General features: G+C 42.1%; 1 protein-coding gene across 1 annotated transcript; it reads right to left on the bottom strand.

Annotated features, from left to right (window-relative positions):
• Window positions 1-23702: 23702 nt before the first annotated feature.
• LOC133450960 (calcium-binding protein 7) lies at window positions 23703-48847 on the bottom strand. Its single transcript, XM_061729862.1, has 5 exons — window positions 48203-48847; window positions 28699-28842; window positions 28421-28533; window positions 27357-27507; window positions 23703-25458 (listed from the first exon to the last, which is right to left on the bottom strand). The coding sequence occupies exons 1-5, from the start codon at window positions 48309-48311 to the stop codon at window positions 25328-25330; spliced, it is 648 nt and encodes a 215-aa protein (XP_061585846.1). The 5' UTR covers window positions 48312-48847; the 3' UTR covers window positions 23703-25327.
• Between the last annotated feature and the right edge of the window lie 23242 nt (window positions 48848-72089).

Genomic DNA, 72089 nt, shown 5'->3' on the forward strand with positions numbered 1-72089 from the left:
TGTTTTTGTTAAAGAAATTATAAGCAGTGCATGTTATGATTCAAATCCATCCATCCATCATCTACTGTATACCCGCTTAATTTTAATGTAGGGTCACAGGGGTGTGGGTGAAAGGTACGGGTACACACTGGACAGGTTGCCGGCCCATCACGTATAATTCAAATAAATGAATATATAAGTCAAACCTATTACGTTAAGTTTTCAGCTCAAAGTGAATTTTAATTCTCAAACCTCATTAGTGTTAAACGAAAAGTATTCAATTAAAAATCAGATGGTTTGTGTTTTTTGATTGATCATTACTTTGTGACCAAAAGACATTTGATCAAAAGACTATAAATACAAATATTCATTCAGACAGTATTGCACAGAAGAGCAGCACAATTTCACTTTCAAGCTGCGATGAAGCAGTCACAGCTCCGCCATCTGATTTGGCCATGCTTCTGATATCCCTTTGAGGTGTCTTCTGACAAAAGTATTAATGCCTTTGTTCCATAAAACTCCGAAAGGATAAGAGAAGTTAAGCTAATTGATCGGTGGGATGTAAACCTGGCTGTGTTTGTAGTTTAGGTATCTTGGGCCTCTGCTTACAAAGCCACATTCAGTGACATCTTCCTTATGGACGCAGAAATCATGCTTCCAGAGTATGTAACATGTTAAGATGTCTCAGCTTAGAATAAAAATTATTATATAAGTATTATGATTTTCAGACCATGAGTCATTAGGCCCTGGTACTGGTCGAAAACATGTTGTCTTTGAATTGAAACAGTACTTAAACTGTACAAAAACAACCATCTTGAGAAATGGCCTTGTTCTTCCCACATTGTTGTGTTTCTTAATGCCCCCAATTATATATCCAGGCCTTCCTTGATAATAACATCTGTTTACGCACAGCCCTAGTCTGCAAAAAAAGTATTATCTTCACTTCCTCCCCCTGCTCTATTTAGGTCTATTTATGGCGCTTTCATACAAGCTTAGTACGTGTGCATGGACCCTCCGTCTCACTTTGGTAAAATTCCTTTTGTCCAGTGTGAGCACAGTAATGGCACTCATATTCATCGGAATAAACAGGTGAGCGTGGTAAAATGCTCATCTCCTGCTGTAGCTGTGCTTCATTTTGAAACTGAAATATTTCACAAGACTGATAAATGGAAAAAATATAAAGAATCAATAGTACAAGAGCTAATCTGCATGGCCGTAGCAGCAACAAGTCCCCAATGTCTCTGAGTAATCTTTTCAGTCAGTGCTAGCTAATTGATGCTGTAAAAAAAAATGCCACTAAAAAAATTAGGTTCGCTCTGGTTTCAGCTGGTGGAGGCTCTTCCAGGGTTTGTCAGGTAGCTAATGTCACAGGTTTGCAATGCTACCAATCAAGCCAGTTTACCTCTCCAGCAGTTGAAAACCTGGTGGTACTGTATTTTCTTATTTGTTTAAAAACTGAATGCTTCTGGCAGAAAGCCCACCAAGCCATGTTTCACCATCACTTGGATGGAGGGATTTCATCTGAGTTTGCAGCCATCCATGCAACCCCTTGCGCTTTTCTGCTTTGCAATTTCACACGGTATAATATTTGGTCCAGTTGTGCCTCTGTTCATACCTCTTAAGTGAGAACACCAGTGCATGAGTGCAGTACAAAAAATATAATACCTTTGACCCTCCCATGATTCAAATAGCGTGGTGTGACAGAATGAAAGCACTATAGAGACAGAGCAAATTTGCTCTTGGTATGGGCCTCATGTCTTGGGTTGTTGGTCTACCTTGTGGTCACCAGATAAAACATTTTTCCACTAGAAAGAAACACAGTAGAAAGTAGTTGTAGATGAACTCAAGGACCATATTGAGTCATAATTTACTTTGTTGATATATTTTTTCTTTATGATGATGTGGGATTTGTTGTGGGTATAATGTTGGCTGGTTGTTCTTTAGATGTATCTTAAAATTATGATTTCTTTTGTATATGTTGTATTTTGTATGCATTTAATGGAATTTGTGGGTAAATTTACCGGAAATCCGCCCACATTATTGAAAAGGTCCGGTGGGCGGCCCCGGCGGCTTTTGATGATCAGCTGGCTTCATGGCAGCCGGGTACACCTTAGAACTTCCCTGGGCCTTTCATACAGGATTGGGTCTTTTTGTCATCTGTGGCTCTGTCCCGGTCAGTCCATACATTTTTTGTGGTGTTGATGGTGACGAACGGACAATCACCTTTTGATGGTCTGCTCTGTTTGTGTGAGAGGAAAGGAGTTCCTTTGTTTTGCATTCCTTGGAGAGCGCAGCGAGGTATGACATTTGTTTGTTTTCTTGTTGTTTTTCTTGACAATTCGATATAGTTGTGTAAGTTTTTAGCATTGTATAATTAAATTAAGATCTGTTTCATTCATGATTTGTTTGTACGCGCTGTGGAAATTAGTTTTATGAATTGTTTGTATCCCTTTTTTTTATATAGTTTTCACAGTGTCGTAGGGGCTCAATGCAAGAATGTCGGCATGATTTTGGATGCGTCCGCAATAAAGAAACCTTACGCATCAGTCGAGACTCTCTATAGACGAATCCGGCGACCGGTTTGTGTGCGCTGCCATCTTGCGGCGGCGCCATCGCTGCGGTGGCAGGTGTCAATCTGCCACCGCAGCGCTGTTATTGTAACCTGACGCTCTACAGCATCATTATAGCTGGATTGATGATGTTAGACAGTGGCCTTCCATAAATAATGAAGGTATCTTAAATTAATGCTGATGTTAATTTATAAATAATGATTTGTTTGAGCGATAAGCAGGAAAGAATAGAGGAATAGGGAGATAAGGGAGTGTATGATTAAACACTGTAATATAACTCTCTCCACCTCCTCTCCTTACGAGGCACGTCTGCACAATTAAATATTACCTGTTTATGTTTTGTTTTATTTTAGGTATCCAAGAATATTTTATTGATCGCCTGGCGTCCGATGACGAAAAAAAACGCAATTACAGGTCTCTAATTGAAGGGCAGAACTATCTCAGCTCCGGATGATACAGAATACATACATACATAACCCCAATCTGCAGATAAAACTAGTTTGTTGAGGAAAAAATATCAACTCTATTTGTAGCTGCAGAAGAAAAAAATAATCTCACGAGGAAAAGAAAAATATTGCTCACGCCATCGGAGCCTCTTCAGCATAAAAAAAAAGAAAAGAGAAGTAAGAGTAATAAAAAAGATGTAGGCTACTGTATGTTGTTATATTATACTAATTTATTGAAACACATGGCGAGTTAAACATTTACCAAAGCAGCTGCCAAACACTAAACAAGGTAGTAAGACGTGGGTTGTGCAGAACTGCGGCAGTAAATCCTCATCGGAGCTCCATTCTTTAGGGATTTCATATGGATCCAAACCGTTAATAATCATTATTTTCTCCATATACCGCTCCCTGGCTTCCTTGTTTAAGGTATCCAGGTAAATTCCAGTTCCTTTCCAGCAGTTTAACATCTTTTTTTGCGATCCGTCTGTTCACTTGGTGAAACAGAAAAGTAGTTTTGAAAGTCCCTCCCGTCTTCATTCACTATCAAAACAAATGCACGTGACGGGACAGGAGTGTTCCGATGATACAAATACATTAAGAGAGCCTGGCAGGGAGCGGAGTAATAGATCCATACGTATATATGTCTATGGGCTGGAGCGGAGGAGCGGAGCCGCCACCGCAGTAATGGCGGCCGCTCGACTTCCGGGTTTCGCCGGATTCGTCTATATCTTCAATCCAAGGTCTGCTAATGTCTTTTTTAAAGACTCCAGCAACCATCGTTAGGTGCATTCCAGGGGACAGAGCGGGCGACATCGAGGCAAATCTGAAGCTGCTGGCAAAGAGTAGTGGTAAATTTGGTAAAGTTATCATACATGTCGATGCTAATGACACCCGTCTAAACCAGTAGGAAGTCAATAAAATTAAAATGTGTCTGTGTGTAACTATGCCAAAACCATGTCAGACTTTGTAGTTTTATCTCTTCCCAATCTGACCAGCAATGATATGTTTACCTGCATGTCATCGCTCCGTCGCTGGTTGTCTTGGTGGTGTTCAGAAAGCGACATGGCCGTTATTGATAATTGGGAGCTATTTTGGGGAAAGCCTGGTCTGATTAGAAGAGACAGGATTAATCCCACCTGGGATGGTGCAGCTCTTATTTCTAGAAATTTGGCTGATTTTATGAGATACTTCCCCTGACAATCCAGGGTGCAGAGATATAGTCTAACATTCTTTTCTGCTGCTTCTCGAGGACTACCGCCTAACAATAGACCTATAGGAATAAATGATGTAATTGCCCGTTCCAACAAGGTGCCGAGTAAAATACAAATGGTGTTATTCCCCCGCCCTCCAAATGTTCACCATGCGCGACATGATAAAGGCATTAATCAAAATTATCTTGGAAAAATAAAAACTGTTATGCATTTTGTGCCAATTAAAGACCAAGGTGCAGAGTACTACATAGTTGATCTGTAAGTCCAAAGTCTCTATTAGTAAGCAATCTAATTACAAAGGGATATTTTCTGTTTAGCATAAACTTGGTTACAGGAGGAAGAGTATGTTACTTTAACTATATCGAGGATGCCTGGTTATTTTATCTATCATATTCCCCTCTATCATTTGTAACCCCTGCCTCTCACCTGAAATGAGTTGGGATAGGCTCCAGCAGACCCCCGTGACCCTGCAAAGGATAAAGCGGGTGTAGATAATGGATGGATGGATGGATATTCCCCGAAGCACGGGCGAAGGCGGAGGAGTATCGGCCATCTATAACTCCAGTCTTCAGATAAAAGCCTTACACTTAGTCTAAAGCTCCCAAGTTTTGTTGGTAGTAGTGTACCGCATGTTGATAGTGATAGCCGTAAGTTAGCTTTTAATTATCTTTTAGAATCAATGGGCTCGCAAAAAGTAAACAAACCCATGCATGGATTTAATCCTCAATCTTGTCCTCGTTTACGGTATACAAACTGATAATTTGTTAGTGTTGCCTGTGAACTCCCAACTGTCCAATCACTATTTAATAATTGTTGAATATAACATTGTAGATGTTAAAGTGCATAATAAAAAGGTATGATTTTAGCAGATGTTTATCTGATAGCGCTGTGAATGAATCTAAGGAGGCCATCGCTTCTCAACTTCCTACGGTATACCGTAGTGAATGAGCTAAATTCTACCTCTGCAAATATTGATTTCTTTGTAAGTAACACAGATCTGCTGTACTCAGCTTCAGATGCAGTTTCTCCTTTGAGAAAGAGGGTCTCTAACCACAGGAGCTGAACTCCCTTGTTGAATGTATAGATGAAACGGGTCCGCATGCTGAAAGTAAAAGTGCGTAAAATGGAAAAGAAGTGATACTCTTGTAAGTCTGTAGATTCTCATCGTGCATGGAAAGATAGTCTAATAATATATTAAGAAAAGCCCTTCGCAAGGCTAGAACAGCTTACTATTCATCATTGATAATAAAAGTAACCCACGTTTTCTGTTCAGCGCTGTAGCCAGGCTGACAAAGAGTCACAGTTCTGTTGAGTCGTGCATTCCTGCAGATCTCAGTAGTGAAGATTTATGAGCTTCTTTAGCAGTAAAATCATGAGTAATTAGAGAAGACTTCAAACAGGTCCAGCCAGTAATGGCTGTAGGCATTTCTTCAGCTTTAGGCACTTCCTCAGATCCTGACCTGACTTCTAGGCTGTTTCGTTCCTTTAGATCTCCCCAAACTGACTCGTCAATAAAGCTAAATCATTCCCATTGTCTGGTAGACAACTTGACTTAGTGGTACAACAATGGTATATTAGATGTAGAAGAAGATATAGATGCTATATAAATACCATATAAATAATTGTGTGTTTGCTAATTTCTTTTTTGAATGATTTATTCAGGAAACAATATTTATTTGTTCCAGCGCCTCTTAAACTTCTTGTTTTGAACTCTGGGTTTTGATTTTCTGGCTGTGTGTTTTTTGTCACACGAGGCAACAACAGCTGAAGCAGGAAGCAACTGAGCTTCTGAGAATTCTCCACAGGCACTGATGAAAAAACATTTTATGGCGATCCCGATGACTGAACTGTCTCCAAAAGGACAAACAATTGATAGAGAACGCAGTGGAGAGCGATGAATAAACACATAACTTGATTTCCAGCCCAACAGTTCTTCAAGCAAAGCCAAGTGAATCAAAGAGATAAAAAGGCAGGAAATGCTTGACAACATATAGAGATGAAATGTGCAATCAGAGGAGGGCACAACTCCAACCACATTTATCATCATAGTTCATGAAATTGTATGCAATCACTTCTTACACTGTGAGTAATGCTAAGTTAATAATCTTTTTTTTTGCCTTCTTGGAGATCAAATCACACGTATTCTGATCACAGTGTCGAATAAGAAAGATTTTGTTAAGATATTAAAGTCTTTAAAGCCACAATTTAATCCACCATTACCCATCTCATGCATAGTCTTAATGCTCTACTTAGTATTTTGCACCCATGGGCCAGCAGACTCATGGGGATACAGCAGCTTCAATTCAATTAACGTTTTTAAGTTCAGAGACTCCTGATCCAATCATGGTCTTAGCAGCAGTTCATGGTCATGACATGAATGATAATGCTGCTGAAAACAACTGCAGGAAAGTGATGTACACTGATATCCGCAAGATACGGTAAATGGAAGAAAAGTAAGTGTTACTGCAGCCTGATGACCAGAGGTCTAGACAACGCATTGATGCCTCAGTTGAAGCTTCCACTGATGCTGCGCTGCTCCGTCTTGGTGTTTTAGACAAGATGCACAACATTGGCTGATGGCAAAATGAAAAAGGGCAAAGACTGACATGCAAGTATTTATTGTGCAAATGATAAAGAAACTAACGAAGGCAAATCTGGGTATGAAACCAGCCTGATCAAAATGTTTTTTCATTCCATTGAGAAACAACATTTGAGTCAAATGAGCAGCATGGTAATTTTCTTGGCACAATTTGTAGGCATAATGTGTAACAGCTCCCAAGATTTGGATATTGCTAATCCAAATCCTTAAATGTGGATGCTCCACACATGTCTTCTTCTCTGCAGCACAGATTATCTTGACAATCTCCACATTTTCAAGATTAGTATCACCACTTCAAAACCAAACCAGATAAGAAATGATTTACAATCTTCTGTCCTTCAGCAATGGCCAGAATTCTTTCTCTTTCTTTTTTTATGCATAACATTATGTCACAATGAAATTATCCTCCATCTGCCACAAGATCCTTCACAGTCTGCACAGCTCACGAGTCCCTTCTCAGTGTCATCTCTAGTTCAGTGCTCCCCAACCCTTTTCCTTGGAGAACACTGCCCTATAAAATGTTGAAGACCCACTCCATGGGCATCATAGGGTTTGTTAGTTCTGAGCCACAGTAGAAACCCTGTTATACAACCTAGAAGGACCTGTTTCATCAACACTGTGGAGGAATGGTTTTGTTATATCTTTTCTTGCTCTCTGGGGTCCTCTAGTCCTGGTGTTGTCCAGCACTGGCATCAGAAGATGTAGCTTTGTTTACTAGTTAAAACTCAGTTTGACCAATAAAAAAGGGGAGGCTGCAGACAGAAACTACCGAAGAAACTTCATTTTACAAGTGGAGAAATCTCAGCTTTCAACGCAGCCCGTGTGCTGTAGTTCTACAAATTAACGTGCACCTCCTCTGAAGTTTTTCACCACGCTCATGGTCAAAACATGTAAAAATATGTGCTCGAAAAATATCCTAAAATAAATACATAAATAAAATAAACAACCACTTGGCTAACAAGCACAAGTACACAGACACTTCTACATTACTGATGACAAAGAGCAGCTACTAAACTTAGACCCACCACAGACAACAAAAACTTGTATATAGCCAGGGGTGCACACAAGCCAGTACTCGAGGGCCAGTTTACTGCATGTTTTAGATGTTTCCCTGCTTCAACACAACACTGACAGACAGGACCGTGTCACCAACAGAGTTGTGTAGACCTTCATGACATGCTGATGATGATCAGTGATTATAATCGGGTGTGTTGAAGCAGGGAAACATCTAAAACATGCAGTAGACTGGCACTTGAGTAACGGTTTGTGTGCACCCCTGTATATAGCTTATGTGCCGTATCTCTACAAATGAACATGCATCATGCAAAACGTTTTTGCCATGCTTCAGTTAAAACATGTTAAAGCACTGCACACAACTCATAACAGCATCCTCAAACTGTCACGCCTTTGTGTTAAGGTCACAGTTTTGGTATTTTAGGTTCCTGTTTTATTTTGAAACCCTGTGTCCTTGTATTTAAGTTTTGTCTTGACTTCCCTTGTTGCCATTTTTTATTTGTATTTTTTTATTAACCTTTATTTATGCAGGTAAAATCTCATTGAGACCCAGCGCTTCATTTACAAGAGAAACCTGTTTTAGGTAGGCAGCAGCAAAACACAAAGTTACAGACTAACTGAACGTACAAGAGACAAAAACAAAACAGGAACATAACATAATTAATAATGATAAAATTAAGTAAAAACCAGTTGCAACAGTTAAATCAGCACACATGCCTACCCCCACTGACTGTCTCACCAGTCTTCCTACAAGTAATTTGAAGTCCTCTAGCAACATAAATCTGGAGAGCTTCAGCTTCTGTTGGAGCCTGATCCAGGTTCCAGGTTCCAGGTGCAGCATCGTGGAACGCCTTTTTGCCAAGTTCAGTACGGACTGAGGGGCAAATGAGATGTAATCCAGGGACCGAAGCTACGATCCGACTGTTTCCATGTCAAGTATGTGAACAAATATGGGTGGTTCTGCACGTGGAAAGTGAAGACCAGTCAGTGAGAGAGTAGTGTGCAGTGATGTTTAAGGGGTTTACAACCAGTTATGAATCTCAAAGATCTGTGATATGCTGCATCCAGTAGATGTAGGGAGTGAGCAGAGGCATTGATATAAACGACTGTGGCAGGGTGCAGGATTGGGGCATGGTCTGCAGGGGAGAGAGGGAGTGCGGGGGAGTGGCGCACAGGTGACGCGGCTGGAACAGCTGATGATGCACAGGTGTGTCTAATCACTCTCTGTGTATTTCAGTAGTGTGCGGGCCCTGGAGACGAGAGAGGAAGGACGCAGATCGGAGCTCTGCTGCGAGGACAGAGCTACTGAAGGTGCTGCGTGCGGATCTGTGCCTGGCTGGGTCCTAGGTCACGTCTGTGTGATTAAGAATACAATAAATAAGAATTTCTCCTCAAAACCCTGTGTCTGCTGTCCTGTCTGGTGACCCCCGTAGCACAAGCCTTGCTACAACGACATCTTCATAATCCAGGAGTGGCAAGAAAGTGGCTGCAACAATTTGTTTTCTGCCCTGATCGTCTTCACCTGTGTCTCGTCAAGCCTTCTGTGTAGTATATCTTGTCTTGTCTTTCACTTGCTCCCTGCAGTTTCAGTTCAGGTTTTCGTATTTTTTGGAGCTACTGCTTCTTTGTCTCTCCTGCATCTGGGTCTTTCTCAACCACATCCCTGACACAAACAACAAAAACTGATATAAAACAAAAAAGCAAGCACCTGGCTAACAAGAATTAACACAGGTTTTTCTACAGTTGTGATTCTGACCTGGCACAAAGTGACACACGTAGGTGGCAGATTATTGCCTAGACAACTTTATAAGAACAGTCATTTCAGTAGAAACCGTTGCACTTGGCCATCTGTCTGAACGTTTAGATTGAGCACAACGCAACATGCACATGAGAGAACACAATTACAAAGTGGACTGTGGCCGGGTGGAGAGGTTGACGGACCACGCACCTGTGTCCCATCCACCTGAGTGGCTGCCACGCCTCCACCCGGCCTGCCTTTATAACGCAGAGCTGGAGAGCAGAAAAAGGTCGGAGGAGCTGCTGTCATGCGGTGTGCTTCTGCACTGTGTTGGGGTGTTTTGTGTAACTAAATAAAGGGTCTGCGTAAGCTCTGTGTCTCTCCATCCTTCGGGCGGGCCCCCGTGGCACGCACCCTGCCACATCTGGCGCCCAACGTGGGGCCTTCGAAGGTGGACGAGAGAGGCATGGAGCGGGCCCTGGACGCGCTCGCCCAGGCCATGGCGGGCATGACGGCCATGTTCCGCGACCAGGGAGAGCGGCAGCTGGCCGCGATGGAGGCGCTCATGGCCGCGGGGAGACCCACCCCGGCGCCAGCAGCACGGGAGGAGATGCCAGCGCCGCAGCTCAGCGGCCGGGAGGCAGGAGCTGCGGGCCGCCAGGCGACGGCTCCCGAGACGGCGGGACCGACGGAGCGACCCATCCCTGCACCCCGTCTGAGGTTCGCCGCGGCAGCGCTGGTGGCGGAGCTTAGGGGCCGCGAGGCAGAAGCTGCGGGCCACCAGACGACGGCTCCTGGGATGGAGTCAGCGGCGGAGACGGAGGGGGAGGCGGAGTTGGCTGGGGAGGCGGCTGCGGAGGTGCAGCCGCCAGCGACGGCGGGTCCCGCGGAGACGGGGCCGGACCTGCGGCCAGAGCAAGATGTGGCAGGGTGCGTGCCACGGGGGCCCGCCCGAAGGATGGAGAGACACAGAGCTTACGCAGACCCTTTATTTAGTTACACAAAACACCCCAACACAGTGCAGAAGCACACCGCATGACAGCAGCTCCTCCGACCTTTTTCTGCTCTCCAGCTCTGCGTTATAAAGGCAGGCCGGGTGGAGGCGTGGCAGCCACTCAGGTGGATGGGACACAGGTGCGTGGTCCGTCAACCTCTCCACCCGGCCACATGGACTAACTTTATTGGCAAACTACAACAAAATATCCCAGTAATACCAGCAAGACAGCTACTAACATCTATCCCTCCAGTTTCTATTCCCGTTTTATCCTGTCACGAGGGTCTGCTGGAGCCTATCCCAGCTCATTACAGGCGAGGGGCGGGGGTCCACCCTGAACCAGTCCACCACAGGCTACCAACAACAGGACAAGACAAGTTCGACAAGAAGATGGTGGATTTGAGTTCTCGACTAGAAGCCAGTCCAATATTTACTCCTAGCCCAGCTTGGCATGGTTCCCGGAAGTCCGTACTGAATCTTGCGGTGGTTTCATTTACATGTTGTGAGTTGTGCATTTCTCTTGACTCTTTTCTCAACCCACTTCCTGGGTTTAGTGATGAACCATCTCCAAAACGCAGTTGTTGTAACTTCAATGTGGCTAGCTAAAGGCTGGTGGTCAGCGTATCCACCAACAACGGCTGACGTTGTGAGCTCACAGTCCTCAGATGATGATGCTGATCATTGCTTCAGGCAAATGATTTTAAACCATATCTTTACGAGTCAGAACACACCGAAGAAGAACTACAACTTTGGGAAGCTGACTGTAAGCTATGCCTGGGCTAGTTGATAGACTTCACTGACTTCTCAAACTGTCTGATCACCTGTTTTCTAGCAACAGTGCTGAAGGCAATCACTGAACCCATGTAGAGATACTTTGTCAAAATATTGTTCCATGTACAATATGTACACATTTTTTGCATCTATTTTATTTCTACGCAAGTCACAACAATAAAAATAAATGTAAATAAAAATACTTTAGTCATCAAGGAGTTTATTTGTCAAATGGCTAGGTTTATCAATCCCCTTCCGGCAACTATGCTAAGCTAGGACAGCGGGGTCAGACTGCATGCACAGAGGAGAGGTCAGTTACACTCTCTTATCTAACTGTATTTGATGCCAAACAAGGAAATAAGCTTTCACACAGTGTTGGTGCATCCCTTTAAAGAATTAAAGAAGCACAAGAACACAGAACACAAAGCCAGTTTCCACATCTGCAGCACCTCTGCAGCACAAAGCCTCACCACGGCTTACGCCGCGGGGTGTTATACATCTCTGATGCTGTTCAGAAGGGATTTGACCACAGGCTGAGGGTCATGTCCCTAAATGTTCAGATCTCAGCTTGAGGCATTATACACTGTTAGGGAAACTGACTCCAAATGGCCTTTTGTTTGGTGTGACCTGAATATTTCATTTAACAGCTTTGTGAAGGTGAAACAATCTGGCTTTTTCTTATTCGGGAGAAGAGCACATCCTTTTCTTTTGTGTGAATACATTTATATTTCCTACACACCAGTGCTTTCTTTTTTTGAGGAGTCACACCAATTTAGCAAGGACGTTCTCCGTGTTTGCAATAATTCTCGATGTGTGTTTTAATCTGTATTACTTGTTAAATCCTTCTGTTTTTTTTAGCATACTTTTTAAGCGCTCAACGACAGGGGAAATTCCCACACAAGACTTATTTTTCTCTTTCCGGGCTTGTTTTTCTTTTGCCAGTTTCCTCAAGGTCTTTTAATAAACTGAAAGCTTTCCAAAAAAAAAAGTTTTTAAATTGCATGAAAATTGTATGAGCTTTATAACTCATTCAAAGACAGCAGCAAAGGTGCCAAAATATCTCACAAGTACAGCCAAATTAGGAAACATGGTCCAAAATGCAGCATATGACGGTGGCGACTTTGAGAAATACACAAACTGCTGCACTTCAGCAAACAGCTGAACCTCAGCTACATGCTGAATTGGGATTATGTGATGAAGCAGAAACACAAATCCAAAACAAGTGTCATTTCAGGGTAAAATGTTCTGCACAAGAAATGCTTTCCACACAAATTGCACTGTGGACAACATACACCCACTAAATAAATGTGGTTTAAATAGTACAATATTGTACATGGAAGGGGGGTCTTTCTACTCCTGAAGAATTGGCATCAAGCGTTTGAGGCATTCACAGTTGCGACGGCCGAAAGATGGGCCATATCCATGTTTCTGTTTGATGCTTGGTGCTGGATTTTGGCTCATTTGTGCTGCTTGTTTTAGGTTCTTGTGACGCTCCAAGAACCCGGAAGTACCTCAAGAAGTGGATACTGAGCAGAAAATAAACACCTTAGGCAGACAGGAAACATAAAATATCCTGAAGTTTAAGTCTGTCCAGTTTGTCTTTTGCTATTTTTTTCTCAATAAACTTTGATTGATATTCCATGTCCTTACTGAGAGTGTTTGGTCCAGGGATTGGGCCGTCGAGGCACCCCGCCACGACTGCTACCACAATGCACCACCCTCTCATGGACCTTCCTGCGGGTGGTGGGCCTACGGGAAGGCCAGCCCATGTCGCCGTTTCGGGCTGAGCCCGGCCGGGTCCCATGGACAAAGACCCGGCCACCAGGCGCTCGCCTTCGAGCCCCAACCCCAGGCCTGGCTCCAGGGAGGGGCCCCGGTGACGCCGATCCGGGCGACGTAACGGTCCTTGGTCTCTTCCTCCTCATGATTGGCTTGTAAAACCGTTCTTGGCCCGTCACCTAGGACCTGTTTGCCATGGGAGACGCTACCAGAGGTGTAATGCCCCAGACAACATAGCTCCTAGGATCATTCAGGCAACACAAACCCCTCCACCACAGTAAGGTGGCGGTTCCTCAGTGGCAGGGCACCGGGGGTGGATGAGATTCTCCCTGAGTATCCCAAGTCTCTGGATGTTGTAGGGCTGTCTTGGTTGACATGCCTCTGCGACATTGCATGGAGGAAGGGGACAGTGCCGTTGGAGTGGCAAACCGGGGTGGTGGTCTCTCTGTTTAAAAAGGGGGACCGGAGAGTGTGTTCCAACTATAGGGGGATCACACTTCTCAGCCTCCCCAAAGTTTACGCCAGGGTACTGGAGAGGAGAATACGGCCGATAGTTGAACCTCGGATTCAGGCGGAACAATGCGGTTTTCGTCCCGGTCATGGAACACTGGACCAGCTCTATACCCTCCGCAGGGTGCTCGAGGGTTCATGGGAATTTACCCAACCAGTCTACATGTGCTTTATGGTTCTGGAGAAGGCATTTGACCGTGTCCCTCGTGCCATTCTGTGGGGGGTCAGTGAGTATGGAGTCCGGGGCCCTCTATTAAGGGCTGTCCGGTCTCTATATGATCGGAGCAGGAGTTTGGTTCGCACTGCCGGCAGTAGGTCAGACTTGTTCCCGGTGCATGTTGGACTCCGGCAGGGCTGCCCTTTGTCACCGGTGCTGTTCATAATTTTTATGGACAGGATTTCTAGGCGTAGCCAGGGGCCGGAGGGGATCCGGTTTGGGAACCTCAGGATTTCATCTCTTTTGCGGATGATGTTTTCCTGTTGGCTTCATCGGACCGGGACCTTCAGCATGTTCTGGGGCGGTTTGAGGCCGAGTGCGACGCGGCGGGGATGAGAATCAGCACCTCCAAGACCGAGGCCATGGTTCTCCACCGGGAAAGGGTGGCGTGCCTTCTCCGGGTGGGTGGAGAAGTCCTGCCTCAGGTGGAGGAGTTCAAGTATCTCGTGGGTCTTGTTCACGAGTGAGGGAACGATGGAGCGTGAGATTGACAGACGGATCGGTGCAGCGTCCGCAGTTATGCGGTCGGTGTACCGGACCGTCGTGGTGAAGAAGGAGCTGAGTCGAAAGGCGAAGCTCTTGATTTACCAGTCAATCTACACACCTACCCTCACCTATGGTCATGAACTTTGGGTAGTGACCGAAAGGACAAGATCGCAGATACAAGCGCCCGAGATGAGTTTCCTCCGCAGGGTGGCTGGAAGCTCCCATTAGAGATAGGGTGAGGAGTTCGGTCACCCGGGAGGAGCTCGGAGTCGAGCCGCTGCTCCTTCACATTGAGAGTCAGCTGAGGGGGCTTGGGCATCTGTATCGGATGCCACCTGGAGGATGACTCCCCTCGGAGGAGCTGGAGGAAGAGCTGGAGGAAGTGTCTGGGGTGAAGGAAGTCTGGGCATCTCTGCTGAGACTGCTGCCCCCGTGACCCGGATCCGGATAAGCAGCGGAAAATGGATGGATGGATAAACTTTCATTTCATTTCATTTATTGATTCATTCCAGACATGTCAAAACCGAATACCAATGTTAACTCTTATGTGAATCTATGTATCTATATACAAATACATACAACAACACACATTTAGAACATAAAGAATCCCTTGAAAATACATTTATATAAATAAATTAATCTATTTTAACTGAATGTACATAAAATAAATCTATAAAAATAAATCTTTACCCAATGTGCACATTTGTATATACATACCTATGTACATGCACATGCATAACAATACACATAACACAGAAATCCTGTTTAACACATCTTAAAATAAACATAATTAGTTTGGTTGATAAATGGATTCACTTCAAGTGCATGTGCACGTACACGTACGCCAGGCCAAAGAGCAGAGTCGAGACATAGTCATAGCTCGACGACACTGTGAATGAGAATACTGGGTGTTAATGTCACTGGCTCTGCTGAGACCTGGATCCAGAGGTGTCCTCCGGAGAGGGGAGCAGCCAACAGGTGGGTCTCCACTCGCGGGGGTCCAGGATAAGACCCCAAGGGCAATTCTGTTCCTGGTGAGATCCAGGGGGGCAGCACTAATTGCAAGAGTGCTCTTTTACAATAGGTTTAATGCAAATATGTAGGAATAAATAACGTGGTACTAACTATTGCACATTGCTTAGTTTTATTTGAAAAAAAAATTGTGAGTACAAAGTGATTCTTCTTGGTTGCCTTAAACTTTGCTACGTAGAGCTTCAACTTGATGCTTTCAAGGATGGATGAAACAGCAACTCCTCGCTTACTGAAGAGTAGGATTTTTCTGGGAGCTCAGCTGTCAGGGAGCTCGTGGATCCAATTGCAAATGTACTTCAAGGTTGCTTCACATGCAGCAGAAACAGAACGTTGCAGAACTTCGTCCTATCAAAAAGAACCATCAGAAGAATTGAAATCAGTACCTGAACAGTAACAGCAAACTGAACGTCTTGCAACTAACTGACTTGGAAAAGCTGAGTGCTCCAACTGCTCCCATTAAAATAACCCTCGATGGCATCAAATACCGCTAGCTCCTGAGGTCACCATCCACATATTGACCTGGACTTCACCTCAAGTTGGACATGATCGAACTCTCCTCGTGTGCAGGAAATATTATATTTGACTTACTGGAACTCTGATTCAACTTCACCTCCTGATCATCCTCTTGTATGTCTTCGGGGAGGAAGGAGCTTTCTGCGTATCGCGTGTGGATCAAAGGCTGTGCCTTCCTGAAGTCATGCTCCTTTTTTTCAACTTGATGTTAAACCGCCGCTGCATTTGCGGTTCAAAGCCTCAGCTGAAGAGTTTGAAAGGTGTCTCCTGTTCTTCTCTCTGAAAGTTTTGACTGATGTAAGGAAAGTTTTGTGACTAAGGAAGGTTGTGGATGTATCCGTGGGGGTGGGGGGGGGCTGTTTTCGTATGTGTTTTACATTTATTGAACAGAATTCCTGCTGTAATGAAATTAAAGTGGATCAATTTTAATAACATGAATATTCATTTGTGGGTCACAAAATGAATTTCCCACATGCATTTGGTCTTCGGCAGACGTGTGTTTTCTCTCAACGACTGCACTACACTCCTACCTCACTACACTTTAAAAATGAGAAGGAGCTAAAAGAAAAAATCATTAAATGAGCCAAGATCCAGGTTTTCATCAATGGACGCTAAACAGGCTCATTAGTAATGGATGAGAAACATCTCATTTTTCCGCTGTTGTGGCGGAAAATGAAAATGTGGCGGCCTGATGTGCCTGCAGATCTCCCTCCTGAAAAAATCAAATCCAGCAAAGTGCAATCGAGCTGCAGTGCTGCAATTTCACACAACTTGCTGCATCCATCACAAGCTCGTGATCTGTGTGTGGCATAAACTGTCCACATTACTGATCGTTGGCAAACACCACAGACGGTCTCTTGATGGTTTGCTCTGTCATTTAGCACAAATATAACACCTTATGGGTACGCGGCACAGCAGAGTCACACAGTTACACCAAGTCACTGAACCCATCAGGATCTGTGATAAAACTGGCTAGTCCCCCGAATAACATAATTCTTCTGACTTCAGCACCAGAGTTTCTGCTGTATGATTAATGTGTTCATATGAAACATTTCTGACTTCCATTTGATCATCATCACGTAACCGATATGGTTAACTGCTCGTCGCTGATTTTTTATTCTTCCAGTTTTTCTCCAAGGTTTCGACATAGACATGGAAAAGATGGATGTCATGCCAAATATGTTCTTTTGATTACCGTCGTTCACCTTGAGGCACTCTGGGACGGATTTGTGCTGAGAGAAAAGGAATGAAATATTTTCCTGTATTCCATTCCCTCTGGAAACGACAAAATTGTAACTCACGCTGGCAAAGGTTTGTGCTAGTATTTGTTTAACGGTGGGTTGACAGCACAGCTAAGCAGAAGTAATAATAACAATTGGTGATTGTCTTCATTATCACAGGAAAACTCTAACAATGATTTTGTGAGAAGTTAAGTGAAAGTAATTGGAGACAATAGCTGTTTATGCATTTACTCTTTCGAAATAAACTAATATAATAAGTTAAGTCACGGAGTTCCAACTGCTCAGGTCTTTCTTTCAGCATCCTCCTCCTCCGCAAAATGTCACTTCTGTTTTCCCATTCTCTCAAACTCACTCAAGACAGATCTTAAATCTGTCTTACTCTGTTGCAATGTTCTTCTTAACAGATACTTTTTCAAGCTTTAAAACTCTTTAAAGCTTACTTTTGTTCGACCTTCAGACTGAGTTTTGTGAACCCCAGCAACTCTTCATCTCCACCTCCTCATATTGCCCGCGGGGTCTCATCAGAAGTGTCTCCCAGCTCCTGACTCTTCATCTTACGGAGTCATTTACCTGTTTCTTTATCTTTGCGTCACATTATTTTACTCACACCTTCTGCCTCTCTTTCTCTTCCCAGTTGATGATCCTGATCGTTCCTTGCTGCTTTTCTAGTGCCAGCTCCAACCAAAAATCTGAAGAATTAAAGAAAATGCATTAGCTTTTGCTTATCAGAGTTCAGGTCATGGGGCGCAGTAAATCTATTCCAATTCTCTCCAATGACAGCCATTGAAGTCAAACTGTGTCTAATGGAGCATTCAGTCACCCTGCAGAATCTGCACTTTATTGCAGTGGAGGGGTTTGTAAATTATTAGGCTGAGAACGCTTCATGAACTCAGGACTCAGGACTCTAATAGAGATCTAGTATACTGTAAAAATATGCTTGTGTATGTGTGTGTGTATGTATATATATATATATATATATATATATATATATATATATATATATATATATATATATATATATATATATATAATATGCATATATATATAATATGCATATATATATTTTATACCATCAAAATATAGATAGATGGTTCAAGTTTTTTTTAATACTATACAGGCTCTCAATAATCAATATTCTTAACGTGTGAAGCTCAGGTTAAGAATGTTGATTACCAAGAGTCTGTATTATTGATCAGACTGATAACGGGAAAATTAAACATTTACACATAATTATTACAATTTGTTCAAAAGAGTGAACCTGCCTTTTAGGTGTGGACAAAATTATAGTATCAAGTATTATTAAGTAATCAGTTATGAAAATATCAGAGCTGCAAAAAGAGAAAGATGTGGCTCAACAATGTAAAATCCACCTTAGATCGAGGTTAAATAAACACGGATCTTGAATAGGCATTTAAACAAAGCTTGTGTCTTTTTTCCGTCGTGGACAGTTAATATTAAAGGTTAATTCCATCTGACGCAGGCAAAGATTTCCGATTGGATCAAAGTGGGTTTTGTTTGCAAACTTTCTTATAGCAATTCAGAACTTTTCTAATCTCAACGGCTAATGGCATGAACAAGATCAAAATATAAGCACCTTGTGCACTGGACTGCAACAGGGCACATGTGTATGATACACATATTCCGGAAGTGAACGCGGAATACAATACAGATGGCGGCGGTGTGTGAGACCTGTTTCCCCAACCTCTCAAAATTGGAGGACAGCATCGCGAGCCTGAAGGCTGATCTTAAGGAGAAGGACAAAATCCTTATGGATTTCTCCACCGTCGTCACGGCCATGGACAACACCACCCTGCCATGGACCGGCTCCCCTACCTCCCCTCCCCTATATCCGGCACCAGCACTCGCTGGGCTCCGCTGGCTACAGCAGGGAGCCAAGCCGAAATCATCGACACCCTCCACCTCCTGTCTTCGTCCCGCAGAGTGGCAGTGCTCCATCAAGGAGGAGGGAGCGGCGGCTCCAGCACTGGTGAGCTCGACGCCGCTCAGGCTGGAGAAATCCTGGGCAGTGGTGACCAGAGGCGCCGGGCGTTTATCTCCCCCTGCCCCGCCGCCTGATCTCCCATTGGAGAACAGGTACGACGTCCCGAGCCTGCAGGATTTCCCGCCAATGGGAGCACGTTCCGGCTCGCCTCTGGGACAGGTCTGATCAGCTGTTCGTGGCTCTCGCCAGCCCAGGAGACGGGATCTGCGCGCCCGGCCTGGCTCTGCTTCTCCATCTCGGCCTGGAACAACCGCGGGCCGGCGTCACCAACCCCGGGTCCCTTCCCGCCAGAGGTGCACATCCAGGCAGCCCGTGGAGCAGCGCACCCCACCCGTGCCGATCGTCGGGACCACGGAGCAGCGCACCCCACATGTACTCGTCGTCGTGACCTCGATGGTCAGGCACGTGAAGGTGCATGGCGGCCGGACCTTCTGCCACCCCGGAGCCCACGTCAAGAAGGTTGAGTCCGCCGCCCTCCAGCTGTGTGCTCAGCACAGCTCGGCCTCCACGCTGGTCCTAGAGGCCGGAATCAACGACCTCAAAAAACGGCAGTCGGAGGTCCTCAAGCGGGAGGTCCATGGTGGACCGCCTGCTGGACACGGGGAAGCGGCTGGTTATTTCCGGCCCGCTTCCCCCGCCGCGCTAAGGTGACGTCACCACCAGTCGCCTCCGTCAGCTGCACCGGTGGCTGAAGGGATACTGTCTGGAGAAAGGTATCCCATATGTTGACAATTTTATGGCTTTTTTAAACAGACCCCACCTTTTTAAACAAGACGGCCTTTACCCAAACCAGGTGGGGGCACGGCTTTTATCAGTGAACATTGACTTGACAGTCCAGTCCTGCACCACCACCTCATGACTCACCGTTAACACACAGGCACATAGAATCACCACCTCTCACTCACCCCCACCCACCACATGCTGCACCAACACCACACACAACTTTACATCACCACCACCACCCCTGCCACCAGAATCTCTGGACACCCACACCATTAAAATCATCATTTCACGCAGAAAAATAAAGCACAAGAATGTTTTTAGACCCAGTTATATTTTTAACGTTCCATTGAATCACCACGATGAGCGCACGTTCAGCACAGACATCAAGATGGCTGTGCTGGCCTGCAGGGGTGTCGTCCTGGGGGTCGTTCTGGCCTGGATGGTTGTGGAGCTCTGCACCACGGCTTCACCGCTGTGGTGTGGACTCCTCTATCTGTCCGGGTCGGGATGGTCTCTGTGGAGGAAACCCTTGTAGCTGCGGGTTATGAGACCTCCTGGCGTGGACGGCTCCCTGATACTGTTTCCTCACCTAGATCCTCAGTACTCAGCCATGTCTGCACCGTGTGTCTGCGTGCATGTCTGTGTGTGTAACTTGGGTGAATTGTGGTGTGCTTGTGTCTGTGTGTGTGTGTGCGGGGAGGGGGGAGGGGGTTTTATGTTTGTATTTGTTTTATGTAAAGCACTTTGTGCTGCATTCTATGCATGAAAGGTGCTTTATAAATAAAGTTTGATTTGATTTGATACATATGTACTGTATGTGTCTATGAGGCTAAAAGGGTATAAAATCTTTGAGATATAAGCAAATAGATGTGGTGAATTCATTTTATTCTCTTGCTGCAGGAGGATTTCAGCCGTGGTACCCTGTATTGCAGGCCATTGCAGGCTCCCACTACTCAGGCTAATAGTGTAGTCGCATGCAATGATCCACTTTTTGCTTGTTATCACACCAAATGAATTTCAAGAGAGTCATCGCTTAATTAATGCCAGGGATTTTTCTAGGTCACCTAAAGTATTATATTATCTTTACATAAGACCCCAAAGGTTTGAATGTGCGACTGCTGCAGTAATTTGGTACTCAGCTTGAGATCACCAGAGTCCCCCGGTCAGACCATCGCTTGAGGACGTATAAGATTTAAGAGGCACTTTTGTTGGGATAAATGTGTCAGCTGGGGACCAAAATGCCTGCTGAAGGTGTTTGTAAAATGGGAAAAACAAACCATAGATTTACTGAACCCTAAAAAAATCCATCATTTTCTTCAGATGTCAATCTTAAATGCCCGGATACCAGTGATACCTCTGCAACTGAGCTTTTGACAGATGGATTTCCTTTCATAAACACAGTCGTCACATGATTTTATTCATTTGAAATACCATTCCACCGACAGGAACATCTGGTGAAGTCAATGAACAGATATAACATTTCAAAAAGCATTTTTGCAAGATCCAAGGACACGTATCAAAGTACATTACAATGGAAAGAGACCATTCACCAGACTATCAACAGGTTTGTGTAGTTTCTTCCCATATGTATAAATAAAATATAGATAATTTCTCTATAATTCTTCTCTTGTAATAAATAATAAACAAGTTTGGGGGATTTTTACCCAGCAAAAATGAGCATGTGGAGCCCATCCCAGATATGAATGGGCTGACAAATGGAGTCCCACGTGGACGGCCCACATTGGCACCGTGTGGCTTGCTCACTATGGTTGTGCTCAGGCAGGGGTGATGAAGGGGCACGGGTATCTGGGTTGTACAAAATCTTACCTGGGTTCCACTTCTTGGAAATTCACCCAAGGCCAACGTGGAACCCACGGATAAGCCCATGTCGGGCCCCATTTTTCAGCCCATTTATATCTCAGAGGGGACTGACGTGCCAACAGGTTCTGGATACGTCTGCACAATGTCAGCGTCTCAAATAAGGCAATAAAACAGTTTATTGTAGATTTATTCCCCATGAAAATGTTCCCCTCATTTAATGATGAAGAAAATAAATAAGATGGTATCATTTCCCCTCAGTTGATATTCTTTTCCATCACAAAAATAGATATATCCTTGATAAAGTGATTCTTTATGTCTAAACTATCCCTGGAAATGAATAAACAATCATGACGGTGAGTTGTTTTTGTGCGCTGCAGCACATCTTAAAGTGCAAAATGAAAGCAAAGGTATCATTAATAAATGGTTGTTTTTTAATTTTTCTATTTCTCTCTTTTTAAAAAAATTAGTCTGGGATTGTTGTTCACACGCTTAAGACTTTTGACAAATTGCTGAGGTGCATCATCAGATAATCCTCGTCCTGCCTGGATCTGGGTGATAGGACAGTCTAATTTGTTGGCTTTTGTCGGATCAAAGTATGGGGAGCTGCCAATAGCAATCCTAAGAAAGAACATGTTGGTCAGACGTAAAGCACTGCAGTGTCCTGATGTGGAGAGCTTTAATGAGGAGCCATTGGCACTCCAAACACATCTTTGCATGGGCTTCAAGACTTTTTTTATTCTTTATTTTATTTTAACTAGATTGAGGGGAAAGTAAAGAACATTCACTGAATACTGTGATTTGAATAAAGTGGGAACAAAATAAATTCCAAATTATGTGGTTTCTCCCAAGTTTAACTGTATATGATAGAGTTGGAACTCATCCTGCTTCAGAACTGGAGAATTCCCTGTGGATCCCTCTTTGGTAATGTTGAGACAATTGTGATAGTGACAGGCGCCACCCAAATGCATGCAGATGAATCGAAACCTGCATCCAGTCACACCCCTGTGGTGCTTTGAAGATATTTAGATGCTATTGCGATGGTTTAGACCACTTGGTCCTTTTCAAAGTGAGTCTAAGTCACAGTTATTTTGCCAAAACCTTACTTTGATGAGTATTATAAAAAAATTGACATTAGCACACCCATTCATTTTATCCAAAGCAGTGAGATTTTTATTTTAAAAGGTATATACCAACATTTTAAAAATTACCTTATTTGCCGTCAACCCCAGACTTTCCTAAGAGCCTCCTCTAGACTAACTTGGCACATAGTCACTGGAAGTGGATTGCTTCACTTCGCATGAGCAACAAATTGAGCCTCCTAATAACTCCAAGCTGTTGTGACTTGTGTAAAAATAAGTATGTAATATGATATGCAACAATCCTCCAATTACATTTGAGGATCTGGGTTTTAGCCAAGCGCCACTTCCTGGGTGCAGGGATTTCCTGCAGCAGCACTGTTGCCAGGTAACACCCGATCAGAGAGTTTATGGAGTCTGTGCAGTCCATCAGCCAGCCAGCTCATATTTTACAATCAGCTTCCAAAAGTCTATCTCGGTGCACTTTGTCTTGAAGAGATGTGGCTCTGGATTGTTGGCCATAACTGTAATTTTTATGAGAATTCTGTCTTTTTACGAGTTGATGATTTTTAGGCTCTGCTGACACACCCCGGGCCATAAAGACCGTGTCGTTCTGGAAAGTATTTAGGCACCTGGTACGTTTCGCCATCCAGATGGAAACAAGATCCCATGCGTATTCTCTCTGAAAGGTGACTCCACCCTCCACACCAGATGAGGATGCAAACACTGATTCCCGAGGCACAGTTGGTCAAATCTGAAGCTCTGTTCATGCCCCTGCCGGACAAGGCTGTCCAGGGGACTCCAGACAAATTTTGAACCAGTTCAGTCTGACTGTTCTAGTCACCAAGTCATCATCACTCCCTCCGCGACACATGTAACGCTTGACGTCGCCCATGTCAAAGGGAAAGCCGACGCCCAGGACGCCTTCAGTTCTGAGAGAGTGTTGTGTCCATACGACAGCAGCTATGAGAGTTCGAGGTAAATGAAACTTTATTTCAAAGCCTCTGTTGTCTGACTGCTACTAATCTTTGCAGATTGCACAGTGGTCAGTCACACTGTGGACAGAAGTTACAGCAAGGTCTAGATGGGGGTTGCTTTCGGTCAGTGCACCTCTGTACAAGCACTTGACTAAATCAGGAATATAGAGCCAAGTATGTATTTGGTTAAAAGATAAATGCAAAAGGAAATGCATATAAAGTAGAACATTTTGGATTTTTCTTTGGAAGTTTACTTTCTCACTCAGGTCAGGACTGGTCATCCACTTCCTCTTATGTCGGTAAACTCAGCTAATGTTATTTACCCTCTTATCAATCTCTGGGGTTGATGGTAAATGAGCCAAGTCCTAAATTGTTGGCATATCCCTAAAGTTATTGCTCTATAGCAACACATCTAGACATAACAAGGGACAAAGTGGGTTCCTTCACATTTCATCTCCAACTACATACCAGATCAGTTTTGCTGCATATTATGACATTATTTTAATGACAGGTCTTTAAGACATTTGCTGCGCTGTGATATTGAGATGATAATCAATTGCCTACTAAGGCAAAACACCCATAACTTAGTAACCCCATAGGGCTTTTTTTAATTATTAAATGTGTGTTCTGAAGCAGCCCTTCTTTTTCATGCATTTGTATGCTCTGTTTCTGAAAGGACTGCGTACCTTGCACCACACATTCTGCTCACAGTTGTCATTGAGTGATTGAAAACAGTCCTGTTACACAGTCAACATGATCACTACACTGATAAGAACTATTACAAATGAGTCAAGACAACTTTTTAAATCCATGCATTTCATGCATAGATGATGTTCATCCTCTGAGGCCTGCTTTGCAGAGAGAGTCGACGTATACCGCAGCCACTTTCCAGCCAGCCACCTGTCCATTCATAACCCAGCAGGCTCCGCCTGACAACGGTTAACCTGCCTCACCCCACCCCGCTGTGCTCAGACTGATGCCCTGCACACTGTGAATAAATGAAAGCATGCCCACGATCAAGGCCACTTACTTTCATACTCTTTCTGTTTTCTCATCAAGCTATTGTCATTCCCAAGTCAGTTTTTGCAGAGCACTGCACCCGAGATAGCCTTGTTCTCTCCAGACCTTGCACATAACAACATATTTCAACCTTGGTAGTAGTGAAATTCCTCTAACTTTGACAGAATATCTCACATGTTCTTTTTTTTTTTTTTTCAAATAATAAACTGCATGGTCTACTGGACGAACACAAAAACTGGACAGTCACTACACTTTTCTCTAAGGCTGTTGCCATACTGAATGCAACACTGTTCAATGCACATAGCTAATGACTATTCAAGGTTGTTTGACTAAGATTGATATGTATAGTTGGCTGTCCACTGAAAACACACATCTGCTTCTTCATTTGCGAGGTCCTGCTGTCCTTGAAGCAGTCAGTGCGTCTCTGACACTGAGACAAATTCCTGCACATGTCGTGTCCTTGGTGTCTTCCAGTTAGTCTGCAGTCTTATGGTTTGCAGCTGTGAACAGCTGTCTGTTGTATTTGTCTTTTGAGCTTCGCCTCCTCAGTCATTTATGTGTACGGTGGCCTTTAGGTGGAGGCCAAGACCTCAGCATGAGCACAGTGCCTATTTCATGCCGCTTCGCAGCACTTGATTGGCTGCGATGAGCATAACGCTGATGATGAAAGCGATCGCAAAGGCGCATATCAGGCTCTTGCGCACGCAGGTTTGCTTGACTTGCTGTGTTGGGCTGGAACCTGGAAAAAGATGGAAAAAAAAGATTGGTGGGATGCAGAGAGAAGTGAGAACTCCTGGATGGTCCGTACTTCACAAATGTCAAAATAAGATTTTATCACTAGCGTATGAATACATTACCAATATGGTACAAGAACACTGCACAGAAATGAGTCTTCACAATTATATGTTGCAGGTCTGCATCTAGATTGAAGTGTCACTCGTAGATTTGTTAAACAAACACAGGGATGAGCACCTGACTGGCATTTTAAAGGATTCTTTAAATGATTCTTTAAAGGTGTGAACATTATTGCAGAATAATCTCAGACAACAGAAAGACCTTTTCTCATGTTTCATAGCAAATGTTTTGTCTAAACACAAGACATTAAACAATGCTCAATGTTAAGCTGAGCAGTACTACACAGAATCTTGTCAACATCCGCTAACTGGCCATCTCATTAGTACAACAAACAAACAAACAAGTTTTCCTACGCATCCCTGGTTCTGTAAAGTGAAGGCTGTCAAAGTGGGGCCGGGGCATCCGCCAGCCAGTCACTGACAGGGGGAGGAGATGTGTTTGTGCCGCTGGTTTTGCTTGAGCACCGTACGGAGGCACTAGCTACCATCTTTGTTCAAACAGATGTTATCATCCAGAAATTGCTTATCCTACCTTTAAACAACTTCTGCACCTCAGCAGCTCTCCGTATTGGCCCTGCCCCTTCTCAACCTTTCCCCGACCCTGCACCCCAACCTGGGACTTGCTGATTGGGCCGGAGCTTCGGGAGCTGCGTGCTGGCCTGCGGTCCCCACCCCCGGTCATCCCGTTGCTGCTTCCACCTGCCTGCTGTGCTGTTGATGTCCCCGACCCCCCAGTCTGGCCCTCGGCAGGAGGGTCCCCCCTTATGAGCCTGGTCCTGCTCAAGGTTTCTTCCCTCCTAAAGGGTTTTTCCTTGCCACTGTTTGGCTTAAGGCTTTTCTCCCACTATGGGAGTTTTTACCTGCCATTGTTTATGTAATAATTGCTCGGGGGTCATGTTCTGGGTCTCTGGAAAGCGACTAGAGACAACTTTTGTTGTATTAGACGCTATATAAATAAAATTGAATTGAATTGAATTGAATTGGCGTGGAGGTTAAGTAGCTTTTATGACACTTTCTAAGATGTACTCTTGCTCAGCCACTCTCTCATGTTCTCAACTAAGATATCCACTGCACACTTGGGAGTTAGTTTCATTACCGTAAAACAATATTAGCTGTAGCAAGAAGACACTTTGACTGGTTTTTGGAGACGGAACTGATAGATCGTCAGAGCTCGATGCTGAGGAAAACATAAGTATGTCACATGTTCAAGTGTTTTTCCAAAACCATTTCTCATTGTAAATCAAGGGATGAGAATTGAATGCATTCATCAGACACTGAAAGAGACCCCCCCCCCCCTTTGTGACACTAATTTGCTACCCTGCATTTCAGTGTTTCCCAGAATGCACTCCTCATTGGTAGAGGGAGCTTTAGCGCTCATGTGCTCTTATTTATTCACGTTATCTAATTTTTTCATACGCAGCTCAATGACAATGGTAAGACAGCTTCTTTCGCAAGTGATTGTGGGACTTTGGTGCGAGATTCCAAAACTCTTGAAGGCTTTGACGGTGAGAATTATTTTAAAGTATATCAGAATCTCAGAAACAAAAATAATTGTGTTTTTGGTTGACTGAGGGGACGATTAAATGGAGTACAGCTGAGAAAACAGTGCTCTAAGGTGTGTTTAGAGCCTCGAACGACTCTGCCCATGTAACCCATGCTCAAGCCCGTCAGACATGGACAGAAAAGGTTTTAACCTCATAAAGCAGATTAATATTGTCCCAAGAAAACAAAACACATTGGAAATAGCAGAAAAGAAAGAATGTATTAATTTTGTTCCCCTTACTGTCTATATCCACCTGGCACTCCCCGGGATTCTGTATGTGATTCTCCTCGGTCATAATGATGTTCTCAATGTCTTTCATGGAAAGATGATCACAGAAGGTGTCATACAGAAGCCTCTTCAGCTCCTCCACCGTCAACTTCTGCATGTCACACTGGAGAAACACTCAACATTAACGCAGTAAACACACACACACAGAAATACATCAATGTGCCCAGTGTTACGAGACAACATGGAACAAATCCAAATCATTTTACTTTGATCATGGTGTTCTACAGAGCAGTGCTCATGTGACATGCACCTGTAAAAATATTTATTATGTGTTTTATCAACCCAAACCATTTACTGTATTGCCAGATACAGAGTTGGCCAACTCCACGGTGGCTACAGTCTATCTGCACATGCTCAAACTCTGAAAATAGTACTGAAAGTAAGCCTGTTGAGTGTTGCATGCTGCTGGATGAGGAGCCCTTGGTAGCTGAATCCTGCTTCTCTGATGTGACTCTTCATGAGCTCAGCCTGAGCCGAGCACGCCTGTGTGACCAGGCAATCCCTGGGATCAGTCCAGCACCATCTGATTGATACGACTACTACTACGATGTTTCTTATATGAAGTTACGTCAAGCAGTGCAATCTTTGCATTTATCCCTGGGGCTTGTATTTCCCAGCAGGGTTTTTTTTTCTCACCTGGTGAATGTACAAAGCACTCCCTCAAATCCCTTGTTTTATGCTCCACTTGAAGCCCCACAGTCTGACAGACACTCTTCTGCTGTGATCACATAACTACAGCGAAAGCAGCTTCATTTATAGCCCACTGTGAAGGTGAAGAGTTGATCATCTAATGAGGTGTCTGTAAATAAATGACCGCCTATTTAACAGGAAATGTGACTATAAAGTTCTACATATTGGGACTGGCATGACAATACTCCCATCAAAAACCCAGTGAGCATGACAATTGCTTTTCATGTGAGGTTTTATAGTCTTTGCTGGGAAACTGTGTTACACTTGTGACTTCCCTGCCTGTCCTTGGTTTGCTAAGCAGGAAATAACGTCTGAAAAGTGAATACCTTCCAAAAAACTGAGTCAAAATCGGTCCCGTGGAACTTGTCTGGCAACCCGGCTGCTGTCAGTTTTGGGCCCAAGAGAGTAACGAACTCTTCAAAGTCCACCTGGCCATCGCCTGCAGAAAGAGAAGAACGGTCAGTGCTCATTGTGTGAAGGTTCACTGTCTCCTGCGTGACCCTTTTGTGGGGAGATGGAGAAAAAAGCTCCCGCATGTTTTTGTTGGTTTCTTTTTTTTTTACAAGTGGAGATAATAAAATCCAAACTGTGGACATGGACTTACCGTCCATGTCCAGTCTCTGGATGATGACCTCCAGCTCCACCTCATTTGGCATGTAGCCCAGGGAGCGCATGGCCATGCCCAGCTCCTGCTTGGAGATGAACCCATTCCCATCGCGGTCAAACACTTTAAAGGCCTCTCGTATCTCTGCAAAAGAGACACAAATACCAGCTGAAGTCTCACTGGAAATCAAAACATGAAAGTGGGAGATGTTCCCCCAACCAAAGATGCATTTGTTACGGAGCGTCAGTGCTTGAGTCGGAGGTATATGGAGGTTGGCAGCTCAGGAAGACAAATTCCATCAGTAAACCGGTGAAAAAGAGCCTAAATAAATCATTCTGAAAGGATGAAACCAGAAGAATATGTAAGGGCATAATTAAATATATATATATAAAAAAAAAAACTTTTGACGTTCTGTTAAACGTATTCTTAGATCCAATATTTAGAAAATGTTTCTTTTAAAAAAAAAGTTAAATCCTAAACAGGAACCAGATGCCTTTTATCTGAAAATACAACATCATCTTCAACATCCTCCACAAAAAGTCAAACCATAGTACAAAAAAAATGTAATAAAACATCACATTACTAGTTAAACTTTAACTTTAACAGTTTTTTGTTTTTTAACTGCAGAAACTGCCTCTTGCTTAGTGCTGTTAAAACAAAGGGAAATGAGAGTTTTCCTTCAGGCAGCCCCACCTCATTCATGTCTCGTCCCCTCCCAGATACCTTCATTTATATGCAAAAAAAGAAACAACTTAGTTTGAAACTTGCAACAATTTTGCATAAAAAAGTGGGAAAAAATGGAGAATAAGCTAGAAATAAAAAAAAATGTCGGCCACACTATTTTCCCCAAATTTACTCAACAAAGGAATAAAAAGTGGGGTGTATACGATACAATGCAGGAGTTAGCACAAAGATGAAGAAGGTTAAATCCAATAATTCATCACCGAAACTGATAATTCAGCACCTGAAATGACCTTTGTGTCTTACTTTTGGTTCGCTGGACAATTGATTATTGCTAATCTTACAACTATGACTGGTACAGGGCTGAAGGTCTTGTGAGCAGGAATGACTGCTGCAGTGATTTACAGGTGTGTCAGAGCTGCATACAAATAGTCAAGCCTTAAGCCAAAACCACAGCATGACATTTTGACAAATATTTTAGCTGGAAAAAAAATCTAAGACGTTGATAACAACAGGAAGCAGTGTATCATTCGGCGTGTGATGCTGAAGCAGGAAGCCATTTCTCCCCATCAAATGAAATGCACGTCAGTGGAATAGTAAAATATGCCACAGGGACAAGGGTACTTGACAATCATGGAGTACAATGGATTACATCTGGGTATACAATTTAAGAAAAAAGAAGAAAGAAAGCAACGTGACAGACATTGCAGCTATTTGTCACATTGCTTTTTGTTACAAGACATTTTCCTGCAGATGCGCCTTCAATCACTGAGAGCCTCCAGCTGTTTTTTTTTCCTTCCCTGAGTGTGATCTTATTGTTTATAGAGTAACAATACATCACTATCCACCTGAGGTCCTTTCTCCATCTGTTTACCTCGCAAGGAAGGGTTTTATACACTTGGCACATAAACATATTGCTGCCTCGTAGGAGGCAACCGCAAATAACAAGTCAAAACAGTTTTAAGAAATACTCTCATGAGTGCTCATATTTACGGCATCAAGCACGGTAGATGAGCCAAACCTCCTGACAGGTGAGTGGTGATTACAATATTTGATATATTTAAAACAAATTGCATTGTGTCATGAAATACTAGCGGTATATGCTTGGAGAGGATTTACCACGGTGTCATAAACCGTTTACAGAATCCTACCGCCGGGCTGCACGGGCCTGAAATGCAAGAAATGGCTTATCAAGTCCAGGGAGATCAGCAGTCATGCAGCGGGTGACGTATTCATTATAAATATATAATCTAAACCACTTAGCTCCACTTTAAATCAGGACAAACAGCTTAAAACAGCAAAATGGAGTAACATATCTCTGGAGTTCAGCAAAGCGACACAAACATAATCCCCAATCTAATAATTCCCCGAACTGATTTGTTTCTGTTTTTGACCACACGCCATTCAGGACAGGAGTAAACTCTAACATGTCCCCAGGAGAGGCAACTACATTATCCCATTTCAACCTAATGTTCCGTGTCCAAAACTGGCCAGAACCGCTGGCCAGAAGCACATGTTTATTAATTATTATTTAGCGAAACAGAACAGACGAGCCTCATCTGAACCGCAGTGATATTGGTCTTTTCCTGCACAGATGACCTACTTTTGTCTGTTTAATGAGGATATAATTAATTCTCACATCCAAATGTAATATCTTCTGTTTTGCCCAACAACAGCCCATAACCCAATTATGATTCATTTATAGCAAAACTAAGCCAGGAATACAATCAGACCCTCATACATGTTTTGGTTTTTCTTCTTCTATCGCTTGGTGATCAATTAATAATATCCAATGCCAGCTTTAAAGAATACTATTTTTTTTAACTGCCATGGGCCTGCAGAACAAATGCCCCTTGCTTGTTTGTGGCTTTGTGCTGTTAGGCAGTATGTTCATCATGGCCAGTGGAAAAGCTTTCCACTGCTGGGAGCTTCAGAGATGAGCAAAGCAACAGAGTAACTGCTCTTGAGCACGGCAGGTCAGGATCGTTTCTCTCCACGGGTCGGTTCCACAAGAAAAGTCATTGACGCTGCAGCACAGCTAGACGCTCACTGGGGGCGGTCTCAAAACTTTGTCTTGCTCATGTTATTGTTGTTGTTGGCTTGCGAGCTTTGCTGCTTTCTGGTGGAGGGATTTTTTTTTTATTATTTTAAAGTCCTGCACAGCTATTTTAGGTTCATCTTTGATTAAATTTCCACAGATAAGAGCAAATCAGTGATGAGCCGTTTCCTTTGAAGTGCTCATGATGCTGAATTTCATCCATCTAATTTCGATCCATGATGCCTCCAGCGTAGCTTTGCACTGAAGACAACTCAAGGATACAATTATTTCAGAATCACTAAGACAAAATCAAAAGTAAATCCCTAGCAAGCAGTCAGAAGTGTCTTCTGATTGGTCCGATTGTTGGAAGATTGCTGATGGGCGGAGCTTACGGGTCAAGCAGACAGAATTGTTTCAAGTGTCTTCTGATTTGTCCGATTCTTGGAGGCGGAGCTAATGGGTCACGACTGCGCCCAACTTCCATTGGCTGTCAGACAAACGTCAGCATGTGTGCATGTTGTCTTGCCGGTGTGAGGCTCTGCATCCACAGTGTTTGTGCTAAAATGCGGTTGGCAACACAAACTTGCAGTTTGCAGTTTTAGACTCACAAGCTTCTGCTGCTAAAACAGCACTGATTTTAACTTTAGTCTTTCTACAAACCCAGCACAATGCTGGGCCTAGTTCATAAAATATTCCTCTGTGGAGTGTCGTGAAAAACACGGATACATTTGCTCTGTTGCTTGCTCAGAAAAATGATAATAATTTAATTCGCTGAGCTATGATTCGACAAACTCTTCTCAAAACAAAACAAAAAGCTAAATAAGAAGGGCCGGCAGATCCACCAGGATGGAAAACTCGACGCTTGGTGAACAGTCATGACCTTCGTCGCTCATAAATCCTCCCCTTTTGGACCCACAGCTATATTATCACATCATAGAGAGTTAATAATAGAAAAAAACTAAATCTTCTGAAAGAGGTGCTCTGAGAACACTGAAAACAGTATTTTAAGAACAGTAATAATGCAATAGGCTTCAACCTTTTTTGAACCTCCAGTCATATCTGAGATAATTCAGTCAGAAAACAGGGAAAATGCAATATGACTACTTTAAAATGTCACACTTTATCATTATTCCACCTTTAACATTTAGAAGCTGCATTTCTTTTGTTTGTTTGTTTCTGCCTGCCATCTTTGGGAAGATATGTTGGTAGCATTTGCTTTGATGTATAGAGGTGCTCGCTGGCCTTCAGAGATGCAGTGTCACATGGTCCCCCGGTGGTGTGATCTGACAAGATGAAAAGCCCAAGTGAAGATTGAGATCCAAGTTTTAAAGCTCCCGTGAGAGAAAGGTCCCGATGTACATCAATAAAGAAGCACAGAGTCCTGCTGCAGCGAGCTGACCTGAACAGCCGCGGAACTGGACTCAAAGACAAGAAAGGTGTTCAAAGACAAACACCCCTTGAAAATGGAGCTAAAGACATCAAAATAACAAATAAACACTCCCAAACTCACGGTAGTATAAAGAAGTATAAAGTATAAAGAAATCAATTACAAGAGGTATGGTGTCACCGGAAAATCATGTGCCGAAGTTCGTAACCCTACTTCAAGAGAGAAAAGATATTACATATCATCTAATCATAGTGGGTAATAGATTTTAGGAAAAACATTTACCTTTTTCATTTATGTATTTTTTACTGTGCCATTATGAATTTGAGGAAAAAAATTAAGTGAAAATGAGACGGGACACAGAACCTTGGTCAATACTAACTATCCTCTTTATCCTTCCATCGGATTACAGTTTTTTTCGATTGCTTACACACTAAAATTAAAAGTAGTACACTATTAGCAAAACCTTACACTCAAGAAGCAAAACATCAGCCCATATTTGCACAACTATAAGCACATTGTCAACCGCACACTTGTTGCAAAACTCTACACACAGTGATTTTCAAAACACTAAACACACTAAACGTACATTAGACACAAAAATCTATCATAAAGTCACTTCTTTGCAATACCAAAGCACTGACTGTCAAATTAGAACACCGTCCAACCAGTTGGTTCAACACAGTCATCAGGTGTGCAAACACTTGTTTGCTTAAATGTAGACACACCAATCAGGTGTATCTACACTATAGAAAGCAGCAGGTGAGCTCATTGGTCTCCAAGCACAAGAGTCAGAGAAAGACTACAGTTTTTCTCGATTGCTTTGACACATTTTGCACATCATGGGTCAACTTTATCTAATGCTCACACCTTCTTTGCACAGCAAGAGTCCTCTCTGGCGAATCGGTTAACTATTTCTCATTGCTTTCACACAATTTTCTTTGACTTTTACTGTAACACTTTTCAAAACAGTTAACACACTTCTCACAAAGAGACACAAAACATAACTGATTTACCATGGCAACACATTGCAGACACTTTGTAGCAGCCAATTGGAACTGCTCTCTCAATTCTAAAAATGATCAGCACCTGTGTGAACTCTCTTTGCAAAACAAAGCTAGTCCTCAACCTATCAAAGAGGTCAATAGCTTGAAGTTGACACCAAGCATGGATGGAGGAGGACGTGGACGAGAACATGTGGCCTGATCGTCAGGCCCGTGTCGACAATGCGTAATTTTCCTGTATTTTTATTTTTTTCATATTTACAGGGTTTCATTTCATTGTGTTTCATTTACAGTACTTTCTTTGAGAATTGACCTTTGTTGTACTGCATATTGAACCCTGTCATTTTGATTACTTACAGTATGTGCATGTGACAAGTACTGCAATAAATATTTTTCTGTCAGAATCTTGACATTTTGTACACAGTAGAACAAATGTAAATCAATGGTGTTGACAGGAACTTCAGCAATACAAAAACAGATCTACAATATTTTACTGTATACACATTTTCTGATTTTACTGTAAATACTCTGTGACAGTATATTTCTAAGTTATATAACTAAGTTAGAGTGCTCAATACAAAACCCAAATTGTAGTATGTTGTCAGTTGTAAAATAGTCAATACTATGAGGGTGTTGAACAAAAGTTGATATTGATAGCTGTGGTTTCAATTTTGTTATCCATCGTTACAGTAAATAAATGAGAAAACACACATGTTCAATTGAGAAAAAATTCTAGGTTTTGATGGAAAAGTTTGGTTTTGATGGATGTGTGACAAGTTTTGAGAAAGTGGTGTCATTCTGCAAACATAAAGTGTTTTGGTTATTTCAGCTTCTGTTAAGGGCTTTGTGTGAGCTGTTTTGAAAAAGTAAACTGTGAATGGAAAAATGGGCCAAAACGATCAAGAAAAACTGTATATTTGTACTTTGTTGATAGTAGCCTACTCTAATCATAGGGACGTAGAAGTGCTAAAAGTGTTTTAGGTTTATCACAGCAGAGTGTAACTCGTGCAAACAGAGTATAGTAATGTGAAACGTGTTTGTTTCATATGGTAACAAAGTGTGGTTTTTAAAAAGAAGTGTATAGTTTTTACAAGCGTGTTTAATTTTGCAAAGGATCTGTAGTGTTTTGCTAATTTGGTGTGTTGTTGTGCTAATTGTGTGTAGTGTTTTGAAACCACGGGCCCTGTTTTGAAAATCATGCTTAGGCAATCAAGAAAAACTGTAAAGAGGTTAAACTGCAACCAGATTATGAGCCATTGTGCTGCAGACTGCTATAAAAGTTTACAATTTGGAAGCATTAACACAGTGCCAAGAGGGAAAGACATAAGCAGTGTTCTTAAAGAAGCAACTGTTGCTCACATTAGTCTGAAAAGAGTTTTTATGACTGTAAAAAAATATGTGGGAAAGATTATTCATGTGTTGTAAGCATTTCAGACGGTTGCCAATCCCTCCCAGGAATGCCACATACAAGGAAATGTTCCCAAATGTCAGACCGGGAAATCGGAAATTGTACAAATATAGGAAAAAAACAAGGTAAAATATTAGACTTCATGACAGGACTGGAAGCAGATGTGTTTATATATTTATTTTTTGGGCTGTGTGTGTGTGTGTGTGTGTGTGTGTGTGTGTGTGTGTGTGTGTGTGTGTGTGTGTGTGTGTGTGTGTGTGTGTGTGTGTGTGTATTTCGATTTTTGTCTGAGGTTGTATTTACCCCCTAAACACACTAATATATAATGCTCTCTGCTATGGTTTTACACACACGCACACAAACGCACGTGCACACTAAACACACGTGCATGCACACACAAACAGGACAGAAGAAACAATTATTTTGCAAATGTTAAATCAAATACATCCTCACACATTTCGTTTTCAGCTACTAGCAGTAGTAAACAGAGATTTATGCAAAAAAAAGTGTATTTTTAGCGAAAACGTTGCCAATTACGTCTACAGTAGATGCCCTTTGAGCCGAGTAGGCTCACGCTGCGGCTGCTGTACAGTAGCAGTGAAGTGTCCATGAACGTAATCCAGGGCTTCTGTCTTGTTGCAGAGAAGCTCAGTCAGTTGGATCAGGACTTGCATCCCACCCAGTCTTTCATGTGAGACCTTCTCGGGATGAGAAAAACACTGCTTCGCTATTCGTGCAAACCTGGGGCGAATATTTTTAAAAAGCAACTTTAACTCAACTTTAGTTAGACACAGGCCTACTTGGACACCCAGAAGTTTTTATATTACCATAATAATCCTCTAACAAGTCTCTGGAGAATTCAGAAGGATTGTACACAGAGTTTATGTTGCCTGTGTGTTGAAGAAAAATCCCATTTGGGGGTTTTTGGACTGCAGCGCCTCCCTACATCATGAACTTCGAGGCACATTAACCTCGTCAAAGAAGCTCAGGGCTAAGTTGGAAGAGAGAGGGGAAAAAAAAGGTGGAAAAAGTTGAGGTGCTTTATTCTGCGTGAGAAAAAGTCCCTCCCCAGACAACTTCTTAAGCCCCACTTGACCTCAAATGATGGAAGACGGTAAAAGACCATGAAATTTTAGTCCATTACTGTTTCATTTTTCTTTTCCAGGGGAGGAAAGGAGAACCATTGATCTCTCGCGATCTTTCTTTTTTCCTCTCTCTCTCTCTCCCTCTCCCTCTCTCTCATGTTTCCATGCTGCAAGTTTTCATCATCACAGCCAATACCAAGCAGATCCCGTGCCAGTACCCGCAGGGCAAAAACCAGAGAGAGGCACTCAAACAGAGGTCAGAAGTGAGCAATCGAAAGGCCCCACCATGCATTGCAGCTCATCCAACACTCATCTGTTCCACTGTGTTAACGGTGTCCACTCGCGTGTGGATGCTGCTTTTCTATCACTCTCATCTGCTGTGTACTTCGCTCATCGTTCATCAAAGAGAGGGAATGTTACCAGCAAGGAAAAAAGGAAAAGCTCTCCACCTTGCAACACTCATCACAGTTCATTTCACAGGTAATAAAGTCTGCGGCTTCCACTCCTTCATGGCAATCGATCAAAATGGAAATAAATGGCCTTCGTTCAACCGGCCCGACAATCGTAATCAAAGCATTTCATGATAGTCCATGTTAATCTGCGCCTCCATGTTTTCCATCAGAACCCATTTTGGCGGGGTCGGATGTCAAAACAGCTTCCAGCCGTTGATTATGAGTGAATTTATGAGCTCAAGATGTCGACCGTTACAGCAGGAAAAGGACACGTGTCCTATTGAGTCCTTTTGTACTAATGCAAATACAACCCTTTTTTCCTTAAGCATATGGAGCCTAGCCAGGTTAACAGAGAATAAATGAATGAATAAAACCATGCAGTAAGATTCATAATCTGTGTTTGCAGTCCAAATATCTGCAAAAACACAAGAAAGAGAGAAAAAAAATCAAAACACGAAACAGATTTTTATAGTGAAAAGCACAATGAAAACACATTTGTAAGCTTGTAAGACTGAAGTAAAACTAGGGGGCTACATCCTGACTTTCCACAGGCATGGAAAACATGCAGTTCACCAAATGGCCACTAGAGACTGCTTTCACAAAAGCAAGTCAGGCTTTAATCACAAATACTATCTATTACTATCCATGGTGCGGAACAGTTTTCTGTCATCATCATATCAACCTGAGCGAAACGGTAGTTGAAAAGTACCCTATAAGAACTTGTGTTAACCCTCAGAACCTAGAACTCTATGGCTGTTCCATTATGTGCTTCCATTATGTTAGAAGAGCTAGAGCTAGGCTAGAAGAATGTGCAATATAAAGCCTCCTATATTCTTTTTTTCAGCACAAACAAGGCAATCTAAGGAGTGTTTTTGTTAATTTCGTTAAAATGATCACAGCTGAACAAAAGGATTTAAATTTGTCCAGTATTTCATTCAGCGTCCGATCTATTGTCAATAGAAATATGTCACAGTTCAAAGTTCACTCACTTCATTTTTTAGTGATCAAGAACTTTTTGTGTAATTTGTGAGTTCTGCACAATTATTGCATTTCTGGAGAAAAAAAAAAGCAATCTAAAATAAATGTCTAACTGGACAATACAATAAAAAAATGCATTTTGTAAAGCTGGAAGATGTGACCAACCAACACACACCCCCCTGGTGTCCAGCATGTAATTATTCCCATGATTCCCAGGGCAAGTTCCCAGGGGTTAGGGTTAGGGGTGCACCTCCAGCTGGGAACCGTGATGATCGCGCTCTAGCGGTTAACGTCACTAACGCGCCTACAGTAGGCTTGCCACCCGTCCCGTAAAATACGGAATTGTCCTTTATTTGAGAAAAAAATGTTGCGTCCCGTATTGAACTAATACGGGACACGATTTGTACCGTATTTTCATTAACTTTTACACCATATTCTAGTTGAATTATTGAAATAAATGAACCTTTACACCATATTCTAGTTGAATTATTGAAATAAGTTAACTTTTACACCATATTCTAGTTGAATTATTGAAATAAATTAACTTTTACACCATATTCTAGTTGAATTATTGAAATAAATTAACTTTTACACCATATTCTAGTTGAATTATTGAAATAAATTAACTTTTACACCATATTCTAGTTGAATTATTGAAATAAGTTAACTTTTACACCATATTCTAGTTGAATTATTGAAATAAGTTAACTTTTACACCATATTCTTCACCTGTAGGCTATATTATACATCCTGGCTGATGTGGACATACAGTAGCATAGGAGGATATTTCAGTTGCTAGTATGATTGTCTGTCTGTACAGTCATGCTAGTTCAATGCTATTAAAGCACTTTAAACTTTAAATCAAAGCATTTAGTTTTTTCATATAAAATAAACACATTTTTATTCAGTTTAGAAGTTTTGGGGCTTTTTTTTGGCTCCTGCGCTGCTGAAATCAGGGCGTCCCTTATTTCTATTTCTGAAAGGTGGCAACCCTAAACGCGCCACCCTGAGAGATGACCAGCTCCAGTTCAGCTGCTTAACTAATCTGACTGAAGTTGGAATATTCCACATGACTTAATGTTGTTAATGTTGTAGGAGTTGTTGCTTCATCTGAAATAAATATTAATGTCCTACTCTTAGGAAGTGAGTCAAAATCTGTTTTTTCCCTCCATACTCCGTACTCCGTACTTCGTGTGTGGCATTTATCTGAAAGCTCTCAGATTCAAGAGTGCAGGGCCACAAACACTATGGATGTTAGTCATACACACTTTGTTACACTCTTTCCTGTTTGCTCGCCAGTGGAGGAGCTGGGTCACCTAAACCTCGGAAGTAGAGCGCAAGCATGTCAAGAAGAGCTTTTTCATATTCCACATTTGCAGGTGTTCAAGGAAAAACATTTTCAATTTGTTTTTTCAATTTTCTATGTCTGCCAGACTGTGTAGATGCAGTCCTGGATCAGACAGGATGTTTAGGAGTGACGACTGAGCCGAGCGGGGGGGGACCAACAAAGTAAGTTCTATTATTCTCAGTCAGTTCACATAAAGGGTTGGGGGTGGGGTTGTCTCCCACACCGTGCCACAGATCTGTAGTGACAAAATACATTTTCATTTGGTGGGTGGAGATTTGGAGTTGCATGTTTCACTGCACCTTGACTGTGACGTGATTCTGCATCTTCCGCTGCGAGTGTCGTTGGCCTTGTCTCCGGTGAAATTAAACATTTACAGCAGTCAGCTGGAGCCACGTCTTCCTCCTTTGATAACCACTAAGAAAAAGCCGTCTGAGTTATAAAATGATTGTCAGACGCATCGGGTCCGTGAGTGGAAGCGGCATGATGCCGGCGGCGGATTCTTTTATCAGCTTGATTCGGTTTGTTCTCAGCTTTCATTTCAAACATTTTAAAAGAGACTGTTTTGACAAAAACATTGTACACCGAAAAACTCTCCCACCGAAAAAACTGTGAAAGCTTAAATCTAAGCAGGAGAGACGAGAAATTAGTTTCAGGGAATGAAGCCAGAGAGGAATAATTGAGCTAATTCTGGCTTCCTGGGAGAAAACGCTGCTAAAAACAGTCAATAATTGAGGTGAACAGATGAGAAAAAAAAGGTATTCAGCTCTAGTAAACACATCTGGTTCTTGAGAAAATCATGATTGTGTGTTTGTGTTGTTGTCTCAATCTTCTATAGGGCCTACGGTTTACACAGTCTCAGCTGACCTCTCAGAAGAGCGCCTGCACAACGCCCACTGATTCTGCACAAGCAGCATAGGTTGTGTGCATAATTCCACTCCTTCCGAGCTGATGCTGATGTCTTTAAATATTTTCATTTGTATTTGTGTAAGTGCTTCCAAAGGAATGGAAGTCAACCCTCCACCTCAGGGCGAAGAAATGAGTCAGTGCTTCTGCTGCGGCTGCTGCTGCTCCACTCCTACAGCAGCAGCGCCTCACAGGCAGCTTTTGCCATTAGGAAGCGGGCACCGTCTGTGTTTCTTCAAGTAGCTGTCAGTCACAGCTATTTGCAGTTGCAAAAACTCTGCCAGGGGAACAAGTAAAACTGTTTCAGAAAAATCCCCCATTAACATGTGTTACATTTTTACAACTAAAAGGAAAAGCGACTTGAAATAAACAAAACCCAATGCGGAAGTATGAATGTATCAGGAAAATGTTCAGATGTGCGTTTTTATGAGCTCCTCTGTCCTCAATCGGCAGAACGGTGGCTTAGTGGTTAGCGCTGTTGCCTCACAGCAAGAAGGTTCCCGGTTCGACTCCCAGGCCCAGCAGGACCTTTCTGTGTGGAGTTTGCATGTTCTCCCCGTGCTTGCGTGGGTTTCCTGCGGGTACTCTGGTTTCCTCCCACAGTCCAAAAACATGCATGCTAGGTAAATTGATCATTCTAAATTCAGAGGTGGACAGAGTACTCGACCCCAGTACTTGAGTAAGAGTACAAATACTACTGGTCAAAATTTACTCCGTTACAAGTAAAAGTAGCTCAGTCAAAATATTACTCGAGTAAGAGTAGAAAAGTACTTGCTTTTAAAGGTACTTAAGTATCCAAAAGTAAATGCTTTTAAATTTACTTTAAGTAAAAGTAAGAGTAAGAGTAAGAGTAAATTTCTTATTTTCCACATCAGTAAATTACTATATTTTTTATAAATTAATTTAAGATGTAAAGTTTAAGTTGTAAATGTCTGTGGTTTTTCTGTGCCCTCGTTTTTTACTCGGTCGAACTCAAACATTGAGTTAAGATACGGCCAAGGATTTTGTGAAAGTCCCTGCTCTGAGTCCGGCTCATTATCAGACTCAGACGACTCAGCGGATTGTCTTTCTTCTCCTGACGCAGGCGTAGCCATTGTTGCGGTATGTCTTGACTTGTTGCGGCTCTGTCTTGACAAACGCAGGCTACTTTGGCGGCATCGTTTTGAGGAGGCTTGACGTATTTCCGCTTTACGTACATCCCAGTGGAGAGCGTGCACTGTGATAGGTCTCCTCCTTTGACAAAAACAGCTTGTGTCCAATAGGATTTTAGGGAAGAAGAAAAAAGAGCAGACCTAAAAGTAACAAGTACTTTTCAGCCTTCCTAGAAATTTACTCGAGTAAAAGTAAAAATATTTGACTTGGAAATGTATTCAAGTAAGAGTAATAAGTACCAAAGAAATCTAATACTCAAGTAAAGTACAAATCCTCTGGATATGTACTTAAGTACAGTACTCAAGTAAATTTACTCCGTTACTGTCCACCACTGTCTAAATTGCCTGTAGGTGTGAGTGTGAGTGTGTCTGGTTGTTTGAGGGGACTGCGGGTGGAAACTAGCATTTCTGCTAAACCCGGTGTATTTACACTGCTCAATGTAGTGTTAATGAATATGCATCGTCCTGTCTAAATAAACTTTGAAACATCAATCCACGAGGCAAGGGCTGAAACCCAATTATCTGTTGAACCATAACTAGCACAGGTTAGAGGAATAAATTCAGTTCTCACATACCTGGATAAACGACCCAATCAGAAATAATAAATGCAGATATTCAATCTAAACTTAACAAAATAAGTTGTTTCAACTATGACTTAGATATTCTTGTCACATCCTGGTTGTAACATCTTAGCTCTGTTTTTGGTTTTCTTTGTGTGTGTGTGTGGGGGGGGGGGGGGGTCTGTGTTTGATCTTGATAAGGAAACCCTCCTCATTCTTCATTCTGCCACAAGGGTGAACACATGAAGAGATAACTCTGTAAACTGTGTTGATTTGGATGACTGCAGACAGTTTGTCGGAGTGTAACGGGCTCCTTTGGGAGGTTTGCCCCTGCTGGGCCTCCGTCACAGAAACCCTTTCATGTTTCCACGGCGCCGGCTAAGACGGGGCTTTCATGCAGTAAGTGGAGGTATATGCATTTATTTTCGTATATTCGTATATGTGAATAATCCTGCAAACATTTACAGTCATGTTTAAAAGTTAGTACCTTTTTTTTAAGTCTATTTTCAAGATAAGATAAGATAGGATTATCCTTTATTTCTCCCTCAATGGGGCAATTCACGTTTGTGGAGCAGCAGTACACTTAACCCACACGTGCAGGGAAAGGGTAAAAAGGTAAAACATATATAATTACTAAATATAAACAGTACATACGTTGGAATGAAAAATAAAGGTAGTGCAGTACGGGAAAGAAAGAAAAACAGTGCAAAAAAAGTAGGTAGGCAGGTAGGATGTTTTCTTAATAAAACCCCACAACAGATGACTTTATCAGACGTACCATTATGTTTTAATAAAACTGAAACCATAGTAATAATAAATGGTAATAATTAAAAAAATAATGAATTGGTCATCACCAAGAGCCCCCATGATTCAATAGCTTGTAGATCCATCTTGAGCAGCGGTGATTTAAGGTCACTGTTTCTCATGAAGTCTGGACTTTGTGACTTAATCACCTCCAAGACCTCTATCTTTTTACTTTATCCGCCATTCAGAAGTGAAATTGCTAACGCGCCTCCATCACTGTCTTGTTGCGGGGCATCATGACAGTCACGCTTTCTCTGTCAGACAGACTTCTTCACATTTGCCACCAGAACACTCTGGTACGCAGACGAGGTCATGCCCCACTCCACAATTGCAAGGTGCCCAGTTTCTGTGGCTGCAAAACCATTTCACATCATCACTCTTCTGCCGTCGTGCTTCCCAGCGGTGTTTCTACTAAAATTATGTGTTTGCTTTTTGCAGAACACGACACTGGGTATTGAGGCCAAGCAACTATAGGACTTTGTCCCTGAGGCCTTGTACTTAGTTGAAAATGCTGTTTTGTGAAAGTCAGTCACATTCTGCTTTAAAAAGCCGACTCTTCACACACAGTAAACTGGTTATGTTTATGCTATAGTGGAATTCAACATTCAACATCTTCATTAAGCCCTGTGGGGTCTTAAATATACCTTTTTTTCTGTAACTCATTGCATGGTCTGATTTTGGAGTAAATTTGATGGAATATCAAATCCTGGGAAAACTATCTTGAATGTTTTCCAGATCTGAATAATCAGCGTAGAATCCTGAATGGTTGCTGCACTGATTAACATTCAGCAACAACTTCTCTAAGACATTTGCTTACGTCTTTTTTCCATTTAGCATTGCATTAACAAACTCGAGAGCTCCGGACCACTGAACCCATCAGCTTTTATAAAGGACTGCACACCATCAGTTCATCAAGATCTGATTACTGGGTTGTTGTTTTTTTCTTTCTTTTGATTCAATTTTTAAACAAATGGTGGCAGGGTGATGTAATTAATAAGCTGTTCATCTGAGATTGTAGTTGACTATAGCAAAATAGCAATAATATAATAGCAAAAGCCACTACAATCAACTTTTCTCATTAATGTAAAGAAGTTGAAAATAATTTTTCTTGACATTCAGCCTTCAAAAGGAGTGGCTATAGCATGTAAAAGATAATAGTATTATAATAAGTAGTTATTTTGATATGCATTAAGCTACTAAACATAAAATGATATAATAAGACCACTGGTGGATTATCTCACTGTTCAGCTTCTTTCAGCAGCTTGCCTTCGTACTTCAACTGGATTAATTTCCCCTAATGTCACCAATTATTGACTACTTAAAAATAAATTGGGCTTTTGAAATAAATGAATGAAGATGTTTATAGGTTTTTAGCACAATGCTCTTGCAAGTGTCATCTGCGGAACACATTCAGGAAGTCATGGTTTAAATAAAAGGATTTGTTTGGAGATTATGAGCAACAGGTTCAGTAGCCGCAAATGCGGCGTAAGTAAATTTGGTAAGAAAGTCAGAGCAGATTGGTCCGAAAAGTCACAGTAGAAAAAAAACAACAAAAATTGGCTATGGTTTTGTAAGAAAGTGTCAAAGATTTAGCTCGTGTCAAACCTGCTGACATCTGTTTGCATGAACCTCACTCTGGGAAACATTGGAAATGCTTTAAAGCTCAGCCCTGTGACCGTTTTGAAGCTTCTTTCAATACGGCGGTTGTTAGCGAGACTGGAAATGGGCTTCCCACTTAATTCCACCTGCAGTGATATTGACACCAAGCGTGTGTGTATGTGTGTGTGTGCGTGTGCATGCGTGCGTGCGTGCCTGCGTGCGTGCATGCGTGCGTGCATGTGTGTGTGTGCGTGTGTGTGTGTTTCTAATGGTGGAGGAGGTCTAAACTATATTGAGCTCCTGTAATATGACCAACTAATTTTCCCTCCAGTGTAGGAGGGGAAATGGAGGATATGAAGTCCAGCAAAACACTTGCTACCTCCATCCCCCTGCTACCCCACCCCCCTCCCACACATTGCACCTGTACACACACACACACACACCTGATTCCAGCATCAAAAAGAAAGTTTTGTGCCAATTATAGCTGAGCTCTGACAGCCCTCTCGTCCACATAGTGTGCTACCGTTGGTCCATTCCCAGGAGTGTTCATGGCAGAGGATTGAAAATCAGGCCCAACAGGGCTCAAGCCTCCTGTCCTGATACATGCACTCACACACACATATTTGCTAATGTGCCATTTCTGTCCGTGACAAAAGCTCAGTCTCCCTGACAGCCAAACTGATGTGTGTGACACTTGAGTCTTCCAGCCAATTCTGCTCCGTCTCTCAGGAGATGAGAGCTCTGACGAGACCGTCGCTCTCGCTGCAACTTCCTCATCAAGGAGTATTCGTGAAACTTTAATGCTGTCTGCACCAAGCAAAAGGTACTAAATGCTGCTCAGTGTGTATTGGTAACAATTCATGTTTCCAAAATCTACGAAAGAGACACCACATGTATTTTATTGACATTTGATGTGTGTGTGCTTGGAGCTTGACGTCAGAACCTGTTTCTACACTTTACTGTTGTCATTTTTTAAATGAACCAAGAGATTGCATCAAATCTGTTGGAGGACAAATGGATCCCAACAAAATGTGATTAAGTTGCAGTATAACTTCAGTGGAAAGAGCTGTATTTAAGTGGACCACATTGTCTTTAACTCCGTGTGAACTGGTGCTTTCCAACTGAACTGAAAAGTCCTAACAGACAGAAATGGAAATGAAGCATCACCATTACACCAAATACGCACCAAATAAGACAAAATGTGTGTTTGTGTTCCTTACATGAAAGTCGTCCACAGAACTGTTTTCGGCAATGAACCAACAGATTGAGGCAGACTTGTGTTAAACTCAACCCTGCCCTCTTTACAGTGAGACCAGCATATATGAACTTGTTCAACAAGCGACGTAATGTTTCAGATATGTTTCAGACTTTTGTTACGTCCATATCACCCCGCATTTACGTTATTTAAAGCTTTAAACATCTGATTTCCATCCTAGACAACAATATGATGTGATGAAACAGGCCACACTTAATCATCTCTGTAAATAAATTTGTCTTGGACTCTGTTGCTTCCACATGAGAGGTTTGAAACATGATCAATAAAACTAGCATAGATAATGAATAAGAAGTAATAAAATAAATAAGAACCGTTATTATATAATATAAATAACATACAGGATCAAACCCTTCCAAGTAAAAATGGGTCCACATGTAGCAAAAAACCTGTGGCATCATAAATAATATTATATTTTAATATTCAAAATGGTTATCAGGTGCAGGGCACAAATGAACTCCACTCGTCCAGTAGTCTCTGTTACTCGATGCTTAAAGTCGCCCTCCTTCCCAACCTTAGAGACCTCTGTCATGAAGTCTCGCTGAAACCCCCAACAGCCCTGGACTGTGTTTCCAGGAAGTATCCCAAGGATATTCCAATCAAATCTCTGCATCAGGACGAGCAGTGAAGTCCAAACAACTCATCTCAATGTCTCCTGACAGCCTGCAGACAGCAGGCATAAATGGATTTCTCTGATTAGAGTGGAGATGAAGTGTTTTCTGTTTACTGCACTCCAACGTTGGTAGAAAATTAAAATGGAAAGATGAACTGTTTCATCATTCTTAACAACCCCCCAGCTCTTTCTGGAGTTGGTATAAAGGACTGAAACATGGCACTGCCATGTTTTCACAGGCTTGTGTACACGAGATCTCTTTGGAGAAGATTTATTTTTTCTTTTTCTTTTTTTTACACTGATACTGTAGGTTGCACTCTTCCTTTTATCAGAGACTCTGTGTAATTAAAAAAGGGTAAAAAAAAACAAAGCAATATTCCTGTAAGATACAGACTGGTACCATAAACCAACTTGATTGGCCGTACACCTCTCATTTTCATTTCCAAATGTTTGTGGTAGTCTTTGTTTACTTGAATTATTTTTATGTAGTTGTTTAGGTCATTTAAACTTATAGAAATGAAGCAAATTAATATTTCACCCACAACACTGAACGCCCCGTGTCTTTCTGAACACTGTAGATGCAAACCTGAGTGTGTGAGATCGAAGGGATAAAGGGATATATATATTTGTCAGAGAAAACACATAGATGCAGGTACTTATACTTATTTCCGTTTGCTCTCTTGGAATATTCTGCACTGCCACCCGCAGACAGGATGCAACTGCACTCACACATTTCACGCTTCACTTTTCAAGACGTAAGTACACAGATCTATGACTCTGTCCATCAAAGCAGCTTAAACTGTCAAAGGTCTTTGTGTGCTTTAGTTATAGTGTAACACGAATGGGAGGTGCGGAGGACTTCTGTATTTCAGAAGCTGTTTGATGATACCGTGCTTGTGAATCATCCGAAATGTGCTAAGTATGCTTTACTGGTTGTTCAAATTATAAAAGTAAACACAAGATGCAATGCAAGATGCATCTTTACAGAAGGTGGAATAAAAGGTTGGTTGTTGCCTGACTTTATGGGCCAGGGAAAGTCAGACTTCCATAAACCCTGTTGCCGCCCACTATGGGAATCATGTTACCCTCAGAAGCAATACTTTGAGAAATTATGTTATTTCATTTCCCCTTTAAAACCCAATGTGACTTTCTGATTGCGGTGTAATTCTGCACATTTAGCTTAAATGAATGATGGTGATTGAATGAGCTGGTATTTGGGGTTAGTTCGCTGGGTCAACGAGTAACCTGTGTAAATTTCCGTGATGTGGAAACAGTGGCGTCAATTCAGTCAAAGCTAAGGTATGGCAAGGTTACGAGTCACAGAACTTAACTAGAGTATCAATCAACACGTGCAGCAAATACTCATCACAGAAGTCTATGGAGCTGATCTGTGTGGTCAAGAAAATTGGAACTTTTTCAAATGCAGTCTCGCTCACTGCAAAAACTCAAAATCTTACCAGGAATATTTGTCTTATTTCTAGTTAAAATGTCTCAATTTTAGTCAAAAAATCTCATTACACTTAAAACAAGAGTCATTACCAGAAAAATAACTTGTTATTTGACCATTTTCACCTGTTTCAAGTAAATTTTCACTTGAAATAAGTAGAAAAATCTGCCAAGGGGACAAGATTTATCTTTTCATTACAAGCAAAACAATCTTGTTCCATTGGCAGATTTTTCCACTTATTTTAAGTGAAAATCTACTTGAAACAGGTGAAAATGGTTGTTTTTGAGTCTTGTCTTAAATGTAATGAGATTTAAAAAAAAAATTAGACTAAAAATGAGACATTTTAACTAGAAATAAGACAAATATTCTTGTTAAGATTTTGAGTTTTTGCAGTGTATAATAACTAGTGAAATCGATCATGTTGTTCTTATTTGCATTTCATAAATGTATTTAAAAAAACAAACATTTACATTTAACCCTTGAAGCAAAGGTGTGCCTTGCCATACCTTGCCATACCCAATTGACGCCCCTGTGTGGAAACATGATTTAATAAAGATACTTGACTCTTGACTTGATGAATGAAGTAAAACACAGCTCTAATCTCGGAGTTCTGTCCAAGGTCCTGAACACGCGTGTGTTTGCCTGAACGCCACTGCGGGAGCTGACCACATCAGCACCATCTGCACAAGACTGCCAGAAAAACATTCCCCTGCGTCTCCTCACAAGTCTCCTTTACCAACCTTTACTTTACATCAACGGATACAGTATGTTCTCACCTTCAACTTCGTCTTCGGGCAGGTTGACCGGGGCGCTGTAGGAGAGGATGTCGGGGATGGTGCAGATGCCCCGGTACATCAGCGTGGAGGTAACTGGATGCATCGGCATGACTGCTACCTGGACTGGCCACCTGCGCCCTTGTCATAAAGAAACGTCTACAAAGAGGATCCCAACTTCCCTCCGTGGTCTCCCAGGGAGCAGAGGAGCGAGTCCATGGATGAGGGAGCAGAGGAGCAAGCTGGGAACAGCGTGTCCGCTTCAATCTTCTTTTTGGGTTTGACTATGAAGAGCAGAAAAAAAGAGGAGGGTGTCTTCCCCTCAATGCGGATCAGTTTAATGCTTTGGAGACAACAAAGCCACCGTCAAAAAAGAGGCTACCTGAAACGGAGGCGGGGCACACAAATGCTGTAACATCACCATGAGCCCCAGACAGGATTCATATCACAGTTAACTGATTGAGGGTCATTTTTCTTTCCGAATGGAAGTCGGGAAATGCCTCCCAACCTCCCAAATGCAACAGTCCTGCTGCTGCGATTCTTGCATCCACTTGTTGGATGCTCTGCGCGCTCTTGGACGCGCGCCGAGTTGGAGCTCCACGCACGCTCATACAATCCACAGCAACGAGGCGTTGAGGAAAAGCTTAAAAGGCGGATTCGGAAAGGAGATCTAAAATATGCATTTTATAAACTTGATAAGCGCGTGTCCGAATGATCGCAAGCGGTAGCTGCGATCCGGCTCTTAACTGATCGTGGGTAAGGGGCGCGTGTTTCCAGATGTTCAGTCTTGAATTCAAGTTTTGTGCTTTTTGGTGAAAAGCAGCTCCCCGTGCAGATCAGAAATGGACTCTCCTCTCTCTCTCGTCTTAGAGAAGGTTTATATCTACACACGCACGACAAGCGCACTCATAGTGCATGTAGGCAAGCCCACCTTAGCGCACAAAAACAGCCCCCCTCCCTCCATCGCTCCGCTCCGCGGTCTATATTTGGGATCCTCTCGCCGCTCCGTGCGCACGCCGCTCCGTCACCGGCACTTACCGTAGATAAAAGCACAAGGTGCGAGTGATGGCCGTGTCTGCATAAAGTGCGCGGGGGGAATTTGTGCATGAATTATTATGAATGTCTCTTACCCCTTTAATGCCGGATGCATCATATTTGACACATTAATTTCTGAGAAAATTGTATATATACATACAGTATACTGTCTCAGAAAATTTGAATATTGTGATAAAGTCCTTTATTTTCTGTAATGCAAAAATGTCATACATTCTGGATTCATTACAAGTCAACAGAAATATTGCAAGCCTTTTATTATTTTAATATTGCTGATCATGGCTTACAGTTCTCAAATATCCTATCTCAAAAAAATTGAATATTCTGGGAATCTTAATCTTAAACTGTAAACCATAATCAGCATTAAAATAATAAAAGGCTTGCAATATTTCAGTTGATTTGTAATGAATCCAGAATGTATGACATTTTTCTTTTTTGAATTGCATGACACAAAATAAAGAACTTCATCACAATATTCAAATTTTCTATGACAGTCCTGTATGTACACACACACACACACACACACACACACACACACACACACACACACACACACACACACACACACACACACACATATATATATATATATATATATATATATATACAGTGACAGTATTCAGACCCCTTTACATTCTTCCCTCTTTGTTTCATTGCAGCTATTTGCCAAAATCAAAGAAGTGAATTTTATTTCTCATTAATGTACACTCAGCACCCCATCTTCACCCCATTTTTGCAAATTTATTAAAGAAGAAAAACTGAAATATCACATGGTCATAAGTATTCAGACCATTTGCTCAGGTAGAGTGAGTACAGCCATGAGTCTTCTTGGGAATGATGCAACAAGGTGTTCACACCTGGATTTGGGGATCCTCTGCCAGTCTTCCTTGCCGATCCTCTCCAGTTCTGCCAGGTTGGATGGTGAATGTTGGTGTCATTTTCAAGTCTCTCCAGAGATGCTCAGTTAGGTTTAGGGCAGGGCTCTGGCTGGGCCAGTCAAGCATGGTCACAGAGTTGTTCCGAAGCCATTCCTTTGTTATTTTAGCTGTGTGCTTCGGGTCACTGTCTTGTTGGAAGGTGAACCTTCGGCCCAGTTTGCGGTCCTGAGCACTCTGGAAAAGGTTTTCTGGCAAGATATCTCTGTACTTGGACGCATTCATCTTTCCTTCAATTTCAACCAGTCGTCCTGTCCCTGCAGCTGAAAAACACCCCCATAGCATGATGCTGCCACCACCATGTTTCACTGTTGGAATGGTATTGGGCAGGTGATGAGCAGTGCCTGCTTTTCTCCATACATACCGCTTAGAATTAACACCAAAAACCTTATTTTTTTTAATACATTTGCAAAAATTTCTATTGTAATCTATTTCCGTTTTTTTTTATGTCAAGATGGGGTGCTGAGTGTACATTGAGACAAAAAATAACTTTTTGATTGATTTGATGATTTTAGCAAATGGCTGCAATGAAGCAAAGAGGGAACATTTAAATATATATATATATATATATATATATATATATATATATATATATATATATATATAGAGAGAGAGAGAGAGAGAGAGAGATACATAGATAAAATATATATAGCAATCATTTGTTCTGCGTAAAAGAGGAAAAAATGAAGGAGAGTTTAAAGTGTCTGTTCTACCTCATCATCTCTTATTGATTTGCATCATTATCTGTGCAGGGCAGCCTTTAAAATGAACTCCTGTCCTCCTCAATCCAACAAAAAGCAGTATAAGATGGTGGAGCGAGGTTATGTTGGAAAGTTTAATGACCAAAAGTTATGCTTTCATTTCAGGTATGCCTATGATTCCCTGAAATATGTCATCTAAAAATGTCTTGGAGGCCATTGTTGCTTAATGTTTTTGTAAAATGAAATTACTGGCCCACTTGAACAAAATGTAATTTTAACTTAAAAGTGGAATAATGGAAATACCATTATTCCACTTGACTGCATTTCAGAATCACACTGATATGTTCTACATGGAGAACTTTTGTGAGTACATAACAGTAAATTGTGTCTTATGTGCAGTTCATTAAATGTCCACTAAGAAGTCTGCCATATTGGTCTTAATACAGATTCTAGCCCCTCATTGTTTGCAGTAACACTGGCCAACTGCTGTTGGTGTTAAATCGATCCTTTCATTGACTGCAAATTAATCTGCAGTCCTTTCACTGCTCTGTTTCTATTTTTCTGTACAAAAGCACAGCGGTGATGGCAAAAGCTTCCACGTCCGAACTACCAAGTGTATAAAAGGAGCCAGAAATAAAATAGCTCTTAGAGAGTAAATGTCAATGTGTCGAGCTGTGGCGGAAAGAAGGACTCAGATGCGGAGTGGCAGCGGTTAAGGCAGGCTTCATTTCCTCGAATAGTTCTCTCTGAGACAGTAGTGACAAACAAAGAGAGGAAAATAATTCAGAAAAAAATAAATTTAGCAACTTAACTTGACTTGGAAATATTAAGGACAGGGCCGGAGATATCTCTTGACGGGACGATGAAAATACTCTGGCAAATCAGATAGGGGAAGACTAAAAGCCCAGATATACTTGCAGTTCAGAAAGCGTACATGTATACATCATGGCCGCCACATGTATCCTGCGTTCATTTGACGTGTCGATGTGCACGTTCTAAAAAAGACACTGAACGCGTACGAGACCTGCAGTTCTCACTCTGCCCGCGAGTGGCGCTGTTCCCCAACTGGCCACAGGTGACGACGCGGAGGTCGCTGGCGCCGTTTCCTTTGCCGAGATCGCAACCAAAGCAATGTTATAATCTCCTCTTCATCCAATGTTGTCATGTTAACTCATTGTTCTGATCTGCTACTACCGCTACTACTAAATATTTAATCACTTTTCCAACTGTTGCTCTGCTTACTGTACCCAATTGGTTACCGTCGCTACGACGCGCTCTCCTCGCGTGCTACGCGAGCAACGTTGCAGTTGGTGGTGCACGCGAACAGACGCGAACGGACGTGAATGGACGTGAATGCAAGCACAAACAGCAAGTATATCTGGGCTCTAAAACTATATACATATGGGGGAGGGGAACACAGGTGGAAACAATCAGGAATTAGGGATGACGTCAGACCGTGACACAGGAGGAAGGGCAAGTGACCTGGAACGAGAGGAAAGTTACTTTTCAAAATAAAACCGGAAATTGACAAGACAAAAACCCAAGACAAGACATCCCTCACCGCGGTGTGACACAATGCTCATTGTTGTTTCACAGAGCTTTTAGAGATATGGCTGAGTAATGTTAAAGACGTCAGCAAGTAAAAACAATCATTCTGGAAATTTTTTACGATGATGCTTCATATGAAAATGTAATGACTCACAAGAACTCATAAACAATCATCATCAAACTTTAGACCCCTCTTCTATTTAAATTAAAATACTGAGTTTTGTAGCTGTTCCTTTTTCTTCACCCTCGCTCACAGGGTGGCTATAAGCTTTCACACATAGCTGTTTTCATAGAAATGAAAATAACTGTCAGGATGACTGTACAGTGAGTGGCAGAGAAAACCTGCTTAACATGCCAGAGAAAATGCCTGTTATTTTTTATCTTGGCAGGTGGCAAAAAAAAAATCATTAAGAGATTTGTCTTCATCCGTAAAGTCAACTGAATACAGCATATTTTTATTTCTGCAAGAACAGTGAGCTCAAAGCCTTCTAAACAGGGGGGAACTTTGAAGGTCACAGCACTCGCATAACCATGAGGCATGGTTTGCAGACTCCAATGCATCATGGGGTTCTTTTGTCATTGAAAATGTGTAATGATTCCCTCCTATAGTCTAAGAGCTTTCGAGTTCTAGTGATGGGCATGCTGTGCACGCAGCCTTTTGATGGTTTATCCTGCAAACTCAGTGCAATCCCACTTTCTCAAGTTAAAAAGATATCTGATCAGCCTCCAAATCAGTCTGCAGCAGACAATGACTCCAGACATACAGCCAGAATTAAAAACAGCTGTCCTCAGCTAGGAGATGAATTTAGTGGTGCAGCAACAGACGGTGTGGTTCCCCCTGCATTCCCAGCCATAACACTGTTTGTCTAGGATTAAATAAGCAACGGCTTTAATCCGCTGATGAGTTGTTGCAAATTTTCCAAGATGTTTGGGACAGGATTCCTGCCAAGTGCCTCAACAGAATCTGAAATTTGTCACACCATGCATGCTTTTCTAACCAAATGTACCTTTTTGAGCCTAAAGTTTCTGTTTTTCACTGCATAATATATACTGTAAGTACAATCACTCTGTTTTTAATTAGACTTATGATGCCAGTAAAGGAGTTTATAAAAAAAAAAGAAGATTTGGTCAATTATAGATGTTCACAGTGACACAGCAGGTTTGAAGTGAAAGGGAATGCTCCAAAAGTGCATACATGACTAGCAAATTACCACAAACAGTCAATCTGAATAATCCAAGCACTCCGAAGCCAAATGATTTCACTGTGGATTTTAGAGTTCAATATTTTACTGATTAAGTCAGGGATCGCTCTCGGATACGCTGCATCACTTGACAGGCTTTTGGAGCAGTCTTAAGTGTCTTCCTCTGCTCATGAAATCCTCTCTGGAAGACTGAAAGTTTCAAACATGAGGCTACATGTTTTGTTTTTTCGTTTGTTTGTTGTTGGTTGTTTTCTGCTGATTCTGCTGATGACTCATAACATCATCATTATCTGGGGCTCCCTGATGTGAAAGGGTGAATTTTCATAAAGAGGAAAAAGAAATCAGAGGTGAAAAACATTCTTCTCAAACTCAGGTTATAAACACAGACAGACAGACAGACAGACAGACTGCTCTGTGGACACATAATTCACAGAGCCTTCAGTGCAGGGACAGGAAGACTTGCTCCTGGCATTCTGCCGAGTCACTCCTGCTTGCTATTATTCCTGGTCTGGTCATTGATGCATCACTGCAAAACAATGCATTTAGTCTTTGAAGGCGGAGATCAAGTAGCCATTTAATTTTTGTTTTTATTTTCTTGCATATGGGCGGGGGAGTGAGATCCGTGTCCACTCGAGACACTTGTGGAGACACGTGTTAATGCCAGGTGTGAGCATACGCTCTTAGAGCTCTGTATAATCAGATCACTCATGATGGACGTGAACACCCGGTCTGAACAGCTTGCATTAACATTCATCCAATTTATCTGGATGCAGATATGATCATTCAGGTGATCAAAGATGATCTGGGATGCCAGTGACTAAATGTCCTTCCTACTCTGGACACAAAAGCATCCTGGGATAGACTGAAGGACGACCTACTAAGGTACTTCATCATGATTCATTTGTCTTTGAATGTGAGTGACCACATTTATTGTTTTCTTTGTGGCAGAGCTTTCCTTTTTTTGTATACCCCGTAATTTATATGGTACATATCCTTTGGCTTATTCCCTTTGTCATGCTATTTCTGGCATATTTCCTCTTTTGTTATTTCTTCTTCCTACTGATGCCTCTGGCATTTAAAAATAATAATCTTTTTTTTCCTGCAAGCAGAAACAACATGGGTGTTTATTGGCAGATGGAGCAGGAAAATCACAGCTGACCACTCAAAATGCATTTGTGTACACAGTTTTAAGTCAGATTGTGAACACGCTGCAGGCGCTGATCACTTGTGACGGGATTTCTCAGGACACATTATAATACAAGGTCTACTCTGAGCACAGCCGAAGTGGATGGTAGTTGGTTAAGGGGGACATATAATGATGAAATTATTTTGTCTGCTGGAGCGCATGTTCTTGGGTGTCTGAAGTGACAACAAACCCAAAACCCTTATGTAACCGACTCCATCAACCTTTTCTTTAGTCTGCCTGAGCCTGAGAGTATGTCTTTTTAGCAGTCCTTCAAATGTCCAGGGTACTGCGGTACTGCGGTACACAGACGCAGAGCAGAGAATTATCCAGGTTTTCATCTCGTTTCACATCATTCTGCATCCACTGTACCACAGGGGTGAGCAGCACAACACTGATATCCAAAAGGAGGCACATTGCATGGAGGAGCCGGCGAAGTGGAGTTGAGTGGCTCACCCAGCCCCCTTAACCCCCTGAAGGAAGATTCAAAAACATGATTGAAAAACAAGATTGAATATTGTATCCCTCCGGTGTTTTGGTCATCAGTATCTGAACTGCGTAACCTTTTGACATAAGGGTATTATATTGTCATGTTGCTTTAAAACTCATTCAGTAGTAAATATATTTTATACTAACTTTGCTGTACTACTCTTCTGAGTTAAATGTAGTGCCACGCAGAGCGGCAGATCTACCTGTACGGCCTCTAACGTGGGCTTGGTACATTTTAAACACTCTTGTTGAATAGCAATCGGAGAAACTATGATCCTAATCTTAAACCACCCTTGTTTGTCTCTACATGAGCAAGCGAGTATGCAGACAAGGTGCATGCTTGATTCACTGCAGATTGAAAAGGAAATGGGAGAGACGTCAGGGTACATGCCAGGAGTGATTACTTTATAAGACATGTCCATGTCTCAAAATAAAAAACATCCACAAGCCTAAATGATGAAAATATATCCTGTACAGCCGCTTTTATGTGAAAAATGTCATCATCTCCAGGAAGAAAGCTAAAGATTCCGTAAGTAAAAGGCTTGTGGCAATGCCGCCGTCATGGTCAAACCCATTTGGACCCGTGGAACAAATAAACCTTTTCAACTCTGACTTCTTGGCTATTGACCAGCACAGAGGGAAAGTACTGGAGTGAGTAACAGCCAATACTGCAGGCTCATTGAGCTGCTCCAGGATTATAACCATGGAGCCAGAGAGCTGGAGACTAAAGGGGATAGACGAAGAGAAAAGCCATCCCTCTTTGTTTGAGAGAAATGGGAATGTCAGATGTAGTCATTTCAGAGACTGCATTAAACAATTTAATGTAGTTAGGTGATCCGGTTTCAACATTTTACATCACTGATTGAACCTTAACATGGATCACTGCACCGTTCTGCAGTCTTATTATACATACACACATCCTCTAGTCAAAGAACTGGTGTCATTCTCTTTTCCGGATTACGCCTCTGCCCTCCTCTAAACATGACTAGCTCGTGCCCTCATTCTTAAAACTTTCTGTAGGAAGAGAAGTTCCACTTTAAACGGAAATTGTGACAGTGTCAGTGGGCGGCTCCATTTAATCCTCTGAATGGAGCTGCAGGATCAACATAAGCTGCATTTCAGGCCCAAACATGTTCCCCCTTAGTGGACAGCCCCGGGCTGGACCCGGTCAAAGATGTTCAAAGGCGGCTGGTGTCTGTTTTTATGTGCTGCTTTGCTATTTGGGGAGCTTCCGCGGGGAAAACATGTAGGAGGAATAGCTTGGCTTTGGAAGCGGAGAAAACCTCTTTATTTGTGGAAGAAATGAAACAGCAACCCCTGGTGGCAGACGGATCAGGCTAGGTTGTCCCTGTAGAAATGGGCCCCTTGATCATCCAAAGAAAGGACATGCAAGCCTTTGCAGGACTGAAACTTTGAGGTATTATTGAGGTAACAGAAGGAAAAGGAGAGCGCACAGTTATACAAACAAGCAGAGTAGCAGCTTTCAACATCCTTTGACTAACTGTCAACTTCTACCTCTCTTATGTTATGCAATAAAACTCTTGTAAGAATTGAAAGAGTGCTATATTGCATTATCTCATGTGATACAAGTAATTTGCTAGCAGATATTATGCCACAATTATGTCCAAAGTCATTCTATCCAGCAATACCATGTCTGACCACATGGGGCGTATCTGCTGCGCGGATGAGGAAGACACTAACAATGCTGTGCTAACCAGTAAGGACGGTTTGATGCTTCATGAAATGTCACTTTTTCCCCCCTCGGGATGCACCTTCACCTCATGCGATTGTGTCATTAGCAATTTTCATGAGGCTGAAGAATGGTCTTAGAGAAGCAAATGTTGCTACACCTCAGTCTGAATAAGGTTTTATAGCCATTTCCAAACAATTTGGAAATCAGCGTTCTTCGGTAAGTAAAAGTAAAGGTTTTTCCTTATTGAAAGCACATAAGACAATATTTCTAAGCATGGACATCCCAGGAAACACAATCTGAACCCCTTGTAGTCATTAAAGGTGCATTCACACCAACCCCTTTTTGGTCCCCTTTAAAAGAACCATAGTTCCTTTGCTTGAAAAGTCAAATTCGTTTGGGGATGTGTGAATGGGCAGTTGAACTGATGCAGAGCAAAGTGGCGATTTCTAATAACAGTTAATCTGGGGTAACACCAACTTAAAGGTATTGTGACATCATTTTTAAAATGCTTTTAACACTATTAAAAGTCTTGGCCAACATCCCTCAAATGTGTCTAAAAGGGTGTAACAAGAAAAACTTAACTCTAGTACTCCATTCCTGGCTTTTTATTACAGTCTTTTTTTGCGCCGTGAAAAACGCTTCCTTTCCCCCCTTTCCTGTCAATCATTGCTCCGCTCCTCCTCCAAACCTCCTCCTCCAACCAACTGCTACAAACTTCTGCCCGCGTCTCCACCATGGATCTATTATATAATTATCTCCACACACACGCGCGCACACCGACCACAAACCTATAATACATATAATGTATCTATAATGTTCTATAATACATCCATGCCACAAACACCCACACACACAGCCCAGACAGGGCGACTACAGCCCGGGGATGAAGTCCGTGCGCACACCGAACCGGACTTCTAACAGCGGCGTCGGAGAGTTAAGCCGGGAGCGACAGGCGAAGCATGCACAGAAAAGCAGTCCACCGCAAACAATCATAAAAATAAAGGCATGCGAAGCAACAGTGTCCCCTTATCTTAAGTCCAGTCAGTGGCCGCGGGTCTTCTTAGCAGTTTTCCTCCGGTGATGAGAACAGAGGGGGCTCTAAACAGCTCCGTGTTAAGCCTGATTTATGGTTCCGCGTTAAATCGACGCAGAGCATACGCCGTAGGGTTCAGCGTACTGTGCGCGTCGCCGCGTAACCCTACGCCGTAGGCTCTACGTCGGTGTAACGCGGAACCATAAATCAGCCTTTATGGTGCGCTGGAGAGGAGAGGAGGCAGGGAGCTGGGTGGAGGGGGCGGTGATTTAGCGGATCGTTACGTAACGATCCGCCAGCAAACCACATGCGCCGTTTTTACATAGTTATGCGGCAAATCCCAGAAAGCACACAATACACTGAATGTTAAAAGTTTGTTGTTTTTTGGGTGTAATTGATGTCAAGACACCCAACAAAACACAAAAAATCAAGAAAAATGTGTTTTTCATGTCACAATCCCTTTAATGTAGCGTGATTGCTGGGAGAAATGTCTCACGGTCAGACACGAGGAGAGGACGAGCTAAAAGCCTGAGAGTGATGCCGTGTGGTGCAGACGTGAACTGCAGCCACATGGCCTGTTGCTTTTTTCGGTGTCACCACAGTTTAAGCTGAACTGTGTCTATGAATAACCTGCGAGTTCTGACTTCTCCAATCTTCTTTAGGTTAATCACTAAAGTTACATTGTTAATATGTGTAAATTCAGTGGAAGCTTTGTAAACAGCTTATCACCTCCTTGCTCGTGCGATGTCACCACGTGGCTGTATGTTTATTTGAACAGCTGCTGTGGTTTTGTCTGTTTGCCTTGAAACCTTCCATCTGGGACTACTGACATGGTTTCAGCAAAAATTAACACTAAGAAGTACATTATTGCCACTCATTTATGTTTTAAATTGTAATATAATGTGATTGATTATATTGTGAGTGTTAGATCTTTAAGGAACTGCGACTTTGATGTGTGTTTTGTTTGCAGAACACTATACAGGTTTACCGACTCCTTGTTGCCTCAGTCCAGATTGCTTCCACATCAATCAGCATTAGAGTTAATGAGAACAATCATCCCCACAGGTAAACATTCACAAGACTAATGAAGTTTGCAAACTAATTGGCGGGGAAGTTGCCCTGCATTAACCAACGCTTGTAAAAACAATGGACAAAGCATTAAGTCATGTGACCCATTGGTTTCTGAAGAGCGGTTCTGAAGCCGCTTTTTCTTCGTACCACGTGCAGCTATGTTGTCTGGGAAGCCGAAGTCAATCAAAATAACCTGTGGCATTAGCTCCATCAGCCAATCCCTGACGACGTGATTAGAGATGAAAAAATGATAATGGCTAGACTTTGGCTGAGCCAAATACCAATCAATCATATTAGAAATAAATGCATTGCTTTTTATAAATTCTCCAGACGCCACAGTCTCAAAGCTTGAGACAGTTTTTTCTGAACCAGGTTGTAAATATGTTTATTTCTGCTCTACAGCTGGACATCATGGCATAACATGGCAGTCAGCCTGCAGCAGCCAGTAGAGGAACTGCAAGGAAGCTTCAACCCGTAAGTTGAAAAGGAGGCGCTTGAAATCAACCTGGAAGTTAAATGGCTGGCACTTGACATTAACAAGGAGGCGAGTCATTTATGTCATTTTTTGGCTCGGTGGCTCCTTCGGTAATCCCTGGTGATGTGCCACCACATGCAATTAGGGGAACACAATGTTCAAAAGGTCCAGTTTGACAAAGTGCAGTGTAAAAGCAAACCCGGGCTGGCTGCATGTTGCAATCCCAATTGAGCAGAGTCTACGGGTATATTATTTGTGAAAACGACCTACATTTACCATGCGCTCCTCTGCACGTCGGGTACTTCAGAGGCTAATTTGATTTAAATTGGGTTGTGCAAAGGGACAATGATCTGAAGCAGAGTAGACAAATGTATCCCATGATAGAACAGTCTAATCTGGTGTTCTCGCATTCAGGTGTTTGAGTGCCACTAACATGAATGTTTAGATGTTGGTCTTATATGCTTGATTCAAATTAATGGACCATTAGCTTGTCATCATAATTTGCATAGATCTGTTAATGACTGATTCATTTGAATCAGGTTTGTTGGAGCACAGAATCATCTAAAGCATATAGGTAGTGTGAAACATGGCAGGACCTTGAGCGATAGGCCCTGAGGCACCAAAACGTTGTGACATTGCTTGAGTTCACCAAAGAGGAACAAGTCAAAATTCCCGGACAACAATGGGAGAGACTGATAAAGTCAAAAAGGAAGTCATGTTTTCAAGTTATTGTTGCTAGAAGTGTTAAAGCTAGGTGGTACCTAATACTGCCCACAATCACATGATTTCTTTTTCCTTACATTTTGGCTTCATTTTTGTTAAATATTAAATAGCATGATGAAAAAAAGTTCAAGCCTGTTTGTCTAATGTTCTATGTGACTAATACTTAGACCGTATTTCCACTTCATACTTCTGCTGAGCTGAATATCCAGGTACCTGCATTTTGCCATCAGCCTGTATCATCCTGTCTATTTCTGACTTGATAAGCAATTATGTTTACATAGACAATTAATTTAAAGTCTTGACCTACATCCATTTCCAATCTTCAATGCAGGCAGCTGGAGTTTGTGTTGCATCATAAACCTTCAATGTTTTTTTTTAGTCAAAAACAGTAAACTTCATTTCTAATTTACTTTGAATTCAGTTATAGTTTTAGTAAAAGCCACAAAAAGAAAAAAAAGACCCCAGTTTCATCAGTTTTCATTGACATCATACCTTTTAACAAAGCCAATTTACCATCATAATCTTTCAATCATCATCATCATCATTATAGTTCTAAAAGTGGCGATAATTGCTGTATATGCAATGTGATTTTTAAAAAAGGCCACCAAAAATTTCTGGAGTATAACAACCTCAACTTTTTTCCACGTTCTATACATTTTCATTAGCTATGAGATTACGGTCATTACCGTGTCAGAGCTAGAAGGCCAATGAGCCCCTGATAAGTGAAGGAGCGCCATGTGAGCAGTTTTTAATGCAAATTCTAAGTTATGTCCCTCTGGTCACCTCTCATTAAAACCAAGAACTCTGCGGAGCTTGGCAGTGCAGGGTTGTACCCTTGCCATTTTATAAAACTTAATGTTCTATTAAGAACTGGCATCAATCAGGTTTGAAGCCATTTGGATGCTCACAGAACTCCAGGGGTGAGACCACTCCAAGTGTAATGATACTGAAAAGACACAGAGGACATCGTCTTTTAAAAAGCCATCAAACATTTAATATAATGGTTTAATTCAAGAAGTGCTCGGGACGTCAAGAACACAAGTTCCTGGTAGACGTCTCTGCCTTAAGCTCTGATGTTACGGGATATCAGATACACAGCACAGAACAGAGCCTGAAGCTCAGTCTCCCTGCGGATGTTAATGCCATCTCCCAAACATCAAAGTTAAGGAAACTAGGCTAAATAAAGCCTTGCCATGTTTACTTGGTGAGTGTTTACAAACCTTCTTCACAGCAACTGTGTTGACACATCAAAAAATCACTGGTATCTTCTCCTTCCCCTTCCCCTGAAATGCAAGACTGCATGGAAAGCTGTGAAGACGATCCCACAAGGGAATTAAAACTTTTGAAAAGAAAAAAAAAAGTTATGGAAACTACAGTTGATTACATAACCATAAAGCTGTTTTTTCTTTTTCTTTTTTTCTAACTGTTTCTCCGAATTGGACTCATGGACGGAGGACTTCTCTCATTCCAAATAAACCCAGACCCTTAGACTGTAATTCAAAAATCTGGACAAAGTGCCAGGAAATCTCCCTACGGAAGAGTATTAGGGCCACTTAAAAAAAATAAAAAGAATTCTGAGAAAAAAGTCAGAATTCTGACTTTAATCTCAGAATTCTGAGATTAAAGTCAGAATTCTGACTTTTTTCTCAGAATTCTGAGATTAAAGTCAGAATTCTGACTTTTTTCTCAGAATTCTGAGATTAAAGTCAGAATTCTGACTTTAATCTCAGAATTCTGACTTTTTTTCTCAGAATTCTGAGATTAAAGTCAGAATTCTGACTTTTTTCTCAGAATTCTTTTTATTTTTTTTAAGTGGCCCTAATACTCTTCCGTATCTCCCCTACGTTTTAGGGAAATAAAAAAAATTGAGTATGAAAAACAAGTCTTTTTTTCATTTTTGGGATGTCAGATCCAAGGAAAAATAACAAAATGACCAGTCCAAAATCTAAAATGTCTTTTTGATTTTTGACGTAACGCAGATTTGGAACAAGGAGTAGTGAAACTCTGGGCCCGGCCCGTTCAGTGTAGATTTAGGCCGGCTGCAGGTTGGCTGCTCGGTTGCAAGGCTGGCTGGTCATGCCAAGCACAGCCTAACTCTGGTTGCTAGGCAAGCCGGTCACAGGCAACTGCAGGTCCATGAAGGTAATAGCTGGATGTGCTGGTCGCGAAACACCATGGGTCTAAAATCACAGACGTCCTCTGTGATTATTACAACTCTCCGCAGGCCCCCAGATCATTTTAATGCCATGCAAATGGGGCAATAGTCGCAGTACCATGTTAGTTGAAGAAAAAAAGGCATCTCGGTCACAAGATTACAAATAAATGATCATTAAACAGTTTTTTTCTGACATCTTGATGCAACAAGGCTTACAAATAACACTTTCTAAAACTTTGTGCTGCTATATACTATCGATTCACGTCCTGAAGGATCGTGTCTGTATGGAAATACGGGAAAATTGAAAAATGCAAAGTTTTCCCTGGTTAAAATCCATTATTCATAGTGAACTCCAGGGATGTACAGTCCTTTTTCTGAGATGATTCAGTTTGTGTGTGTGTGTGTGTGTGTGTGTGTGTGTGTGTGTGTGTGTGTGTGTGTGTGTGTGTGTGTGGGTGCATGTGTGTAAGGCTCAAGCTAAACCCTTTAACATGATGTGAGTAGCATTCAAAAGGAAGTGTATGCGAGCAAATGCTCAGAGCCGCTACCATCTCCTCCATGACTGAACTCCACAGAGACGAGACTTCTCAGACAGGTCTGCAGGACGAGATAGGAAAATGTTAGAGTGTCCCTTTTGTGCCGAGTCCTCCCACTGCTGAAAAGTTGTAAATGTTTTTAAAAAGAATTGGTGAGCAGTGTTCCTCTGGATCCTTATGTGACAGGAATACTTGAAATGGCTGATTCCTGACTTATTTTCCACCATCCTGCCTTTTAAAGAAGAGATGTTTAGCATGCCAAAATGTAATTCACGACATTTTATAAATTCAACATTTATATGTAACATAAGCAAAGTAAGTGATGCTTTATTACAGACTTTTAAATACTTTAAGTCGTTAGTACTAACTTGCAGAGTTCACAGCTTAGTTTTGTTGATATTACGGTATTCTTTTTTTTTGTTTTGATATTTTTTTATTAGGGGGTAAGGCACAGTTGAACAGGAATAAACAAAAAAAAGATATACAGTCTACCTCCTTTTTTTTTTTTTTTGGAATTAAGAACAGAACAAAAAATCCACACAAAACAATGACAAATACACGAAAATTATTATATTCTTATATACAAGTAATATTTAAGTATTTAAGCTAAACAGTATGAATTAAAAAAAATAGATGAATAAAAAGGGGAAAAAAAAAAAAAAAAAAAAACCCAAAAACAAAAGAAAAGTAAATAAAAAGATAAATAAAAAGGAGGAAGAAAGAAAGGAAAGAGAGAAGAGAGGGAGGGGGGGGGATCCGTCAATCAGGAGGCAGGGACTGGAGAGAGTGGAAGAATGTGAGAAAGGGAAGCCACTTATTATAAAATTTGTTGCAACTACCCTTCAGTGAATATTTAATCTTTTCCAGCTTCAGAAAAAACATGGTGTCGTTGAGCCACTGGGTACTAGAAGGAGCCTTAGTCGACTTCCAGTGGAGAAGAAGGTGGCGTCTTGCCAGTAAGGAAGTAAAAGCCAAAATGTCTTTTTGGTTTGAAGTAAACCGGCCATGGTCCTCTGGGAGCCCGAATATGGCAACATGGGGGGAGACTTTTATATTCACCGAGAGTATTTTTGACATGGTGTCAAAATAATTCGACCAAAAGCGAGAAAGTAGTGGGCAAGAGTAAAACATATGGGTTAAATTGCAGGACGAGGCATGACATTTGTCGCATTCGTCAGTGACACTGGGATAGATCTGTGAGAGTCGAGCTTTAGAAAAGTGGACTCTAAACAGTACTTTAAACTGTATAAGTGTAAGACGAGCGCAGGATGAACTTGTGTAAATTTTTTTAAGAGCAGCGTCCCACCAGTCATCCTCCAAATTTAGATCCAGTTCATCTTCCCAGGCAGCCCTAACTTTAATAACTGGAGAGAGATCGAAAGACAGAAGGTCATCGTAAACCTTAGAGATCAGTGATTTTTGAAGTGGATCATGGTTTAAAAGCACCTCCCACTGTAGAGTCGGCGGAGAGGATGGAAAAACTGGAAACAAAGCTTTAGCGCAGTGTCTAATCTGAAAGTATCGAAAGAGATGAGAAGGCGGGAGATTAAATTCACCTGAGAGATCTGCAAAGCTGCGAAAGATACCATCCTTGTAAAGATCTCCAAAACTTTTCAGGCCCTTATTATGCCATATGAGAAAGGTTGAATCTGTAAGCGGAGGTCGAAATAAATGATTGTTCAGTAATGGAGCTAAAGTAGATGCTGACTTAAATTTGAAGTGTTTCCTAAATTGATACCAAATTTTAAGTGTGGAGTGAACCACTTGATTATTTGTAAAGACAGAGAGGTTGGATGGAATAGATGAGGTAAGTAGAGCAGGTAAAGAGGATGAAATGCATGACTGTGCCTCCAATTTACACCATGGCATATTCACCGATTTGAACCAAAATGAAATTTTTTGAATATGTGCTGCCCAATAATACAGTTGGAAATTGGGAAGTGCCAGTCCGCCATTGAATTTACATCTCTGAAGTGTGGATTTGCGGATTCTAGGAGCCTTCCCACACCATAAGAAGTCAGAAATAGTTTGATCAATTATTTTAAAAAAGTGTTTTGGTAAGAAAAGTGGAAGACAATGGAACAGAAATAGAAATTTGGGCAAAATATTCATTTTAACTGCGTTAATTCTTCCAATTAATGAAAGAGGTAAGCTTTTCCATCTATGGAGGTCAGATTTAATTGTAGACATTAAAGGTGAGAGATTAGCAGAAAAAAGAGAGCTTAACGTTCTGGTTACGTTGATCCCAAGATACCTAAAGCCGGAAGGACTAATCTTAAAAGGGATATCTGACTGTACGAGCTGTGTTGCTGAGTCATTAATGGGATAGCATTCACTTTTAGATACGTTCACTTTATAGCCTGAGAAAGACCCGAATCTCTGGAAGGCAGATAAAATTGAAGGAATGGAGAGGACAGGATCCGAGACATATAACAGTAAGTCATCAGCGTAAAGTGACAGCTTATATTCTGTTCCCAATCGGGAGATCCCAGTAAAAGTGGGGGAGGACCTCAGAAAGATTGACAGGGGCTCTATAGCTAGTGCGAATAATAGGGGAGAGAGGGGACACCCCTGTCTGGTGCCACGGGCTAGAGTAAAAAAATTGGACTGAATGCCATTAGTGGAAACGCTTGCTTGTGGAGACGTGTAAAGGAGACGAATCAAAGAAATGAACCCATTCCCCAGCCCAAACTTCTTCAGTACAGTAAATAAATAGTCCCATTCAATCCTATCAAATGCCTTTTCAGCATCGACTGAGATTACGACTTCAGGTGTTGTGGTGATAGTTTTAGAGTGAATAATATTTAAAAGTGTCCGCACATTAAAGAATAACTGTCGCCCCTTAACAAATCCTGTCTGTTCATTTGAGACAATAGTTGGCACAATGTTCTCCAAGCGATAAGCCAAGGCTTTAGCAAGGATCTTAGCATCTACATTTATTAACGAAAGAGGTCTGTATGAGTCGCAGAGAGTTGGATCCTTATCTTTTTTTAAGAGGAGACTTATGGAGGCTTGCCTTAAAGTGGGAGGGAGAGTGCCATGTTCCAGTGATTCCTTATAAACAGCATGCAATAAAGGGGACAATTTATCCTGAAATTTCTTAAAAAATTCCACTGGAAATCCATCAGGGCCAGGAGCTTTGTTATTTTGCATACTTCTCACAGCGAGATTAATTTCTTCTACCGTTAATGGCGAGTCAAGATTTTTAGCAGCATCGGAGCCTATAACAGGAAAGTTGAGGCTATCTAAGAATGAATTCAATTCAGTGGAGCCAGATGGAGATTCAGACGTATATAAAGAGGAATAAAATGAGTGAAAGACAGAATTAATGGCGGTGGGATCCTGATGCAATGAGCCTGATGAATCTTTTATCTGAAGGATCATACGTGAGGCTGCCTGGCGACGTAGCTGATGAGCCATGAGCCGACTTGCCTTGTCTCCATGTTCATAATATACGGAGCGTGATCGTAAGAGAAGTCGCTCTGCGTCATTAGTGGTAAGGAGATCAAATTCAGTCTGTAAATCGACACGTTGCTTAAGAAAACTGGGAGAGGGGCAAGTAGCAAGTTGTTGGTCCAATTTTGTGATCTTAATAGAGAGTTCTTGTAATTTGGCTTTCCGGGACTTATTCAAGTGAGCAGAGAAGGAGATAACTTGTCCCCGCAAATATGCTTTTAATGATTCCCACAGCAGTGAAGATGAAATTGGTTCCATATCATTTTGATTTATAGAGATGTAATCATCAATTTTAGTTGTAATAAAATTGGTGAACTTATCATCTGAGAGAAGTAATGTATTGAACCTCCAAGATGTTGAGTAGCGTGGCTGTGAAGAGAACTGAATATCCAAAGAAAGAGGAGCGTGGTCGGAGATCACAATAGGATGATAATCAACAGACAGTACTTTGGGAATTAGTTTAGCATCAATAAAATAATAATCAATCCGAGAGAAAGATTGATGCATCTGAGAAAAGAAGGAATATTTTTTGGTACAAGGGTTATAAAATCTCCAAGGATCGGTGCAACCGTTCTTGGACACAAAATCTGAAAGAGACCTCGACATTGAAGAAGGAGTCAGATTTCGTGGGCTGGAGCGGTCTAGTTTGGGGTCAATTACGCAGTTCATATCCCCGCCAATTATAAGAAGACTGTCGTTCAATGAGGGGAGACATTCAAAAAGCTTGTTCATAAAGTGTGGGTTGTCAAAATTGGGGGCATATATATTAACTAATAATATGGGAATATGAAATAGCGTACCCGCCACAATTAAGTATCTGCCGTTTTTGTCTGAAATCACCTTAGATGCTGAAAACTGCATTGACTTACCAATTAATATAGCAACCCCCCTGGCCTTAGAGTTGAAATCAGAGTGAAACACCTCAGAAACCCAGGGACATTTAAGTCTGACCTGGTCTTTGGTGCGCATGTGGGTTTCCTGAAGGAACACTAAGTCAGCTTTAAGACGTCTCAGGTGAGCAAATATTCTCGATCTCTTAATTGGACTCCCCATGCCTTTAATATTCCAGCTCAACAACCTCACAGAAGTACCAGTATTAGTGGCCATATGTTAAATTCCTAAAGATAGAGATGTACCGAATGCGGATCCCCAAGGAAGGAAAGGAAAGAAAGGGATGGAGGGAGGAAAGAAAGAAAGAAAGAAAGAGGAAAGAAGAAGAAAAAAAAAAAAAAAAAAAAAAAAAAAAAAAAAAGGGGGAGAAAAAAAAAATAAAAATAAAAATAAAAAAAAAAAAAAAAAAAAGGGGGAAAATTGAAAACAACAACAAACTTAACCTACTGAACCCCCCACCCCCCACCCCCCAATTGCACTTACAACGACCCCATCCCCAAACGATGGAGAACCCAGTGCAAACTCCAGAAGGAGTCAGATCCCTGAAAAGAACACTTACGGCTTTAAGCATAACTAACAAGATAATAACTAACAAGCTTCGTGTTGAGCTCCTGCAAGCCCAGCAACATTAACAGAGAGGTACAACCAATCACGACCAAGTTAAACTGAAAACCACATACCGTGTATATATGGGAGAAAAAAAAAAAAAAAAAAAAAAAAAAAAAAAAAAAAACCGACACTGATGAACTGAAAAAAGTTCAACTAGACTTTGAGCGACGTGATGAAAGCGCTGGCCTCCTCTGCCGACCTGAACTCCCTTTCTGCGCCGTTGTGGGTGATGCGGAGGCGGGCGGGGTACAGCAGACCGTAGCGGATCCCCGGGATCTCGCGGAGCCGGCGGCGGACGTCATTAAAGGCGGCTCGGGCACGGGCCGTCTTCTGGGTGTGGTCTGGAAAGACAGAAAAAGTCAACTCTCCACACGTAATCCGTTGCTGAGCCCTGGCTCGGCGCAATATATCCACACAGTCTGTATGATAGTGCAGACGGGCGATGATGGGACGAGGGCGCTCTCCGGGCTTCGGCTTCGGCTGGAGGGTGCGGTGCGCCCGGTCCAGGAGAGGCTCCTTCTCCAGGCTGAAAGCCTCCTTGAGCAGAGAGGGAATATCCGTAACAGCAGAAGAGGTGGAAAAATCTTCAGGAATTCCCACGATCCGTATGTTATTGCGCCGGGATCTCGCCTCCAGATCCTCGCATTTACCATCCAGCCTCATCAGTTCAGCTGACAGATGCTCCACTTTAGCCTGTAAGGTTGTGATGTCATCGGTGCAGGATGAAAGAGATGTTTCCATTTCAACCACGGTGTTCTTCAGAGCGCGCACATCAGACTGGATGTTTGTAATGCTTTTTGATAATTCCGACTTCACCGCTTGCAGCTCAGTCTTGATGCTCGACAGGTTTTCATTTAAAGCAGTCTGAAGCTCCGATTTAAAAACAGCCGCCATCTCAACGCGGAGTGATGCGAGCAGCTCGGCCTTAAAGTCGTGTGAAGGAGCGGCCCCGGCGGCCTCGGCCAGGCTGGACGGGGGGTCACCACGAGGCGGGGATGCTGCGTGCGGAGAGGGCCGCGGGGGTGGTGCGGATGGTTTGAGTTTTGGAGGCATTTTGGTCGGCAAAAATACGGGGCCAAAGTAGAATAATGAAGGTCGGGAAAAATAAACCGAAGGAAGATGAAAAAGCTGTACCAAAAATAGATATTTTTAAAGGTTGTTGCAGGAGCTCAAAAAAACACGTCCTAGTCCATTAGTCGCTACACCGGAAGTCCCCGATATTACGGTATTCTTTAGATGTTAATACCAAATATACAACACCCCGAACTAAGAAACGATGTGCACAATACAAGAAAGAACCAACTGAGTGCTTGTAAGGTAAAAGAGGGCGATGTTAACAACTGTGACTTTAGTTATTACACGGTACTAAACCAATTCGTCTTTGGGGAGGACAGATAGGCAAGATGTGCACTTTGTCAGAAAATGTGTCAGAAAATCCTTAAAAAGTTTCAAAAACGATATTCTTCTGAAAAAAGCTAAAAATGGATTGGGACGATTATCTCTTTCCAGTGCATAATATTGGATGATTTAAGGAATCTGGAGGAACATTACTGTGCAAATGACAAGTGCACAATCACGATTTGATCATGCGTAGCAGCACTGAACAGAGAACCGTCATCCATCAATAACTAATTTAATACTGTGTGACAGCTGCCTTTAAAGCATCGTCTTTAAACACTGAATTATGCAGTTACAGTCTCAAATGCCCATCAAAATAAAAAAAAACTTAGCTCAGAGGTCAGTGTAAGCATCTCTGGTCTTGAAGCACCTGCGATCTGGGATGGATCATCATATAAGGGAAACTTCGTTCAGGAGCATCAGTATTCAGTAATAAGCTCTGTGACAGCATGACGGTGTGTCAGTGGGTTTATGATTTTTTCCACAAAGGTTTACAACTTTCTCCATGAAATTCTATGACTTTTTCCTGGTTCCAGAAATGTTATGACTTTTTTTTTCAATAAATTGTATGACTTTTCATTGGGTATTCTGTTTGTATGTTTGAAGTACTACTATATATGTAGATTGGATTAATGTTCCAGTTTCGGTAAATTTATTGTGACACGTAACTCCGTTTTAAAGGCTTGTAATATAGGTAAACTTAGTTTTATTGGGTTAGTCCCATTCTGACTATCTGGTGATGTAGTTCAACCACCTGGCATTCCTCTCTCCAAATTTGATTACCATCAGAGTGAGCATACTTAATTTATAGGCTATTATGCCACTAATCCTCCGTTCGGAATTACTTAATTTGACTGTTTCAGAGAGGGGATGTGTCTAAAGAAATCTCATTTCCAAGAGAACTGTACCAGATATCTCCATAAAACCACTGGTTAGTATTCAATAGCATTCAAGACAACTAAGTCATATTATATTTTTTTAGGGATTTATTTTTTCCTGATAAATGAGAGAAAAGTGAAGTCCTATATGTTCTTGTTACCAAAAGGTACAATTTCCGTCTAAACTAAAGGTATGATTACAGTGCTATAGTTCTCTATTGTCTCAGGTAAATCATTTTCTGACTGTTTGATGATGAATGACAGCCACCTGGTTCATACTTCAGCAGGTTTGATGCAGAAAAGAGTGAGCATTCTCAAGTTATGGGCTTTTTTTCTCACTTTTCCCCTATTCGTACTGGGTCAATTTGGCCCCTTTTCAGTGTTTGGAATAGCTCTAAAGAAGAATCCCCAAAATCAAAAACCACCACATCCAATTTCACTAATAGGAGACCCTAAACCTAATAAAAATAATTGTTGTGGTTGGTTCTACCTCGGGTAGGGGTATCTCGAAATCTGAGGGCAATTGTTCCTAGACTAGTTAGGTGAGGCCCATTTACACATCTGTGATGACAGCATTAACCTAAAAAAATATCCTTAGGCTCTACAGGGACACATGCTGCCTTTAATGACGACATCATTTCCAGGAATGTATGTCCAAGCATTCTTAAACAGCAAAATGCAAAACCAGATTATGTGTACTTTACAAATGCATAGTTGAGGAAGAAGAGGGTATAGCTGCTGAGGCGGCCTGCGTGTAGTCCTGACCCGTCCCTGGCAATCAAGTGTGTAAAAAATAGGAAATATGAAATAAAAAATGTGACAACTCCTTAAAATGTGATTGCGGGAATTATGGGACAGAAATAACAACTTGATAGGTTGGTACCCTCCATGATGTCATGCCATGATGTCTTTTAATTTTTGTGAAAACGAAAGTCCCAACTTTTTTTGGAACGTGTCACAGGACTCAAATGGCCCTTTTGCACTAGTACTTACTCGGCCCGACTCGGCTCGTCACGCCTCTACCCGCCTCTACCCGCCTCTACCCGTTTTGTCCCCGTTTGGTTTTCCACAGCCAGGTGAGAAGTGGGGGGGTTGGGGTGAAGCTGCTGTGACGTACTCGATTGCGCAACCGCTTTGTTCATGTCGGCGCTGATGAGAAATCAGCTGGAGCCGCGAGCTGCTGAGAGTAAAACAGCCCGTCTACATTGCTTTTTTAATTCTCTCGTCAGCCACCAGGTTTATGAACATCTGCACCTCAGAGTTGGATCACCAAACAGACGTTTTGAGCTTTATAATAAAATTGCCGCGAGCCGTGGGTCGCTCTCGCGCTGACTCCTGCTTCCTGATTCAAACGTCTGACGGCCCCGCCCCCCGACCAATCAGTGGCGCGGAGGGTGGTGACGTCAGAAATAGTCCCGGCTCAGCCCGGTTAGAACCTCGCCAGAATGGTTACAGAAAAAGTATCGGCTTGGAGCGGCTCTACCCGCCTCAGCCCCTCGTGCAAAAGCGGAAGGACGGGGCCGTGGCGGGTAGAACCGAGCTGAGGTGGGACTAGTGCAAAAGGGCCAAAATGCATGTGAAAGGATGTATATTACCCTAACATGAAGATGACAACAAAAAACATGATATAGCTTGGATTCAATGTCCATCCATCCATCCATCCATCTATCCATTTATTCTTCCCGTTTTACCCTGTGCAGGGTCACGGGGGTCGGCTGGAGCCTATCCCAGCTCATTACAGGCGAGAGGCAGGGGTTCACCCTGGACAGGTCGCCAGTCCATCACAGGGCCACATATACAGACAGACAACCATGCACGCTCACATGCACACCTACAGGGACTGTGGGAAGAAGACGGAGTA

Source organism: Cololabis saira, chromosome 9, assembly GCF_033807715.1.
Source record: "Cololabis saira isolate AMF1-May2022 chromosome 9, fColSai1.1, whole genome shotgun sequence".
In the NCBI taxonomy this organism is placed as follows: Eukaryota; Metazoa; Chordata; class Actinopteri; order Beloniformes; family Belonidae; genus Cololabis; species Cololabis saira.

What these genes read in the sequence shown, in the direction of transcription:
- LOC133450960 (XM_061729862.1), bottom strand. Translation starts at nt 48,311, where the DNA reads ATGCCGATGCATCCAGTTACCTCCACGCTGATGTACCGGGGCATCTGC. An exon ending in GCCCGAAGACGAAGTTGAAG is followed by an intron (nt 28,843 to 48,202) that starts GTGAGAACATAC and finishes TCTCTTTTGCAG; the next exon opens with AGATACGAGAGGCCTTTAAA. An exon ending in TTGACTCAGTTTTTTGGAAG is followed by an intron (nt 27,508 to 28,420) that starts GTATTCACTTTT and finishes GTGTTTCTCCAG; the next exon opens with TGTGACATGCAGAAGTTGAC.